This window comes from Lycium barbarum, chromosome 1 (assembly GCF_019175385.1).
Source record: "Lycium barbarum isolate Lr01 chromosome 1, ASM1917538v2, whole genome shotgun sequence".
NCBI classification, from domain to species: domain Eukaryota; kingdom Viridiplantae; phylum Streptophyta; class Magnoliopsida; order Solanales; family Solanaceae; genus Lycium; species Lycium barbarum.
The window spans coordinates 160,064,458-160,135,935 of record NC_083337.1 but is presented as its reverse complement, the minus strand read 5'-3'; the positions used below and the strand labels follow the sequence as shown (position 1 = coordinate 160,135,935).

The window sequence follows — 71,478 nt, the reverse complement described above, 5'->3', positions numbered from 1 at the left end:
TTTTATTATTTATTTATTTATTTATTTATTTATTTATTTATTTATTTTTCTTTTAGAATTTTACACTATTAATCCATATTACCTTGTTATAGTAGTTCGAATTAATATCTAAAACTATGTATTCATTCTATCCCTGGTAACAAAAATGTTAGTTACCAATATATATATATATATATTTAAGAATTTTACACTATTTAATCCATATTGCCTTGTTATAGTAGGTAGAGTTAATATCTAAAACTCTCTCTAAATTATTTACTTATTTTATTACTTAAATTATGTGGTGTTGTTGTTACTCCTCTGAATTACAGTATTTTATTTCTATCAATGCCACTCGGCATTATATGAATGTTTTAGATACAAAATGTTATAGTTCAAACGATGACGACTATTAAACTTACAAAACGTAGATAGTTTTGGAAGTGTATGTGTTAACAGGCCTTAACATTCAAACTAGTTAGACAACTACTTTTATCATTTATTGGTTTGAACATTGGTGCAAGCAAGCAACCATCTTTGGCACAATCATCTTAACCTTTTATTTGTGTTATTAATGACTAATTCATCACTCTAGCTGGTGAGACAGTGCCGTGCTGCTAGCGTAGTCAATCCTTGGTATTTCCATTTGGTGTATACTGGATGGAACTTACTTTCTTACACATGAATGACACAAACACATGCTGATTATTTTTTAATAATGTGGTATATAATGATAGTATTTTCTTACTTGAAAAGCACATAAACGCGTTAGCAAGCTGCCAATTTTTTTCTTTTACAATCTCCATTGACTCAAATGAATAAGCGTAAAATTATTTACACAGTCAGGTTATTTAAAGGCCCATTGTGATTAAATATGCACGCTAAGAATTTATGTTGTCATACTATTAGTATAAAATCTAAATTCCTTCTTAATTCCGAGAGTGGCTTTAGTACTGGTTGGGTAGAAAGCTTATTGTATGAGAGATTCTACTTCATCGTGCCCGATCAACTTGACTTTTTCTGCCTTGGGACTCTCACTTCATTACGTTCTTTTTCATACCGTCGCTTGAAGGTAGAAACTTAGTCACATACGCCGCTTCTATCAAATCAAATACTTTAATCATGACAGTTACAAATTATACTGAGAATATACAGTTAATCATAATTAAGTGGTGAACGTATGTACAAAAGACACATATTTTATATTTATTAATTTAGTGTAAATATCGTGTCCGAGGAAAATTTTAGCTATCCAAGCAATATAATTAAGTTAAATCTTATTGGATGAGGAAGACCACATGGCCATTAAACAAAGTAATGGTTGGTCTTTTTCTTCCTAATAAACTAATCTTTCTCTGGTATTCTTTAGTCGATCCATCTAACTAACCTGAGTCCGCGACTTTTCTAGCACAAAAAAAAAAGTTGAATCAAACTAGTACAAAAAAAAAAAAACATTAATAGGTTTCACGCACGAAATTCATGTGTGAAAGGACCAAACTGCACAAATGCAACTTGGGCCTTTCACGCACTAATTTCGTGCGTGAAAGGACCAACTTGCAAAAATGCAATCTGGGTCTTTCACGCACGAATTCAGGAGGCCTAACATCTTAAAGTGTCAGGAAAATTAACCTTTCACGCACAGAAACTGTGCGCGAAAGGCTTTTATCCTTTCACGCACTAATTTCGTGTGTGAAAAGGCCTCCCTCCCCTAACACCTTGATTTGACAATGCATTATTTGATCGTGTTAACACGACTTGTATTGCGCACCATTTTAATGCGCAATGTAACACCACACATGACAATTTCAGGAATCTATGACACATAAAGCCTTGATTTGACAATACGTGACAGCCTGCAGGGTCGTGATGATGCATTTGTCTTCACAAGAGAAGATGATGATAGTCGCCAAAAAACCTGGATTGAACCAAAGGATCTCAACAAAGATCGATGCTACCTTGCAAAGGGAATGTTGTTCGCATCCAAAAAGGCGTTGCAACGGGCTGTCAAAATTTATTGTTTTAAGGACATGAGGGAGTTTAAGGTTGATCAGTCAAACACAAAGATATGGAGACTAGTTTGTAAAAGACGGTATCAAGGCTGTGAGTGGTTGCTTCGGGGAATTGTTAAGCCTGATGGTATGTGGGCTATCACAAAATTCCATGAAAGACACACTTGTGATATGGAAGAAAATCGAGCAGATCATTTTAATTTAGATACAAACATGATTGCTCAAGTATTACTTAAAGACGTTGCTGAAACGCCAAGGTAACTTATCCTACCTAGTACATTATATGTCTTATATCGATTAAAAGATCATTACTAAATGTTGTTTGTTTAAACTTGTGCAGGATCCCCATCAAAGATTGTATTCGAAACGTTCAAACCGTATATAGTAAAACTATAAGCAACAGAAAGGGATTTCTCGGGCGTAGACGCGCTTTTGAGATGGTCTTTGGAAATTGGCATACTTCTTTTCAATCGCTGCCAAGGTATATGGCAGCTCTACAACATTTTAATAATGGTACTGTTGTAGAGTGGCCGCTTATAGAGGGTAAAATCTTCAACTTCGTATTTTGGACATTCAAACCATGCATTGATGGTTTTGCTCACTGCCGACCAGTGATATCCATAGATGGTACGCATGTATATGGTGCCTACGACATCAAGCTCCTAATTGCAATAGGAATGGATGCCAATGGGTCAATATTTCTTCTTGCTTTCGCAATTGCCACTAACGAGAGAACCGACACATGGGGGATCTTTTTGACCCATTTGAAAACTCATGTTATTAAGGATCGTACCGGCATATGCGTGTTGTCTGATCGTCATAAAGGCATATTGCACAATATGGATAATTTACCGGGGTGGCAGCCTCCCTTGGTTTACCATCGCTATTGTTTAAGGCACTTGAAGGCAAATTTGCAATCAACGTTTCACAATGGCACTCTAAACAAATTGATGTGGGGGGCTGCGATAGAGCATAAACAACGAAAATGGGCTGCAAAAATGGATCTGATCAGGGCAGTGAGTGAACCCGCATATGTTTGGTTGATGAAGCTGGAAGTTGAAAAATGGACGTTTCGTGCTGATGGAGGCAAAAGATGGGGCATGCTCACAACAAACAGCTCAGAGTCTTTCAATAGCTTGCTGAAATCTGCTCGAGGACTACCTGTCACCGCAATGGTGAGAATGACTTTCAAGCAGGTTGTGGAGCAATTTGTTGTTAGGACAAGGCAGGCTAGAGCGATATTAGCCAACGGCGGGACATGGATACCAAAGCCCTTCAAAAATATGGAGCATTATAGAAAAAAAGTGAGCATCACCAAATGACCGAGTATGACCCAATTCAACATGTGTATGAAGTTAGGACGGGTTATCACAACGGTAAGGGTGGAAACGTGCATACCATTTATGAGGCAACAAGAACATGCACTTGCGGTAAGTGGCAAACGTACCACATGTCGTGTTCTCATGCTGTCAAGTGCTTTGAGAGAATGAGAAAAACGGTAACAAGTAATGTGGCGGGGGAATACAAGGTCCACAATTACCTTAGAGCATATTCCGGTCAATTCCACCCACTTGGTAATGAAGCTTATTGGCCAAACGAGCCATTTTCGATGGTTGCTAACAAGGATTACATCAGGAAATTGGGCACTAACTCACGGAGTTGTAGACCCAATCAAATGGATGTTAGTGAAAGAACTTATTCTCGCAAGTGCTCTACATGTAAGCAATATGGCCATGACAAGCGTTTGTGTGGGCAACAAGGCCGTGGTAGTACAAGCACGTCTCGAAGTAATAGAGCCTCTAGAACTTGAAGATTGTATTATTATTGTAATTTATTATTGTATTGTTTTGAATTAGTATTGTAATTAAATGGAATGAATTATTTTTTAATTAGTATAAACCTCTCGTATTGGATGAATTATTATTAAATCAAATATTTATATTTGTACATTCAAATATAATAAAACACTTAAATCAAAACCCTATAAATATGACAAGTTTCAAAACTTACTTCGGAGCACTTTAGAACTCCTAAAACGACGATCTAAACGTTTAGGTGGACTTGATGTAATGAGCCGACATTATTGTACGCAAAAAAAGATATTAAGTTTTATATAAAATATTGATATTTTGGGGTTGTGAAACATGACTAATCTTTGCTCAAAGTATGGAAAAAAATGTGATTTGAAAGGTAACACCAAAAAAAAAAAAAAAAACAGAAGAGCTGCTTCACGCACGAAATTCGGGCGTGAAATCTATTAATGTGTTTTTTTTTTTTTTATATTAGTTTGGTTTAATTTTTTTTTTTTTTATGCTAGAAAAGTCACGGATACAACTAACCTGGAACGTTTGATTCAGTCAATTAAAAAATAGTTCTATTTTCTTTTCAAATCTTCAGCCAATTCTTTGCCATTGGGTCGTCTGCATCCTTTCACATCATCTTTCTTTGACTGAAAAGTATTCTTTGTTTCTTTTTCTCTTGTTCTTTCTGTGAGTTCTTCTTTCTTCCCCACCCTGCCCCACAACCCACTGAATTGATTAGTAACAACGAACCAAAAAAGGTGTTAAAGAAATATAAACAAATAGGTGAGTTGATGTGCCCATTATAATCTTCTTTTTTTCTTGGTGGACTGGAAAAGAAGTAGGAATATTAAAAAAACTCATAAGCTACATTACTTATATCAACCAGAAGTAGTGAAACTCCATTTTCTTGGTTGCCTATATCCAAAATAAGTGACTCTTTGATCAAAATAAGCTATTATTTCAATCAATTCATTAAAATAATATATTTTTTTGAAAATTTACAAAACTAGAATAAACGTATTTCATAGTAACCTATTAGACATTATTTTATTCAAAAAATTCAACGGGCAAAAAAATTAAAGGTTAACGGTGTTAAAGGATAATTTGTTGTTGTGAGTAACGTTTTATGGTTAATACGTTACTGTGAGTAACGACTCTAAAGAATACAAAATCTGACATTGATTGATCTTAAAGTCGTAACTCAGAGTTACAACTTCAGGCTAAAACGTAACTGACAGTAACGTTTCTACAGAATCCAGGCACAAGAAGTTAAATCCTGCAAAGAATTCTTCAAATTACGAACCCTTCTGATCGATGTATTATAAAACTTTCCCAACAATATTGATTACCCTTAAAAAAAAGTATCGATTAGCCTTACAAAAAGATACTGATTAGCCTTAAAAAAATTGATTAGGATTAAAAAATATTGATTAGCCTTATAAAAAAAAAAGTATTGATTAGCTAAATAAAGTAGCACTTTTTCAATTTCAAAACAACACCAGCAGTGGGAAATTATATGAACAAAAGTTGGTTAATTCTCCCTTTCAACATTTTCTTATACATTTTAAAGTGCAAGATGGTTAAGACCCAAAAGAAATTAAAGATACAATGTCTTAAGTTTACAACAATAACTACTAGTAATTAATGCTTATATATCACAGTCTTTTCATATATGAAAATTAAGAAGCAACCATCTTTCATATCTACTACTTAACGAAAAATACTCTATCTTCTAGAAGCAAAACAACAGTTAAATTTGGTCTCTCAATTCACTTCGCTGAAACTAAATTTGTATAAAGCAAAACGGTAGCTAAGAATGGTTTCGATCAAGTTGTAGACTAAGAGACTTTAGTGAATCATATATACTCCATAAAATAAAGTACTCAAATCAGCTAGGATAAAATAAAGAACTCAAATCAGTGGAACAATTAAACCATTAATTAACCATAAAATGTTACTCACAGTAACATATTAACCATAAAACGTTACTCACAGTAACGAATTACTCTTTAATACTGTTAACCTTTAACCTTTTTGAATAAAATAATGCATAATACGTTACTGCAGAATACGTTTATTCTACTTCTGTAAATTTTCAAAGAATATATTATTTTGGTGAATTGGTTGAAATAATGGCTTACTTTGGTAAAAAATTCCAAAATAAGCATATTTTCGCCATGTTTGTGGTTGTGACCATCATTAGCCAGCAACTTTGTGCATTTAGTTCTCTCTCTCTCTCTCTCTAGATGTGTCAAATATATGCTTTATTAGTTTCACAAATATTTGCAATCTTCAATACTAAAGTTGGAGGGAGTAAATACAACTCCCACGAGTGAGAAAATATTGCTTACTTCGTTATACGATGGGTTAGTTGACTAGACTACAACAACAACAACATACCAGTGAAATCTCACAATGTGAGTCTGGGGAGGATAAAGTGTACGCAGACCTTACCCCCACCTTGAGAGGTAGGGAGGCTATTTCCGGAAGATCCTCAGCTCAAGAGAAAACAAGACAAAAGAGTCAAATACGGACAAACATATCAGGATAATGAGAAAAATAAGAAATAACAAGAGCGAAGAGCCAACAAATATAAGCAAAAATCAAAGGGCAATAAACGAAAAAGCAAAACTACGAACACTAGTGCAAGAGAATAAGTGAGACTACCTACTAGCCTTACTAGCCTTCTATCCTAATCTAAGTCTTCCACAACCTCTTATCTAAGGTCATGTCCTCAGTAAGCTAAAACTGCGCCATGTCCTGTCTAATCACCTCTCCCCAATACTTTTTTGGCCTACCTCTACCTCTCCTGAGACCGTCCATAGCCAACCTCTCACCCCTCCGCATTGGGGTATTTGTGTCTCTCCTCTTCACATGCCCAAACCATCTCAGTCTCGCTTCCCGCATCTTGTCCTCCACCGATGCCACTCCCACTTTGTCCCGGCTGTCTTCATTCCTAATCCTATCTTTCCTAGTGTGCCCACACATCCACCGCAACATTCTCATTTCCCCGACTTTCATCTTCTGCACATGAGAGTTCTTGACTGGCCAACATTCTGCCCTATACAACAAAGTCGGTCTAACCACCACTTTGTAGAACTTGCCCTTAAGTTTTGGTGGCACTTTCTTGTCACATAACACTCCAGAAGCGAGCCTTCATTTCATCCACCCTGCACCAACACAATGAGTGACATCATCGTCGATATCCCCATTTCCTTGTATAATAGACCCAAGGTACTTGAAACTTTCTTTCTTTTGAACGGCCTGAGTACCAAGTCTCACTTCCACGTCAGCCTCATTTGGTACACCACTGAACTTGCACTCTATGTACTCCGTCTTAGTCCTACTCAGCTTGAATCCTTTAGACTCCAACGTCTGCCTCCAACCCTCTAGCTTAGTGTTAACTCCGCTACGAGTCTCGTCAATTAAGACTATGTCATCCGCCAAAAACATACACCATGGCACCTCACCTTGAATTTGTCGCGTCAATCCATCGATTACCAAGGCAAATAAAAACAGGCTAAGAGCTGATCCCTGATGCAAACCATCAGAACTGGGAAGTGCTCCGAGTCTCCTCCTACTGTCCTTACCCTGGTCTTGGCTCCATCATACATGTCCTTGATCGCTCTAATGTATGCCACAGGTAAACCTTTAGCCTCCAAGCATCTCCATAAAACCTCTCTTGGCACTCTGTCGTAAGCCTTCTCTAGATCGATGAATACCATGTGCAAGTCCCTCTTCCGCTCCTTAAACTGCTCCACCAATCTCCTAATAATATGAATGGCTTCTGTAGTAGAGCGCCCTAGCATGAATCCAAACTAGTTCTCTGAAATAGACACGCTTCGCCTCACCCTCGTCTCTACTACCCTTTCCCACACTTTCATAGTGTGTCTTAGCATCTTGATACCTCTATAGTTGTTGCAACTCTGAATGTCGCCCTTGTTCTTGTACAAAGGAATCATTGTAATCCACCTCCATTCTTCGGGCATCTTTGCCGTCTTGAAAATGACATTAAACAGCCCAGTCAGCCACTCCAAGCCTGCCCTGCCTGCACACTTCCAAAATTCCCCAGGAATCTCCTCAGGTCCGGTCGCTCTTCCTCTGCGCATCCTACAAACAGTACCCTTAACCTCATCAATCCTTATACTCCTACAATACCCAAAATCGCGATGTTTCTCAGAGTACTCCAACTCTCCCAACACAATGTCGTTGTCCCCTTCTTCGTTCAAGAGTTTATGGAAGTACGATTGCCATCTCCGTCTAAAGAGAGCTACCTCCACCAACACTTTTCCATTCTCATCCTTGATGCACTTCACTTGATCCAGATCGCGTGCCTTCCTTTCTCTCGCCTTAGCCAGCCCGAACAACTTCTTATCCCCGCCTCTGTCCTCTAATTCTACATAAAGGCGTTCAAAAGCTGTTGTTTTTGCTGCCGAAACCGTCAACTTCGCTTCCTTTCTTGCCATTTTATACTTTTCCCTATTCGTCCGCTTCTCTTCATCATCCTTGTTGTCTGCCAGCTTCGCATATGCCTGCTTCTTTGCTTCCACCTTCCCTTGGACTGCTCCATTCCACCACCAATCCCCTCGGTGCCCACCACGGCGACCTCTCGAGACCCCCAGAACATCTCTAGCTGCTTCTCTAATGCAACTGGTCGTCCTATCCCACATACTGGTCGCGTCTCCTCTACTCTCCCACCCCCCCACCCCCCCCAAAGCCATCAATTTCTCCCTTGTCTCTTGGGCTCTAGACTATATAAGAATTTTCCATGCTCAATTCGACATTTTTGGTCTAGAAGAAACATAAATAGATTATTGAACAACCCTAGTAGCGTATATTGATTTAATCGTTTCAGCAAATTATTCCTTTGATTTGTTTGTTAGCCAGAGAATAATATCCTCCATGCAATAGTAATTCTAATATAAACTAGATGATGAAAGCCCGTGCTAGCACGGGCCTAACAAAAAAAATAGTACCACACTTTTTTTTTAGTCTGTCTAAAAAAGAATGATATATTTTTATGTTTAGAAATCATTTAACTTGAAATTTCCCGTTTTACCTTTAATGAAATGGTTTAAATCCACACAAATATCTATGACTTGTTTTAGACTACGAGTTTCAAAGATCTTTCCTTTCTTTTTTAAACTTCGTGCTTAGTCAAACTATGTCACATAAATTAGGACAAGGGAGTACCTTTTAGTAACATAATTATGGAATTTTTATTATAGAAAGTATTATAATTCAATTAATTGACAATATCAATAAATTATTTTATTTAGTCCGCTTCTTCCATATATGACTTTCCTGGTTTGGTTCTCCAATTGAAAGATTTGAAATACACCTTCTTCTACCGAGTTTCATGTCATGATCTCTTTATACTCAACAACACTGAAAAGCGCTTTCATGCGTTAGCATCTGTTGTAGTCTTTAATTTTTAAGTATAAACCATCTTCATCATTTTAAGAAAATATGTGTATACGTTTCTTGACCGTTTATATTTCGCCCTTTTGATGTTATTCTTCATTATTTGTGTGAGATGTATGTGTCTAAAATTAGTGCAATTTTATCCTTACCTAAAGGTATAAGTTTTAAATATTTTGATTTTATGACTTCTTTAGCGGTTTTTGTGTTCAATTTAAATCGTTATTTCTGTTTTCTTGAATTTCTCTTCTTTAAATTATCTCTAAGCATACCATTACCATTTTCTGAACTTATTATCATTATTTAAATGTCATTTTTTTTCAATTGTCTCCTATTTCTTCACGTGGACCCCACCCTAATTTTTATTTTTTTTTGCAACTGTTTGCTACTTCTTCACGTGGACCCCACCTTAATTTTTTTTGTTTCTTTTTGCAATTGTCTCCAACTTCTTCACGTGGACCCCACCTTAATTTTTTTTTAATAACTATTATAGAAGAGTGGGTGGACGACGATCCCATGCCCAAAACCACTCTTCTATAATAGTAGAAAGTTATCATGGTAGTTCGCTATTTACCCTAGACACTAGTTAGATATAGGGGTGATACAAATTTAGTTATCTTATCTTCCTTTTTTTTAATTTAATAAGTTTTATTATACTAGATATATGGGTGAAAATCATTTTCATCCCCCAAGTTTGACTTAAAAATCAAACACATCCCCCTAGTTTGAACAATTGATATCATCCCCATCTCAACTACCGACCATTGATCGATAATTGACCCGTCATAAAAAGGGTAAAATATAATTTACTAATATTTCAATTTAATAAATCCCCTTAATTAATCATATACATTTTTTTTCCTCATAATTATCATTTCTTCAAATTGGATTTGGCAAAAATGGATTATTTTATAACCAAACACTGATTTGAAATTTTTTTGGAACAAATATTCTGAAAAAAATATTATTCATGACCAAAGGCTACAAATAACATTAGTCAACGTGAGCTCTTTTTTTAAACATGAGTAGTCAACGTGAACTCATGAACTAGAAATGATAATTATGAAAAGAATGTATATGGTTAATTAAGGGCATTTATTAAATTCAAATATTAGTAAATTATATTTGAGCCCTTTAATGACCGCACAACTATCGGTTAACTTACCATTCAATGGCTGAAAGTTGAGATGGGGATGAAAATGTCAATTGTTCAAACCTGAAGGATGTGTTTGATTTTTAAGCTAAACTTAGGGGATGAAAATGATTTTCACCCCTAGATATATACATACTCACCTATTATTTATACTAAATCATGATAATTCATATGGTTTAGCGATAAACATCAAATTTACATACGTTTTTTCGATTCAATATCTCTTTATTTATTCTCGCCTCAATTTATTAACCATCATGCTAGACTAACAACTTCCATTCAATATCTCCTTTGGTTTATAGTAAAAATATGAAAATGTCCACTGACGTGATCTCTTGTTTAACGACTTTATTCCGTGGTTAAGATACATTTGTATTAACTAATTATGACTAACAAAGGTCATAATTAAGATACCAGTACTCTAACTTTCAAAAATACTTATCACTATGTAAACAAATTATATACTAACAATTATTTATTTATAGATAACGTTCAGGATCAGTAACTTAAAGAATAAAGTGATGTAATTTTTTACTTTTAGATTCCTTCTAGTCTGACCAGAGGACCTGATCAAACATGTTACTTATATAATTGACCTGAGGAAAATGAAAAACCAATTTGGCAATAACATTGAAGTATTTTGAGAGTTAGTAGATTTTCATAGTGAAACCACTATCTGAACAAGTTAGTGATTTCCAACAGGGGTTAGAAATGCAGACCTGATCATAGCAGCTCTGTATTTTCCATGCATGCAATATTCAAATTGGCGAAATTCTCCCAAGATATCCAAAGCTGCACTAAATTCGATTATAAGCTCAAAATCTGGTGCTGTTCAATAATACATCTGGTTCAAATGGATTATTCCTCTCGTTTCATTTTATGTGGCGTTATTTCTATTTTGATACACTCCAAAAAGATTGGCACGCTTTTAATAGCTCAAATCTTCGTAATTATAACATTCCTATTTAATTTGCCCTTAATAACATATCGTAGGAGTAGATATGACATATTGAAAACCAGTAAATGCTAAGGGTACTTTTGGTGTCTTATTTCTTTTTAAATTAAAACATAACCTATAAAATGAATGGATCACAGGTTTTGAATCCATCATGATTCAAATATTTTTGACACAAGGATAGTCCTTTGGTTACCTGAAGTAGTCACTAGTCAGGACTTATAAGAATTAAAGTTTACATGGGAAAATAAAATTGTAGACATAAGGAGGAAGTGTTTAAGGTTCAGGTTCCGCCGAAACCAATAACTTTGGTCCAACTCCGTATTTGTCTTAAGAAATTCATTTAATATGTCTAAATTATTATTTAGAACGTAATAACTTAAAGGGTAAACATCCCGAACTCGTAAGCTTCAGGCTCTGCCTCCATCTAGAAATTTACTTACAGTCCAATTTGAGCTCTAATCCAGGAAAGTGCAGCTTGGCAATCAGGATAAGAGGAGATATCCTGGGCATTGATATTCCAAAAGCTTCTGTCGTGTCCATATGTTTAGCTTCGATACCTGGGGGAAGTTCCCAATCAAAGCTGTGAAGAAGTTGAGCTAAAGCTAGCTCAATATTCACGCTAGCAAATGAAATACCAGGGAAAATTCTTCTACCAACGCCAATTGGTATAAGCTCAAAATCTTGCCCTTTAAAATCAATGTCTTTACGAATAAATCTATCAGGATTAAATACATCAGGATTTTTCCAAATATCTGGATCCCTTCCTATAGCCCACGCGTTGATTAAAAACCTTGTTTTGGGAGGAATAGTATATCCCTCTATGGTAATTTCTGCAGTGGACTCTCTTGGAATTAGTAATGGACCAAGAGGACGCAACCGAAAGACTTCTTTTATGATAGCTTTGATGTAGTTCAATTGAGGCAAATGGCTTCCTGACACAAAGCTTCTATCGCCCTCAACATTTCTCACTTCTGTTTGTGCTATTTCCATTGCTTTTGGATTCATCAACAGCTCTGCCATTGCCCAATCCAATGTAATGAATGTTGAATCAGTTCCTGCAGCAAACATGTCCTGCAATTGCAGTAACAAAAGTTATGTTGCTTGTGTCTTGAATTCAGTAAATTTTAATTATGTCAGATTTTCTAGTAGGTTCGAAAAACTCATTGTCCCTGTAATTAATTTGTTCGGGAATCCTATTGTCCTTGTAGGTTTAGGAACTACTAGGAATTTATATAAAGGGGTTATAAGTGCAGATTCTTTGTTATTATTCTTCTACTTTATAGTGGAAAACTCTCTCTGTCTCTGCCACGAGGACCTACCTTTGACCGAACCTCGTTAAATCCTTGTGTTATTTTCCTTCTCTATTTGTTTTGTGTGTGATTGTGTGCTAGTTAACCTAAGATCTTATGCAATAAGTTACAACTTGAGTTTTTTCTCTCTTACAGATAGCTGAACCTAAAGCTACTAAAGCATGAATCTATGAAAACAATACTAAACATGAATCTATGAAAACGATACTAAGGACTTTCCTATGTGTTTTTAAAGAAATCCATTTTCACTTACCGAGATGACTGCTTTAACATTTTCCATTGTAATAGGTGCTTCAAGATCTGCTTTCTGCTGTACTTCAAGTAAAACATCGACAATATCCTTATGATCTTTCTCATTTCCAGATCTAATGTGATTCTCCACTATCTCATCAAGAAGCTGATCAAAGCGACTGGAGGTGTCTTCTAGTCTCGATTTCAATCCTGTTAGTCTCTGTATAATACATTCAATCAAAGGAAAGAAATCTCCAATGCTTAATCCGCCGAGAAGTTCCTGGAATTCATCAAGCAACTTATGAAACCCGTGACGTTCATAATCTCCACCTTCTGTGAAAATCTTCCCAAAAGCAACACGACAAATGACATTGTTTGCATACAGAGCTAGTATTTTACTTAAGTTTGTGGTGCCAGGGTATGATTCTGTAATCCGATGTACAAGACGAGCAACTTCCTCTTCTCTAATGAGAGAAAAGGATTGCACTCGCTTTGTGCTAAGTAGCTCGAGTATGCAAATTTTACGCATCTGTCTCCAGTAAGAACCACATGGTGCAAAGCCAATGTCAGTGCCAATTGTATAATAGTTGTTTGGCTGAATATATCTGAGGCCGAGTTGCGAAAGCAAGATCATGAGTCCTGATTACTTCTTTTGTTATGCTTGCAGATGACACTACTATTGTTGGTATTTCGCCGAGTTTTAGGTACATGATTGGGCCTAAATTCTTTGCAAGGCAGTGCAGGGACTTGTGAGGTGCATTTCCTAGTTGATGAAGGTTGCCAATAATGGGTAACTTTGGAGGGCTTGGGGGGAGTTTGGTATATCTTTTCTTGTTTTTATTAAAGAGGAACCTCAGAACAAGTAGCAGGAAGATTGATGCTAAGACTAATGGTTGAAAGTTTGCCTCAGGCTGTTGGAGAAAAGACATTGAAGCTTCAGAAAAGTTTACAGTTGATTTTCATTTGTTCTGTCATACTCTTATATAACCTGAGTGGCCAAACTTTAAAAATCTGTTTATTTTAAAAAGTATTTTATTGTTAATGAAGGAAAACACACAATTCACAAGAACATGCAGTTCTTTCAAGATTCTCCAATATTTATTTCACTAGTCGACAGTCTAATCACATGTATAAAACACTAACTATACTGTATAAATTCACAGCCTAAGTCGTACGTAAGTTACAGAGAACAAGATTGCTCCATGAACAACGCAGGAATCTTCCACGGAAGTTTTTTGCCACAAAGAAGAGAGTTTTTTTCTTGTAGGCGTTAGAGGGGGAAAAAGTGTGTGTTTCTTCTACAGAAACGTTCTTATATCATTTCAATCCTGAAAGTAGGGTTGTTCACGGTTTTGGTTAAAACCAAAATCAAACCGAAAATTTAACCAAACCGAATAAAAAACCCGACATTTGATTTGGTTTGGTTTTAAATTTTAAAAACCGATAATATTTGGTTTGGTTATGGTTCTATTAAAAAATAACCGAATAAATAACCGAACCAAACCGATAAATTATATACATAAATTTTATAATTATTTATATGTATAATATTAGTTTTTCATAAATAATTATAAATATTTTATACCTTTTAATCATTAATTTGATTTTTGGTCTACTTATTTCACATGATTGTTTAAGGAGAAAAGAACAACTCTGTAGTCGAGACCCTAGCCTTGGGGATAGGGTCTGAAGTTTTGGATCATTACACAAAGTTTTTTTTAATAAAATGGGAGAATTGAGGGCAAAATGCAAGTACTGCCCCAAAGTTTAGGATCATTACACAAAGTTTTTTTATTTCATATATTTTAATTTTAATTTTAGGTAGTCCTTATGTTTAATTTATAATATGTATGTTTGTAATAACAACTAAAAGCTCTTACGCTCTACTTTATTTCTAGGTATGTGTATTAAGATGACAAAAATGGTGCAGTCACTACTAAGTTAGTTTTTAGCTTTTATATGTAATAGTTTAGCAACTTTGGATAACTTGAGTGCTACACTACCACTAATAGTGAAAATGTTTCTATGATGTATGTTTCACCTTAAACTATAAATAAAAGTTATCGTTTGAACCAAAAAAAGACATGTCTTTTTCAACTTTTTAATGTTTTACTGATAAGTCTCATGGCTGCTAGTCATAAACCGAAAAATTAAACCAAACCGACAATAACCAAACCGGTGGTTATTATTTTATTTGGTTTGATTATGGTTTTAGACATTTAAAAACCGACTAAATTGGTTTGGTTATGATTTTAATCAATAACCGAACCAAACCGAACCATGAACACCCCTACCTGAAAGGATACAACTGATCAATAAAATTCCTAACAGTTGTGTCTTTTCTCTTTATTTATTTAATAATAGTGTATAACTCATTATATATTTACTTATATGGACATGAATCCGGGTTGACCCACATGGGTGGCCCGAATCCAATTGCCAACAATTAAGAATACTTTCTGAAAAAGTATGTTTGGAGAATAACAGTTTGTGATTGACTAATCATGTTTGGAGAATAACAGTTTGTGATTGATCAATCAATTCAGAAAGTATTTTGACCAATGTTAGAGCAGCAATTTGTGCTTGATCAACATCCCAAAAATACATCAGGGAAAGGTTAATTTTTTCAGCTGCTTGAAGACAACTTCTCCCTAAAAACTTGGCCGAACGCCTCTAACTCTCTAAGAATAAGTAATTTTTCGAATAAAACTAAGAAAACGGTTTTGGCTTCTCCAAAGTTAGGTCAAACAAACTGATAATTAGCTTGCACAGTTAATTGGACCTTGAGTCTGACTTCTTCACTGGTGATATCGATGCCAAACACATGCATGTATTGATAAATGTGATGCTCAGTCCACTAATAATCTCCTTCTTGGCATCTTCAAAATCGGTGTTTTAAAAGGTGTTTTCGGCGCGAGCCCCCAGGCTAGCCCTGGGGCGAGGAGAATAAAAAACGCATCAAGGTGTACAGGCGAGGTGTAAGTATCTTGAAGCGTAAGCTTCAACCTTCAGGGTGTTCGCCTAGGCGTAAGCCCCAACATTTGGGGTGTTCATTTGGGGCGTAAGCCTCAGGAACTTTTACAAATATGAGCCAAAATTGCTTAATATTTTTGAAAAAAAAATAATTAAATATCCAGTAATTAACTCATAGTAAATTCTCAAACTAAATATCTCAAAAAGTCAAAAGTTTTTTATAATCGTTTATCCTAATTTCATAAGCTTTTCTCATTGTTGTTTACGAAGTAACATATACACTTTATACCTTTATGTGCAAAGTAAACTACAAAGCAAATAGTTTTGTCCTCCAATTCTTACTATCTTTCATGTTTTCATTTTCCTTCTTTATGCTTTATTTTCTTCAAGATTTTCTTAGCATTCTTCAATTTATGTTTTTCAAGATAGTTTTTAATTTTAGAATTTCTTTTGATATCACTGAGTTTAGATAATGTTTTGAAGACTCTACTCCGACTATTTGTATTATAATGAGTATTAATTTGTATCTAGTTTTAGGTTTTAAAATAATAACTTTATATTATTGTCAATTTTATCTTTAAGTTATTAGGATAGAGTATCGTTTTGTCAACTCTAATTATGTTTCATCATAGTCATGTTATTGTGTAATGCATCTTTACATTCACTTTTTCAAGATTTTTTTAATAGTTCATGCTTATGTTAGCATGTTAATAATAAATATATACATTTTTATACTGACTCTTTTTTATTTATATAATTTTAATATATTTTTTACTTATATTTTTATTTTATTAATTTAAAAAATATTAAAAATTAAGTACCCATGGGGCTTACGCCCCGTGCCTCGGGGCTTACGCCTGGGCGAGGCATATGTAAAACGTCTCGTCTTACGCCCGCGCCTTTTAAAACACTGTTCAAAATATGGTATTTTACATAAATTTCTATAAAGGTGTTGGTATTTCTATTATTTAAATGTGTTGTGAGTACTTCACTGAATTTATTTAGTCCTTAGTTGGCTATTTGCCCAAATATGATATTTTACTGGTACAGTTTTCCAGTTGTTGTTTCAGAACATTGTAGCCCCTAAATAAAATGGAACCCCAAAGATACTGCTGAGAAATTAAGCTTAATTTTTAAATGTAAAAGGGACTTAGATTTTGAAGTAAGCTCCCTTACTTTACAGTCTAGATTTGGCATATTAAGCCCATGGTGTGTATTTAATCTTTACTTGTTTATTTACATCCTTCAGTTGAGATTCCTACCTCAAAAGAGAGAAATGGAACCTTTGCCTTCCAAACCAAACTACTATAATTTTGAAGGGTAAACTAGAAAAATGAAAGAAAGCTCGTCTGAATGGGGGCTCAAATCTGATTAGCATTTCTTCGCTCTAATATGGATTATTATGGTTTTTTGTCTCTTATCCCGTTTTAACAGTTAATAAATTTGAAAATGATACTTAATAGTAAAAAGCATTAAGTTATGAAATATTATCTCCGTCACTTTTACTTGTTCAGTATTCTAAAATATATTTTTACTTTTACTTATCATTTTTAGCATATCAAAAAAAGTCAATTTCTTTTTTGGTTGTTTTACCCATGATATTAATTACTCATTTCAAACTATTTTGCAAGTTCATTAAAAACATGCATCAATTAATATGTATATCATGGTAAATTATGCACTTCATTTATTGTTTCTCAAGGAATGTGGAAGTCCATAATGGACAAGTAAAATGACGTAGAAAACATTTTTTGACTTGGCCAGTATCATACAGTGATTTTTGGGAATTTGGATCCAACCTAACAAATGCACACGCACAGACACACTAAAAGGAGTTTCTCGGGCAAAAACAACATATCCAATATAATTTCACAAGGTGAAATTTAGAAAAGATATAGTGTAGGCAGACCTTACCTCCTACCTTGGGAGGTAGGGAGGCTATTTCCGAAGTTTTCTAAGGCATGTTTTAGAATAGACTGTAAGTTCCATGTACTCATAGTGTAGACATAATTTATATCATCAGATTATTTAAAGAAATACAGGTATTTACACACTCTTACAAGCATAGTTTGTAACCTTGAAAAAGTGGAAAGTAGAAACCAATCATCTCTATGGGTCAAAATCACTGATAAAACTTTTACGCTACTCCGTACAACTCAAAACTCTCTAAAATATTCTCACCATCTTCTTTACTCAATTGAATAAGACAGAAGGGGGAAAAGAAATGAAAGAAAAGGAAAGAAAGAAAATTCTCAACTAGTTAGCCAAGTGTTGTAGTTACATCTACGATTGCTACGTAGATAAGAGGCCCACTGATAAAAAAAATAAAGAGACGATATAGTTGAGCGAAAAAAGAAACAAAGAGAAAATTCTAAACAAACTTGGCGTCCCCGTGTGCCAAACCCGTTGACTTTGATTTTGTCCAGAGTTGACTATTCAATCCCATTAAATTAAATTAACCTCGGCAATATATTTTCACTGAGATAATAAATGCAATACATTACACACATATGTGTTGCGCATGAGCGCATCAAATGTTTTTATCACTTCACCGTATGATAAAATTATATGTACAGTAAAACCTCTCTATAACAGCATTATTGGTCCGAAATTTTTCAGCTGTTATAGAGAATAGATGTTATACACCTATAACAAAATTGACATTTAAATAATATTTCACTGTTATAGGCATAAAAGATGCATAAAATCTAATTTTCATTTTTAATTGCTAAATTCTAAGTTTAATCACACTTTGTATAATGAAGGAAAATCATTTAATGATGCAAATATATATATTAGTATAATTTTTTTTTGTTGTTGTTGTAATAGTGTATTAAATTATCGAATATTTTGTCAAAGTCTCTACACTTATTATTGGTAATCATAGGTATTCTATTTTTTTTTTAAATATGGTTAATTATTATATTACCAAAAAAAGAAGACAGGTTGTTATATGGAGGTAAATTTTACAAATAGTGTATTGTTATAAAGTTGATTGTTATTATTATAGGTGAAATGTTATTATAAAGAAGTAAAATATAACATAAAAAATCAATTTCGAAAAAAATTGGTTGTTAAAGAGAAGTGTTGTTATATGTGAGTGTCGTTATAGGGAGGTCTAACTGTATATTCACTTTAATTTGTAATTCTTATAATTGAATTATTTGCTTTAATATAATACTGAATAGGAACAAATATTCTTCTCTTCGTTTCTTGTCTCTTTCTCAAATCAATATAAAATCTAAAATATTACTCTATCTACTCTTCCATTGTCACAATAATAGAAAATTTGTTTAAATTTATCCTTTACCCTACATGATTTAAGATACAAGGATCAAAATCATTTACTTCACTAATTTTTTACCACAACTCATAAAAAAAAATATAAAAAAATTACGCATCTCGAAACGTCTAAAAAGTACTACTAGTAGAATACAACTTCTTACGATCCAAAAGATACAAAAAGCATTTGACCAATACTCTCATTTAAGAAAACAATAATTTGATGTTAAATAACGATACTCCCTTAGTCCATTTTTACTTATACTTGGCACGCCTGCTAATTAAGGGGCCAAGAACTAGAATGAACATTTTACTATATTATCCCTAATTATTACTAAGTAATTTAATTATTGAAATTAATAAAAAATACTTTCACTACTAAAAAACAGTCGAAAACCGATGGACAAAATCGACCTCCCGCGTCAGTTTTTCCGATGAAACCGATGGAAAATCGACGCAACACAGTCCATCGGTTTTCATAGCATCGCTTTTTGAAAACCGACGGACTGTGTCGATTTTTTATTTTTTATTTTTTTAATTTAAAAATAAATAATATAATTTTTATTAAAAACAGACGGACTGCGTTGGTTATTTATTTAATTTATAATTTTTTTTTTTAAATCGACGCAGTCCGTCAGTTTTCTGGATAAAAACCAGCAGCTAATTGTTGCAGCCACACCTGCATAAAAATAGCACCAAACCAGCACAATAAAACCTGCTCAAAACCAACACTAAAATGCTCCAAATCAATTGTAAAAGAGCTACAACACATAAAATCACCCTAAGTAACAATCAAACACATCAAATACTGTCTAAATAGACAATCAAAGTTCAAAATATTCAAATGTCCCGCCAAAAGTACCATTAACTAGTTCTACATAGTTTTAACATAAGTCCATACAACATAAAACATAAGTCCATTATGAAATCCCAACTAATGCAACTCTTCATCCGGTGTCTGGGCTACGTATTCACCGTCCTCATCATCTTTATCATCTTCTAGGTCGGAGGGGAAAGTTGGGGGGGGGGGGGGGGGGGGGGGGGACGGGAGGAGAAGGGGGCACACCAAATCGTCCACATGCAATGTGGCTTTTAACTTGTGCCTTGAGCGATTCAAGGTTCGCTTTCATCGCCTTACTTTCCGCAACTCTTTATGCCTCAGTCTGCGCTAATTTCTAATTAAGTACTTCGATTTGATGCGCCATAACTGCGACCTAAACACCATCAACTCCTTCGGCTTGTTGAGAAGACCGTTCACCTCGCAATCCTGACCAAAGGCGACTTAAGTTGTTCCTTGGGCCTAGACCGTAGGCTCTACCCTTTTGCAATCCCCCAACTGCTCTACAATAAAAGTCTACCTCTAATTCCGGTGGAGGATGGCTCGACTGGTCAGGCTGAGTTTGGTTGTATTGCTTTACTTCTTGCATAAATGGATTCTGTATATTTAAAAATGAAAGTTAGTATATAATGAATATATCATAATTATACTTATATAATTACTTAAATAATAAAATTATCACTTACGTAAGAATTCCGGGCCCTGTTCTCAACCCATTCAATCGGATCTGACTCTGACTTCTTATTTTTTGCGTAGGTCTTTAGGAATAGCTCATCCTGAGTCGGCATCTGTCCCGTATCCTTTTTCTACACAAAAAGTTAATGATAGAATTAATAACTCAATAATGACATATTGATCGTAGGTAACTTTAAAAGTATAAAACTACTAATTACCATTATCTTAGCCACATGACCCTGACTTTTTGCACCTACAGTGTGCAAAGAGCCACCTTTCTGGGACGCACGGGCAGTCTTTGCCTGCTCAAACTCGGCGATAAACTCAGGAGTTCGCCAATATGCCTTAAGTTGCTCCCACTGTCCGTCGGTTAGCCATTGGGGCTTCTTCATATGCTTTCTAGTCGTCGAAAACCAGCCAGACAACCTTGCACTTCCTTTCTTCTCAAAGTTCACAACAACCCTTTCATTGTGTGTTGGATCCCACCTACATAACATCTGCAAATCAAATGGCTAATGTTAGATGTTATATATAAAAGTAAATTCAAGTTATGAAATGTATAATAAGATGCATACGTTAAACTCTTTAAATATAGTCTGTCGAGTATCATATGGAATTTCACCCCATATAGTATAAAATCGATCATCATAAAGCCTCCGAACAACATCCAGTATAGCTTTTGTAGTTTCATGATCTGGATAGTACCTGCAGTTAAAAATTCTAACACATATAAGATTAAGATGAAAAAAACTTTAGAAAAATTTAATAAAAGACAATCTTACCCAGCTCCCTTAGGCACGATGAAAACTCGACCCATCGAATTTGTTTCTCCCGACTGTAGACCATGATCTTCCGGTGCCAATGCAGGTGCAGGAGGACAGGTCTGAGCCTGGCCCAGAGCTGGTGTGGATGGCTATGACTCAGTCTCAGATTTGTTATCTCCAAGGCGCAACGTCCCATGTCGGTTTTGGTGTAAAAAATTTGGCGAAATTATAAGCGCAAATTTCAGCAAAAAAACCGACGTGGTCCGTCGGATTTTTAATAAAAAACTAAAAAATAACTATAACGAAACAAAAACTATGAATTGCATCGATTTTCCGTCAATTTGTTGAAGTGACACAGTCCGTCTGTTTTATTTCTATCGATTTTTGACAGTTTTTTAGTAGTGTTTAAAAGTTGTGCAGTCACTAAGAATTCTTAAATTTTCCAACTCAATAATTAATAATACAGGTAAACTAGGTATGAAATAGTAAATTATCTCCTGATTTTTAAACTAGATAAGTAAAAATGGACAAGAGGGTATACGTGAAATTATTATTGTATAAGTATTATTATTTAGGCAGTCAATATTTTTTTATTCGTCGACACGTCTTGTTATTCAAACTTGTATAATGTATTCTGCTGATTCATTTGGTATTGTGACATATCCAGTCAAACTTCTCTATAACAGCATCGTTGGATTCGAAAATTTTCAGCTGTTATACACCTATAACAGCATTGATATTTAAATAATATTTCGCTGTTATAGGCAAAAAAGATGTATAAAATCTAGTTTTTATTTTTAATTGCCAAATTCTAAGCTTAATCACACTTTGTATAACGAAAGAAAATTGTTTGATGATGAAAATATATATATTCATATAATATTTTTTGTTGTAATAGTGTATTAAATGATCAAATATTTGGTCAAAATCTCTATACTTAATTATTAGTAATCATAGATATTCTATTTTTATAAAAATAATTAATTATTATATTATCATAAAAAAAAATAGCTCTTATATGTGGAATAATTTTACAAAAATGAAGGCTTGCTAGACTGCTAGTAGAAAATATTTTAAAAAATTCTTTAAATTATCCGAAAGCTGAAGTGATGTGACTCTTGTGTCCCCTTGATCGAGATGCGTTCGAAATTTTTGTGTCGGGCTTGAGTTCGCATGACAGCATAGTAAATGACCCTAACACACCCCAACTTGACTCCACACAAATTTGATTCAAATTTATATAAAAATTATCATAATTTTATTATATAATTTTAAATTAAAATAAATTTTAAAAAAATAAAATAAAAATAACATTAAATAAATATAAATTATTAAATTTGGCCTAAAAAATTTACTCTATTTGTGCCATTATGGCCAAAATAGTATGGCCAAAAGACGTTTCTTTTGTACGTTTCTCCTCCTTTATCTTGCTTACATAAATAATATGTTTGTTAACTACTGGTTTGGTGGAACAGATAGTCTTCTAGCAATAGTGCCTGTATCCCAATTTTGAGACGATCATTGTTTTGGGAATAGTTAGTTACGCAATTTGAGATTGATCCAAATTGAATTGTGCTAGGTTTTGGATTCCTTTTTCAATTAATAGGAAGTGAGAGAATGCAGCAGGATTCAGCGTCGGAACAGGAACCGGACGATTCTGAATCTGAACCTGAGTTTGTCGAGCTCGATCCCACTGCCAGATACGGCCGGGTTTCTTTCTTTCTTTCTTTCTTTACCCTTTTTTGGCTGCCTTGTATCTTATGCAGTGTCTGGAATACATTTTCAAATTGCTTAGTGGCCTTATTCTGCTTTGTTAATATGATGTGACTGAAATTTATAGTGTGAAAAATATTAAAGTAACTAGTTAATTTGCTAGCGCTTCGTGCGATCATAAAATGCATTTTTAAATTCATGAATTATATAATTGATACAGAAGAGAGAGAGAGTTTTAAGCACAATGATAAAAAAGAACTTGATATTGAGAAAAAAAATTCATCGTATCGAAGTTAAATTTAATGAATCAGAAAGCTTGAAAGTATTGAAAATTATACAGAGATGGAATAGTGTGAAATGATTTTGGAAGTCTCAAATGGAAAAAGAATCATATAAATTGGGACAAAGGGAGTATTTCTTTTTGTATTTTTCTTGTTCCCTGGTTCTGTTTTTCCGATGTTGTATTCTTTCTGACTGCTTTGCTATTACTGTTGTCACATATCTGGCTAATTTTGGTTAGGTTGGTGTGTATTTGATTAGTTATTACATATATTTGATTCTGCATTGTAACTATGGAGTTGATTGTCTTGTTATGTGCAGTACAAAGAGGTTTTGGGAAAAGGAGCTTTCAAGAAAGTGTATCCTTTATTGAATGCCTTCATGTGCATAATGCTACGCTGCCATTTCATTTCGTTGACGTATTTGACGGGATAAGGAATATAAGATGTTAATTTGAATGGTACTCCTTCTGTTTCAATTTATGCGCCTGTTGGGCATGGATTTTGAGGGGAAAAAAGGATTTTTGGAACTAATGAGTCTTAAACATGTCATGAGATTTATATGGCTATAAAAATAAAGAAAATGAGAAGTTTACGTTAGATTGTTTCCAAGTATGGAAATGTGCCATTTTTTCTGAAACATAGTGATAAGGAATTAGTTGCCACAAAAAATGAAACAGAGGGAGTATACTAGTAGTAAGGGAAGAAAATATTATACTAATAGTTGAAAAGTTAGATTAATTGAGAGAACATTAATGAATGTTGTCAAGTGCTACTCTTGTCCATTCTTGACTTACTATCGGTAATATAGTTACCGAGCATTTGATGAATTGGAGGGGATTGAAGTAGCTTGGAACCAGGTTAAAGTGGCTGATCTCTTGAGGAATTCTGTGGACTTGGAGCGTCTGTATTCTGAAGTTCATTTGCTTAAAACCCTCAAGCACAAGAATATCATAAAATTCTACCACTCGTGGGTTGACTCAAAGAATGAGAATATCAACATCATTACTGAAATTTTCACTTCCGGGACTTTAAGACAGTATGGCAATGTGTTTTTTTTTTTTTCTTCTCCTACTATTCATATCTTTGAAATATTGAATTATGGACTACTCTTTCTGTATGCTCGTGAAGGTACCGTAAAAAACATAAGAAGGTTGATGTGAGAGCACTTAAGAATTGGTCTAGGCAGATATTGGAGGGTCTCTCATATCTACATGGTCATGACCCTCCAATTATTCATCGCGATCTTAAGTGTGATAACATTTTTATCAATGGTAACCAAGGGGAGGTTAAGATTGGTGACTTGGGACTCGCTGCAATTCTTTGCAAGGCCCGTGCTGCTCATAGTGTCATTGGTGAGGTCCTACTCTGCTTTTCTAGTTTTTGTGACTATCCTCAAGGTTTCAGTTGGCTGTTCATTGGCGGTATAGATGGTTCTGAAAAATGCAATTCTATATTTGATCTCAGGTACACCAGAATTCATGGCGCCAGAACTTTATGAAGAGGAATACAATGAGCTAGTAGATATCTATGCCTTTGGTATGTGTCTGCTGGAGCTTGTGACTTTTGAGTATCCTTATGTTGAGTGTGCCAACGCTGCTCAAATATATAAGAAAGTGACAGCAGTAAGAATTTATGTCTTTCTTCTTTCTTTTTGTTGTTGTCCTTCAAGCTATGTAACATGTTATTGTATGTTCACTATTGTTGATAGAGATATTTCTTGGGATCAATGCTGTGAAGCAGCAAAAGTGATGGAAAATGTTCTAATTGAGAGTTGTAATTAGGTTAAAAATTGTATATATCCTTGCATTGCATAACTTAGGCTTCAATCCTTGAGGAACGATGACACATCTATGGTCTTACATGATTGTTCCTTTACTAAGCTCTAGGTAATTATCCATTGGTATCTCCATGTGCAAAGGGTGTCATACAAATTGGGAAAACAAGAAAATATAAAATTTATAATATAAATGCCAATCCCTAAACTTGGTTTATTTGTCTAGAGTGCTTTGTCAACAATAAGAATCACTGGCCCCTCCTTTTCCCGGGGACAATCTTCAAAGGACTTTCAGTACTTTCCGATTATCAGTTTACCTCCAAATACTGTCCTCACCTTAGGATTTGTATCTGAATGTCAATTTCTTTCTTTAGAATTGCTCCTGTTGCAACATCAACCACCTTACTCCAACTAAATCTTGTCAAGCACACTCTTTTTTCCTGTCTAATAAGTAAATCCTTCTTATTCTCTTAGTACTAATTCAGCATTATCTATTATCTAATCAGGTCTTCTATCTTGAATAATGTGGTATGTACCTTGATGTATCACAAATGCATTGTATTGTCAGGTTATTTTAGTGAAGATGAACAATATTCGAGTCCAATCAATCTGTGGACTTGTGTGAAATTTCATTGCGATTATTACGTGCATGGTTCCTATTGTTTGTTTCATTTATCGGAATCATGTGTCGTTGACAAGAAATAGATATGACATGACTCATGGCTAAAGAGAAAGGAGCAAGGCTGATCAAATGGGGGCTTAATTGTTTGATGTGCACTAAACTTAAACATGCTAATTATGAGGTCAGGCGAACCACTGTAATGCAGCCTAGCATCACTATAGCTTCAAGCAGAATATATAGACGATCAATTTTTCCAATGATGAATGGAGATCTTGATCTAGATCCCCTGGCTCGCATGGCGTTGAAGGTGTTAAGATGAGTTTCAGCAACACACACAATATTTTAAGTGGTAATGAGAGCAGTGGTTGTTTGACTGAAGAAATAGCAACAGAGATACTCCAGTAAGATCATGAGGGGGTAGTGAGGGTGCCAGGGTGGTACTGTGACAGGAAATGAGCTTTACTGTTGAAGGTGTTAAAATAACTTCCAACACCTAAGGCAGTAAGTAGTACTAATTATCAGTAGTTGTCTGGTTGACGGATTAGTGAGAGATTTATAAAGGTGGTAGTGAAACGAGGGAAGGTTGTGGTTGGATTTAGAGTGTACTGGTGTTGGAGATAATTTACCAGAAAAGGGAAGAAGCATATTGAAATGGCTAGGTTTTGGTGATGTATAGCTCTCCTCTCTCTCAGGGGAGCATGAGGTACTCAACGTAGCAGCACTTCGCACATCACTTACCTCCATTCCATATGTGTTTGTTTTGCGTCATGACATGTTTTCCAGTTGTTTTCAAGGGGAAATATCTTCCCGTCACTACCTGCTGCATTTTGAGCACTAAATTATATCAAAGTAATATGAGACCCACTTCACTCCTTGTCAAATCTCAAAATTCTCACTATCAAACATTAGCCTCTACTTGTGGGGCTTACTTTTTAGTTGGCATGCTGTTTAATTTCAACTCTTTTTTAATGTTGTGCCAGGTCAAGATGAGACTATTTAACGGGATTGAGGGAGTGCCTTATTTTATTATATTAGATCATTACTCAAACAAATCCATGAGCCTTAATACAAAATCGGCATAAACCTTATTTTTTGTGGTGGGGTTGGGGTAGCTCTATTGAGTGGAAAGAGGTAGGGGGAGCTTGGTATATCCTATATATTGTGTGATATTCTTTAACTTTCTGCAACTCTATTTTTCTATCTTTCTTAATTTCATCTTACATACTACATGGCTAAGATTCTGATTTTACCAATTGCACCTATGAAGGGAATTAAGCCTGCCTCATTGGCAAAAGTGAAGGATCCAAGTGTTAAAACCTTCATAGAAAAATGTATCGCGGAAGCTTCTGAGCGATTGCCTGCTAAGGAACTATTGATGCACCCCTTTCTCCTTTCAGATGAGGATTCTGGAAACGTAGGTCGGTCTTTGAGCTTCAATTCCAGACATGCAGGTAACACGTGAACACACCTTTTTAAAACTGTCACTTAATTATTGACTTTTGTGGGATCTTTACAGATATAAGTGATGATCACTCTGATAGTGGAAAAAGTACAAAGGACCCTTTGCCCGAGGGAGGGAGAGATTTCACAGTGCAGGGTCAAAGGAAGGACCTAAATACAGTATTTCTGAAACTTCGAATAACTGATTCAACAGGTTATTGTTTCCTCCTTGTTTCTTTTGTCAAGTTAAGATGCATCTCTGAATTAGTTGTATAACAGTTAAACTGTGGTATCAGGTCATATTAGGAACATTCACTTCCCCTTTGATATTGAAGTTGATACGGCTAATGCTGTTGCTAGTGAAATGGTCGAAGAGCTGGACCTGACAGATCAGGATGTTTCAGCAATAGCAGAAATGATTGATTCTGAGATTCGGTCATACATCCCAGATTGGGCACCAAGAGAAAACTCTAATCACATTACTGATGAAGTTGCTTCCGATAGCTGTACTTCTGGAGTCCGAGATGGTGTTTCCCCCTTAACAATTGATCCTGCTCATTCGGGCAGTCTTGTGTTGGAAAGACTTCCTTCAGGTAGAACGTACTGGTCTGATTCACCGAAAACGGCCAGTAATGCCAGCTCTCCACTCAGACCAGGGCCTTCAAACACGTCACAGACCAATTCACCAACTCGTGAAAGTAGCTGGACAGAAGAAAATGAAGAATCACCTGTCATCCTGAGAGAGGGACACGAAGATTATGAAACTGAGGCTTACATGGATGATGATGCCGGTGTTCACCATGATTCTGACTTTTGTGACAATGATCATTCTGCGGATTCTAGTTATGCAAGCAAGCCTCATTCATCAGAGGAAAGAAATAACATCATCAGCAACAACTACTCAGCTGATATCAGACAAATCGCTGAGGAACTCGAGAAGCTGCATGATCAGCAGCAAAAGGAGCTAAATGATCTCAAGAAGAAACATCACTCAGTTATCTCAGATCTTCTAAGCAAGCTTCCTCCTGAGGTCCGTGGCATTTATGGTCACAAAATATCTTCCCTTAATGGTTGCTGCTCTACTTATCCTGAAGACTCAAGTTCCTCTTTAAAGATGTAAGTTGCTGAACTGTGAGTAATTCTCTGATTGTACCAATGACCTGACTTACCCTGAAAGGTTTCAGAAATATTCCTGAATGCTGAAATTTATTATTGTTGCTGACAATGGTCACGTGCAAAATTGAGAAACTAGAGGGGATAAGTATGGACCTATCTTTAGATGCAGATTCAGCTCTGTCAATGTTAATCAGTTCAGGGTCAGGAATTGAGGTAATATTGAAAGAGGAGACAGGGAAGTCATTCATCGGAGATTGGTGGCTCCATTTGCTTTCTAAGTTAGTGTTTAAAGAGATACAAGTTTCTCATTTGCACGAGTATGTGCGATGCAGGTGCAGCTAAAAATAGGCCCTTGAATTGCCTGGAATGTATACTTGTACATATTTACCTGAGTATTTAGCTTTTGGCAATTGGTTGATATTATGCTAATATATACCAATGCAAGTTTCTTTGAATTTATCGTTGGTGTTCGTTAAATCTGTAAAGAAATAACATTATTTGAATAATTGTACTGTTTGCCGTTGTCTGAGTTTAAATATCTATAAATTATTCCAATTTAGATGCCAGAATTTTGTCTAATCTCATTTTTATATTATTCTTCCCTGAGAGCTAAACGTGTATTTTCTGTCTTACGTTTACCTATTCTAAAGCTTTTCTATCTATTAGTGTTTCTATGTGGTACTAACTTTTGATTGATTCTCTCAGTCATTTTTATCAATTAACCCACTATCATCAGGTAAATGACAAACACCATAGAACCTTATCCTATGGGCTCGATTTAGATCATTGGTGTATAGTCACAGTTATCATAAAGTTTTATTTACTCTTATTGTTCTCACACTTTTAGCCTACTTACGATTTCTGTATATTTACTATGAACTCTTTCTCCTCCTCCTTTTCTAAGCACACGTTACCATGTTTTTCTTGGCAACCTATTGTGATTTTCTTTGGGTCAATAAATATCATGGAAAATTTTCTTTTCCTCTCTGTATGAATTTCTGGCAATCTTTACCGCAAAAATATAAAGGTTGTTACAGATTTAGCATGTATGATAATCATTAAAAAATGAGCTCTTACTTGAAGGAGAAAAAAAATTACTTTGAAACATAAAAAATTTCACAGGTGTTTGGATATAAACTGGTTAATATTTAAAAGAACATAGTATTTAAAGTTAAATTGAAAAGAGTAGGTGAATTGGGCCTGAACATGAAAACACAGTTAAAGTTTATGAGTAAAAACTTCTAAAATTTGTTTTTCAAACTTACAAATTCTATATTCAAGTTCAATGTTGAAATAATGGGCTAGTTTAATAAATAAAACATAAAATTGCACGTTTTCTCCTTAAATGGGCTGGTCTTTAATTTTTGCCCTTTAGCACGCCTTAGAAACCGAAGTCATGGCAGGACATAACTTGTGAAAGATTATAATACGAAAATATAAATTATGCCCGCGATGTTTATTTTTGGTTATGAGGGGCATAAATTAATACCAGCCGAAAATAAGGGAAAAAATGCAAATGACCCTAAATAAAGTTTATACGAAGTAATTACCAAATATTATTTTGAAATTTTAGAAACAAATTGCTTCACAGAAATGCCATACCCCTAATCCCCAATGTTGCAAGTTGCAGCCCACTATTGTGTCAGTATATCATCCAAGAAAGGTCCCCCAAATGGCTAATATATGAGAGGCCCTCTTTCTTCCTCCCCATAAAGATAACATCTTTATCCTTCTCCTCCTATAATTCTTTCCACCACAATCCTCACTTCCCCTCTTTCACTCTCTTCTCCAAAACAATCCCATTTTCAGGCAAAAAAAAAAAAAAAGCTTCCATGGCTTCAATTTCAGCAGCTTCTGCCACAGCTGCAACAAAACTTGTCTACCCTTCTTCAGGTAGCAGTACTACCAGTGGTGCTATTCTTCCCTCAAACTCAACAAAATCCCCTAAACTTATCCTTTCATCTTCTTTTACCCCTACACTTTTCCTCAACTCACCAACCACCACCCCTTCTTCTTCATCCATTCGTCAACACAGGTTCACTGTCCGTGCAGCACGTGGCAAATTCGAAAGAAAGAAACCCCATGTTAACATTGGTACAATTGGCCATGTTGACCATGGTAAAACCACTCTAACAGCTGCATTGACCATGGCGCTTGCCTCTTTAGGTGGCTCTGCCCCGAAAAAATACGATGAAATTGATGCTGCCCCTGAAGAAAGAGCTCGGGGTATTACTATTAACACTGCCACTGTGGAATATGAAACAGAAAATCGACATTATGCACACGTGGACTGCCCCGGGCACGCTGATTATGTTAAGAACATGATTACTGGTGCTGCTCAAATGGATGGAGCTATACTTGTTGTTTCTGGTGCAGATGGACCAATGCCACAAACAAAAGAACATATTTTGCTAGCTAAACAAGTTGGTGTACCGAATATGGTTGTTTTCTTGAATAAACAAGATCAGGTTGATGATGAGGAGTTGCTTCAACTTGTTGAATTGGAGGTAAGAGAGTTGTTGTCAAGTTATGAATTTCCTGGTGATGATATTCCGATACATTCGGGGTCTGCTCTTTTAGCTTTAGAGGCTTTAATGGCTAATCCTACTATTAAAAGAGGTGAAAATGAATGGGTTGATAAGATTTATGGTTTAATGGACTCTGTTGATGAGTATATTCCTATTCCACAAAGACAAACTGAATTGCCTTTCTTGATGGCTATTGAAGATGTTTTTTCTATTACTGGTAGAGGTACTGTTGCTACAGGGAGAGTGGAAAGAGGGACCGTTAAGACTGGAGAAGTCGTCGATATAGTTGGGTTGAAGGACACTAGGCAAACTACAGTTACAGGGGTTGAGATGTTCCAGAAGATTCTTGATGAAGCAATGGCGGGAGATAATGTTGGGTTGTTGTTGAGAGGTATTCAGAAGATCGATATTCAAAGAGGAATGGTGTTGGCTAAGCCTGGAACGATTACTCCACACACAAAGTTTGAAGCTTTGGTGTATGTGTTGAAGAAGGAAGAGGGTGGAAGGCATTCACCTTTCTTCGCAGGTTATAGGCCTCAGTTTTACATGAGGACGACTGACGTGACCGGAAAGGTTACTGCGATTATGACTGATAAGGGGGAGGAATCTAAGATGGTTATGCCTGGTGATCGTGTAAACATAGTGGTTGAAATGATTATGCCGGTTGCTTGTGAGCAGGGTATGAGGTTTGCTATTAGGGAAGGAGGAAAGACTGTTGGAGCTGGTGTTATTCAGAAAATCTTAGAATGATGAACTTGCAGCAGCTGAGCATCTCTTTTCCATTGAAGTTTTTTTTTAATCCATTGTCATATATTGCGACTTTTTGGTTACTTTTATTATGTCTTAGAATCATACTTTAGTTGAAGTATCCTGTTTTTTATCCCTCAATCCTACTGAACTTTTGGAATTTTTCCCCAGTCTTGTGTTTCGCTTTTTGTTTGCTTGAAAGGAATGGTATCATTTTCTCTCATGCACTTTATTTTCCTCAGCTTAGTAATTTGAGATTCACTGCTTGGACTATTCAATTCTACAAAATTGATTGCTGATAGAAGAACACAAAAGAAAAAGTAATATGCTTCCTTAACCGCTGCGTTCTGTTGGATAACTATAAGTAAGACATCAGCTGGCGAATAACTGAACTTCTGTATGGCTGGTATGAATTTATTTGCATTGCTTGTGATTGGTATTCAGTATTGTTTGGTTTACAATCTTTGAGCAGAACATTGATAGTTGGTTCATCTTGGATTAGAGGAGGACTCACTGTCCTTTAGATTACAAAAGCAGTGAATAATATGGCATATGTGATGTTGACTTGATGAGGAATTTTGGTCTTCATTGACTAACACGAATATCTTAGATATTACATTATGATAGTCACATACACTTTTTGCTTTGGTATCTTCAGAATAGAATGGTCCATTTTCTCATCTTTCAGGCCTGTTCCTCCTATCATGCACTCTTTGATTTCAGTAGTTTCCTTTTTTCCTTTCGCGGGCGAATGTGGCATAGGTAGCCAACTGGTCAATTTGGATTTCTGCGGTTAGGAAGTATGTTGTCCTAAGCTAAGATTATTAAGAGTGTGTTTGATCTTTCTGGTTTTGATGCTGTGGTTTCACCTTTCTTCACAATTATTGGAGCTTAGATTCAACCTGCAATGTGGTCTTAAATTACCAGTATGTTCTCATGAAAACTGAAGAAAGTTACTATTTTAATCACTGTAAGTCGAGTTCTGTGAAGTAAGTTCACCTTTGACGGATACTTTGTAATTCCCTTGTGCTGAATCAGGCAAAGCACTGATTGCTACCACTAAATGAGCAATTTTACTTAAATATCCTTGGATTGACTATCATCAATGATAATGTCTTGTTAAGCCTGATTTTACTTTTTAATAGGTCTTCTTAAGTCCAACGACCTTTATTTTCCGAACTGCTCCTTTTGTATATCACTAGTGAATTGTGCATTTTTTTCAAGAGTATGTTTATCTATTCCTTGAGCTTGGCTGAGTGGAGTTGGGATCCCTATCGGAAATGTTACTTTTAATGTAAGCTCATCACCTACCTTTCTCAAATCTCAGAGCGGTTCTTTGCAATGACCATTCTCGAATGTTATTGCAATACCCAGATTAAAAGGAAAAAATGGAATAGGAATACCTGCAAGACCTTTGTCTTTCCACATGCTCTAATGAACTTGAATGGATCTGCAGCTTGCTTGTTATCCTTTTATTTGCCTTCCTGGGATGGTAAAGTTTACAATTAATGTGATGCTTGAGTCAATAAAAGTGGGAAAAAAGGATCATGCTGTTTGTAATAGAAGTATTTGAGTAAAAAATATATGTAAATGAAACACTTATTGTTACTAAATTGCCAAGGACTACTGTTAACTGTGCTTCTTTTTTGTTCAGTATTCCTGGTGAAAGTGTCGGTTTTATTTTGTTTCTTATAGTTATTCATGCTTGTTACTCTTGTAATAAAAGATTGTGATTAAATAGAGCTTCATTTAGCTTATTGATATATGGAACTTGTCATGCTACTGGTACTTCAATTAGGTGAACTGCTGATGCCCATTGAAATTTTTGCAGTCGAGTGAATGTCTTAAACTCTCGTGTTTCCCGTGATTAGATTTTTCTCCACCAGTAATCAAATTCTTTTAACTTAAATCAACAACAACAACAACAACCCAGTGAAATCCCACATCGTGGGGTCTGGAGAGGGTAGAGTGTACGCAGACCTTACTCCTACCAAGATAGGACGGCTGTTTCCGAAAGACCAACAGCTTTAGGGTATTATTCTACTGGATTTTGTTAGGCTTCTCCCTCAACTATGACACTGCAGCATCGTTTGCCAGTTATATCTCAAGCCTGAGTTTGACTGACAAATCTGATAAACAGAGAAAATCAACCCTGTGCCTTATGGTGTGCCTAGTGTAATGTTGAGTATAAGATTTGGGGTCTACATCCTCTCTTAAGAGAAAATGATACTGTTATGTATCTAACATCTCCCTCATTTATCTTTCCTTCTCTGAAAAGATTTTCAGTACAATCTTGATCCAAAAGAAAAGATTGTTAAGTACTAACTTCTATTGAACAACATTTTGCTACCCGATATTTGGACTCCATCATTTTCTGGGTTGATGGACAGAACAAGTTAATTACTCCGCAATAACTATCTAAATCAACGCAATCTACTGATGAGCCTGACACTCCCATGTAATTTTTTTGAACCAGAACAGTACTCCCAAAAAAAAGCTAGCAAACAGTATTACATGTTGGTCCTCAAGGACAAATGAGATTGCATTAACATACTTCGTATTGTAACATTGATTTGCTACTACTAAAGATGCCTACGTAGCCATATAAGTAGTTTTACATGACTTTAATTTGCTAGTAATTTGGAACGATCATCGCCTGTATGATTCTATGTAGCATTATCCACACATGGAACTTTTGGTGTCCAAAAATTGGTTGATTTCCTAGAAGAAGATAGTTGAAGCAATCAGCTCTTGAATGAATGCAACTCTCTGCCTTGTCTCTTCAAAATCTTCTTCCAGTGCTGGATCAGATACAGATATAGGCAACTTGCTGCTGCACAACGTAACAGATTTCTATCATCCTACTGTCAAACCCACGGTTAACTAGCACCGTTTCTATTATAACACTGTACTATTTAAGTTGTATATACTGACAGTATTTAAAAAAAAAATTACATCATTAGCGTAACTTAACTATAGTAGGCAACCAATGGCAGACACAGGATTTTTAAATCATGGCTGGTCAACTGTTTCTAATCTGAAAATCGTTACTGGGCACCTTGGGACGGTGCTCAGTTAATATATTTGTATGAATTATTCATTACTCCCTACGTCCCAATTTAGTCTTGAGTTTAAGAAAATAAAGGAAGACTTTTGAATCTTGTGGTCCTAAATTAAAGTTGTGTAATATAAAATATTCTTGAATATTGTGGTTTTAAACTTGTCATGTAATATGTTTGAATTGTCAACTTACTAAATATAGAAAGATGCACTCTTTTTGGGACATACCAAATAGAAAGTAAGACACTTAAAGTGGGACCGAGGGAGTAGTTTTCTTATATAAGTAATACTGTTTGACTCTAAAGTAATGGGTGCTCAAGAACCTACCCAATTTTACCAATTACTGCTTTATAAATGAAATAACCTACAATTAGCTAATGAAATAACCTACAATTACCTTTTAAGGGACCTGTTGTGTAAAACTTTCTTACACCATATAGTGTATACTGTATAGAGCATAAACTCCTTTTTTAAGAGTGTTTCCTACCGCTTAAAATAAGCAATTTAAGAACAACTATAGTTTGTTCACAAGAAGATGGCAGCATATGCTAATTGTCTGATTGAGCATTCAGTGATACTGCATACACAAATTTTCGCCCTGAATATAGAATCGTTATTCTTTTCTTTTTGGTGATTATAACGGGTACCTGCTATCTCCACCAACACAACATATGCCGACTAATAGAATCATTATACATCCTGAAATGCAGAGAGGGTTCTACTTATGTAAAACAAAAGATCATTCACCACTATGTATCCATCTGCAAGGATAAGCTAAACATTTCAAAAATCAACATACTAGAGATTATCAGATCTATTAGAAGCCCAATATTGTAACACATTAAAATTTTTGAAGCAGAATTATCTTCTTCTATTATAAACGGCCTTTGTGTTTCATGGCCAACCCCTAGTTCATGTATTGCTGCAACAACAGGCTCATCCCTGCTGCCCTGATGAATAATATCGAACTTTTGGACATTTATCCGTATGATCCGTGATAAATTTTCACCCGCAAGGGTGGCTCAGTTGGTTGAGCATGGGGCTTCCATAAGGTTCGAAACCTCCTGCCTAACAAAAGCAGGGGATTTGCCTTCTGGGTCGAGCTCGTCGCACGGGGCTTGCCTAGTGCGGGTTATCTCTTCCGTGTGGTTTGCGAGCTATTGCACAGAAGCGGGGTTTAACCTGTGCGCACCCGAAGGGTAGCGGCCGCAGGTTCCCTTGTCATAAAAAAAATCCATGATAAATTTCATTTCTCCAGCATAATAATGCAATCCTACAAGCATATTAACCAGAGGTGGATCCAGAATTTAGCTATATGGAATCAACCTTTAAGGTTCTTAGCATTGACCCTGTTCTATTTTAAAGTTATGGTTCATATCTACTATTTATTGCAACTTTAATGAATTTTTACACAAAAATTTATACTCTGCATGGGAAGTATTGCATTCAGATGAATCCGCTACTTGAAAGCTGCATCCGCCCCCGATAGTAACACATTCTTAAGGTTTAGTCAATTTATCGTATCTTCAGCTTTGCTGCCTGTTCAGTATGGTAAACAGCTTGTGTTACACCTGTTTCCTCAAGAACTTCATCGATCAACTTTAAATAGGATACATAGCTTGGCTTTGGATTGAGAAAGAGCAAAACTACAGTCTAGGTAGACTTTTTGTTGGTTATAGTGACAACGAATCCAAAAAGGTACAAACTAAAATATTCACGACTAACTTCAGGTTTAGCATTTAGTTCCGTTTGTTTTTTGAGAAAATATCACCAAAACAAAGACAACAAATGAATAAATAAACTTTCTGCATGTATAACAAGAGAAATTTCATAAGACTAGTACCTTTCTATTTCAGTTGTAGCCGTGTTGCAAACGGAAGACTTATCTTGCTGCCTGCATTTATGATCAGAAGGAGGGACATTGCAGAGAAATGGCAATAGAAGTGGATCACTAGCAAGTTCTTGCCCCTTGTACCAACCAAATGCTGAATTTGTGCCAACAAAAGAAGTTATTTCTCGAGGATCCTTTCCGATCATAGCTGTAGCATTATTCCAGAAGCCAGGTTTTAGGTACTTTTTCTTCCTCTGTGAAACGGGGTACAGGTGTGAGGTTCAGCTGATCGCTTATAGACCCTATAAATAATATTTCGTAGATGAAATATGTCTACCTTTACTGATTGTGCATGTTGCACATAAAAATGTCCAGTAGGATCCTTCCCCAAAGTTGCAGCACATATGGGACAGACCTGGAACAGAAATGTTTAAGTAGATTGATCAACTCATACAAATATTCAGTACAAATGCATATGACATGAGGATGAAAACATTGAAAAGTTTCCGGTATTATTAATATAGTCATATACACCTCATTTTTCATATAACATATGCTACAAGAATGTGATACAAGGAAGCATCATGGGTAAGACATTACCGCATTTTTTAAGTCAAAACAATGCTCATCTTGCAAATGGCTGCAAAGCGTTGACACTTCAATTTCGATGTAACAGAAAGGACAAGGCAACCAAGCCCTAACATCTTCTTCTGCTTCATTATCCCCATTCAAGTGAGAATCTGTTTGATTTCCAAAAGAACAAATATAAGGTTTCATTTAGGCGGTGTTCTCTTTCTTTCTTTTTTTCTTTTCATTCATTTCCTAAATTTGTCCAAAAGCAGAAGTCTGATGACAAGAAATGTGATCACAACTGTATATATGCACAGAGGCGGACCTAGAATTTTGAGTTTATGGGTTCTAGATTCTAGAAAAGGCAGCTTTCTGGAAAAAATATTTATACATATTAAGTGAATTTTTAGCGCAAATACAGAATCTGGGCCAAAGCTAGTGGCTTCTGCCGAACCCGTCAACAGAACTGTAGCCACTTGGATAAAGCTGATGCAGTCATGAAATAACAGTTCCTTTCATTTTCTACTTTCTTTTTTGGTTGTTTTGTTTCATCTATCATCCTCAAAGTATAAATTGTGTACAAATCTAAGGGTGGCAAACTGGGAAAAATTCATAAACAGCCACTTTTTAACCCTGGATAATGTCCTACAGTTATATTTGTGGATTTCAAAACTCCAAAAGATTAGCTATTTTCCCAAGACAGGACTAAAAAATGACCAATGGGCGCTATTTTATGGCAAAATTTGTCCATGAAAATATGACTCGTCCATTTACTGATTCAGCTCATTCTGACACACCAAAAATTCAGCCGAACACGACCATTTGACACCTCTACACAAATCTACCAAGCTTAGATTGAATTTCTTCTCCATATGATCAACCAACTGAAATAGTTAAAGATGTAATAGCATGACAAATAAGAAGAATAAATGCATACTATAACCACATCAATAATGGAAGTGAGAACATCATCAAAGAAACTAAAGTAACAAGTAGAAGACTAGAAACAACAACAACAACAACAAAAAAAAAAAAAAAAAAAAAAAAAAGAACAAATTAACAAATTAAAAGAGGATAGAGATATAATAGAAAATCACAATGACACATATTCCTAAACCTGAGAAGTAGGTAAATGACCAATTAATCTAAAATCCACGCCAAAATGGAAGGAATGAACATTGAACACATATCTATGTCAAATCCAAAAGCTTTACTCAGCATTTAAAACTCCCTGAGACAGAGACCTAAAATGCCTACTAGAAAATTTATTTGATGTGAAAACAAAATAAAAATAGCAGAAACAATGCACCAAGACAGATGCATGTGATGCAATTGATATTTACCAGAATTGCTTAAATTGGTAGATTGGACAGCAGAAAAGTTCTTGGCTGAGTTTACTCTTACACTCCAAAAGTCCACATCCATCTTCCTGTTTTTGGCTTTTTTTTTTAAAATCTAAAAAATATTGTACAATCAAAACAAGGAAAGAACAATTTGATTTTAAAGATTTTTCAGAGTAATCCTAACAAAATCTTGAGAGTGATGTTTTTTTTATAATAAAAGGATCAAGAAAGTAGTGAGTGGTTGCTGATGATGTTTCTTTCTAGCTTCTATAACTTTAACTTTAATTTGATGGGATGTTGTGTTGTACTGATTTGTATTTTAGTGGTATAAAATTTAGCATAAGAAGGAATATGTGGAAATCTTTTCTTACACACAAAAGCTAGATAATAGAGCTATTAACATGTGACCCTATAGCAGTGGTAAAATACAGTTCCTTACAAATTCTATGGCAGTGACAGTTTCCTCTCCAGTTAAGCATTCTATTATTCTCTTCATTCCAAAAAAAGATACTATTTAAAATTTGGAAATAGTTTTTCTTTTGATTTTTTGTTTTTTAGTTTACCCTTAGTAAGCTTTTGCAGTCACATGAATATTATGAGATATTTAAGATAATACTCTCTCGGTTCAGTTTTACTTATCTAGTATTTTAAAAATACATTTTCACTTTTACTTGTCACTTTTAGCATATCAAGAGAAGACAATTTATTTTTTCATGTTTTACCTATAGTATTAATTACTCATTTCAAATCATTTTTTAAGTCCATAAAAACTATACACTAATTAATATGGGTATCATGATAAATTAAGCACTTCATTTATTATTTTTTAGGGGGTGTGCAAAGACCATAGTGGACAAGTAAAAGTGAACGTAGGGAGTAAGTTTATAAAGTCACCCAAATCTTAAACATATTTAAAATATTTAGTTTCAAAAGCTTTCTTTATTAGGTACTCAATCATATAGGTTCATATAATTTAAAGTGAAGATTATATAGTTTTTTTTCATTTATAAAATAGGTATTCTAGCTATAGTTATATTAGATATAGTTTTGAGAAAATATTTTAATTTTTTGAAAAAAATATATAGTACGTTCTTTATTTAATTTTGCTATAATTGGTTTTTTTTTAAAAAAAAAATATCTTATCATTAAATCTTAAACAATTTTACAGGCTTTCGTATGAGTAAAAATTAAATAACTTAAATTCGAATGGACATATTTATTTTTTAGTGAGCACAATCTTAAAAAGGTTTGTTTAAAGCTAAAAAAAAAAACTACTACTACTAATATAATATCTTATCATTAAACTCTTAAACAATTTTAAAAGCTTTCGTATGAATAAAAATTAAACAACTTAAATTCGAATGGACATCTTTATTTGTTAGTGAGCATAATCTTAAAATGGTTTGTTAAAAGCTAAAAATATCTACTACCAGTAACATAATTTCGTTTGAATGAAAAATAGGTGGGACTAATCTGCAAAAAAAAAAAAAAAGCTGGTTAGACTATCCAGCAATTATTCAACAGTTGGTCGCCTAACATTATTTCATGTAAGTTGTTTTGTGGGTTCATTTTCTAGGGCAACTTAATATGGTGCGGAAAGAAGTTATATATTGTCCATCATCACTTTTGTTATATAATGGATTAAAGAAAATGTGTTACTCCTACTAATAAAGGCATGAGTCTAATATAATAATATAGACTAATAAAACGTCGGAGAAATATTGCTTTACGGGCCAATATAATCAACTCATTTTTAAGCAACTCGCCCTATCGATTCAAGTTTGAATGAGTTAAATTATGCCCCGTTTATTGACTTGACTTCTAAAATGGTGCAAAAGGCACATAGCACTCGCCCGGAGCCAATATAATCAACTCATTTTTAAGCAACTCGCCCTATCGGTTCAAGTTTGAACGAGTTGAATTATGCCCCGTTTATTGACTTGACTTAACAGGTTGCATTCAAAATTACCCAAATTGATGTATCAGAAGGGGTCACGTTGCAATGTAAATCTAAACATACAAAATCAAATTTCGACGAAGGAAACTGCGTAAATTTGGAAGAACTTAGATTGATAATATCAGAAAATAAACTTTTCACTATATTTTAAAAAAAAAATGAGGGGAGATTGGATCATGCTGAACTTATTGAATTATGACTGAACGAAATTTTGAATGGATCGAATCATGATCCATTTATTGATTTAATGTATTTTGACCCGTTCAACTTTAATCTATGCACTGGTTTGACACCTATACACACTAACCAAATAACACCACTCATTTTCTTCTTTTTGGTGACCTAAAGGTTGGGGAAAGAGCGTGCTCCTGTAATTTGTTGTATTGTGGCCAATCAAGATGAAATCACTTACATTCTCGTTCCGAAAACGGAGAAAAACGAAGGGTCAGGTCCCTGTGAACAATTTTGTACTATCTGAATCCTAAGTCTAAAACTGTTTAAACTTTAAAGTGCATATGTTCACTTCTGATTTGTTACAGAGCGTTATTATACTTTAGTGTGGTTCTTATGATCTAATGTAATCACTAGTCTATGGATGAAATATTGGAGATGCAATTACAGCTACTCGTGGAAAACAGTCATTCCTGATTGAAGAAAACATGGAATATGAAAACATAAATTGAGGATTCAGAAGCTAGAATTAACCAACTTAAGACGAGAATGGGAAATTGACATGATGGGAAAAGCCAAATTAGAAGGACAGATACTAGGAATATGTACAAACAATGTCCAAAGTTTTACACATCAGCTAAAGCTTATTATTTAGTAAAACTAAAAACATGGTCCATAAACTACTGACTAGATAGCACAACACTAGGACAGATAATGAAGCAAAAGCGGGAACTTCAAGATGAACCAGACCTTGAAATTCACAAGGCTGTGACACAACCATGGCATATATGGTCACTTCAGCAGCCGTAGGAGCACTGCAGAATTCGACACACACTGCCGTAATTTGAAGAGCAAGCCATCAAGATTCAAGCCATGAGCAAGGTGTCTGCCAAGAAAATTTATGGTGCTGGCAGCAGCTGGAACTTTAGGCAGTCCCTTTGGGATTCTCATGAGCTTGTTAACGTTTTCCGGAAGTTAGAGATGGAACTAATGCTTGATCGTCCACTTTCTACAGTGGACGAGCCAATCGAGAATAATGGTAAGACGAGTACACAAATCTCAAGGATACACATGACCCTGTTCCAAATCAGGTTTTACCTTCTCAGAAACAGCAGTGTTCAGTACGCGGTCAATTTCTATCACATGAATTTCAAATTGGAAGCACATAAAAATTCATCAAAACTGGCATCACAGATTTATAACGCACGGCGAGCAATTGTTATTAAAAAAACAGTGCAAGTTCAGTATGCTTTAAGAAGTTTCAGTGCGTATATCAATGTGCAAAACCCCTGAAGGAGACAAAGTCACCAGAACCACCCTGTTTAGTCTAGCAAGTTAACTTAAAGCATAGTCTACTGAAAGCGTTTTTAAAGGATAATCTACCTAAAGCATCATATATTGCAACATGTACCACTTAACTAGCTCCTAATTCTCTCCGGCAATAAGATCCATCACAACACGCTTGATGCTGCCATTATTCTTCTTGAGCAGCTTCTTGTTCATCTCTTTGTTGAGGAAACCCTGCATTGACAAAATACGGTCAAAAGCTAGAAGTTGTTGAGTGCTCAAGAAAGACATGCGGAAAAGGAAGGTAGATTTTAAACATTAACTGCATTATTTTTATGACATAGACATTAACCTACCATCTCCTCCAGCTCCTCAAGGATAGGATCCCACTCGGATACACCACAAAGATCGTCTACTGATTGTTCCAAGTCATACTCATTCATCCTCAAGATGTTTTTGTTTAAGTCTACCTGTTTGAAACCCATCTGCTCCAGTTCCTTGAGAAGGCTCATCTCGACATCACTGATTTCTCCGCCATCCAGTGAAGATGCCTGCACCTCTGCGACAGAGGGTGGTACAGCAGAAGTAACAGCTGGTGCTGCCTCGGATAAATCAATGGGATTTGAAATTGATGAACCAGCTGCAGAAGGAGAAATGTACGACTCCTGCTCCTTGTTTCTGTTTCCATTAACAACCGGCTCAACCAATTCCATGGTAGGGTCTGAGATTTTAGGCTCAGGAATGATATCCTCCATTGTTGAGTCTGCATTCGCATTGATAGTTTCAGAACCAGCTATACCAATGCTGGCCGGAGGAAAATTCAAGTTCAGGTCCTGAGAAGTGGTGTCAGCATTCACATTAATAGTTTCAGAACCAGCTATTCCATTGCTGGCCGGAGGAAAATTCAAGTCCAGTTCCTGAGGAGCTTCATAAAGAAACTCCTTTTTTGGCACCATTGCAGCATCAACCTGCATATAAGTTACAAATATTCAAATCAGCATCCGCGCTATCTCTTACTATCAAGGAATAGTGTTGCACGCAAACAAGTCTGACCTTGATAAGCACCCACACACGCTGCCCAAACTTCTGACCTGAAGGCAAGGCCATCCTCCAGTAGGAGATGTACCTACCAGGAAGCTCAGGAGCAGTAAAATCAACTGCCACATCAAGCTCGTGGTCAACAGCCAAGCCAACCGAAGTAATCTGCAGTTCAAGGGACACCGTATGATCACATTTTTCCAGAAAAATAAATTAAAAAACTGTTAACAGGGCCGTGGATGTTCACCAACAGGAAATCTCAAAAAAAAAAAAGTATTAAAAAAAAAAAAAAAACAAAGCAAAATACTAGCATATAAACTGACCTGTAATTCAACAGAGAATGCATCACTTAATCTATCTCCCCCAATCCAAACAAGTCGTGTTCCTTGTGGCCAGACAATATTACCATCGTTCCTCATTCTCCAGACCTTGGTAAATGGAGTCAATGGAGCCATGATAGTACCATCAAGTACAGTGACATCCAGCGTGAAGCGGCTTTCCAGCTTAGGCGATTTCACCCCACAGCCTCGAAAGATATCACGCTACATACAGAAAATTGACAGAGTTGATTAAACACAGAGAGAATACTTGCATAAAACTGAAAGAAAAGGGTAACTTCTTATACAGGATCATGTAAACCCTTGAAAGCTATGGGATGATGGTAAGTAACAGGACGATCCATTCTGATGTAATCAGCATCATTTCCCATCTGTGCAAAGCATAAGATGCAGAGATCATAGTCCTCCTTTCTGCATGAGAATAGGAGATGAGTCCTTAACGTCGACTAGTCAAATACTACAAATACAAAAGCTTCACATTTCTTACACTTTAGATTTGAACCTAGGGCCAGTTATTGGATGAACCCCACAACCATCACAGCGAACACCTCTGTGGAAAATAGCTGCTGCCCCATCACTGTGATTATGGCTCCTTTTCAATTGGATCCCAACAGGAGTGTATTGAGGTTGGATAGTGTTTTTTACCAAAGGCAACCCAGTCATGGGATACAAACTAGGAGATCTAAAACCATTAAAAATCATCCCGGATGGACTTCCATTGGAACCCACATTACGAGTGTCCCAGGACATTTTTGCAACATTAGAGCTTGCAGAGCCAACCGCAGCAACTGGCTGAGCACCAGGGTGATTCTCACTAGGCTGTTTATCAGCTCTCTTTTCTGGGCCAGTGGTTGAGGGACTAGAATATGAAATACCAAGAGCCTTCCCAACAAGATGGGAATCACCAAATTTCTTACCCACTTTCTTCTTACCATCTGCTAGAGATAAGTTAGGCTTAGGACTTTTGGATAATGATCCACGTTGAGTTCCATTTTGATCTGGTTGGAAAGACTTCAATTTTGAGGCATCTATAGATCCAGTATGATTGTTGGGTTGTCCTGCAGTTTTGAGGGTCCGCTCCTCAGCATTCGCTGCTGGGGATGGCTCTCCACTTTTAACGCTAGGAAATGCTTGTGAGGTTGTTTCATGTGAGAAACAACCAGCTGAGTCTATTGGACGAATCACACCTGTAGTGACTCCTGATACTGGACAAGCCTGCTTTAAGTAGGATATGCCAGTTTTCGAGAGTGCTTTGGTAATCTCAGCCATTTCTCGGGCAGCCGAGGAGGCTTTAGAAGCCATGTCCGCAGAGTGCTTTAAGATTTTTCCGCTTTTTGTTTCTGGCAAGGACTTGAGAAAATCAGAAACACTCGAATTTATGTTCGGAAATGTAGGCTGGACCAGTGGGGATATGAAGGGAGTAGAATTTCCACTAGATGTACCTGAAGTACTAATTTTTTCAGTGTTCAATCTCACAGATATTCGCAGGGGATTAAGGTCCTGCCTTGTGATATCCTGCAGATCTTCATCATCAACAAGTGTTACAACATCACCGTCCTCATCAATGTATGTCAGCGTAAGCTCGCTGTCGAGAGGAAAGTTGAAAAGTTGAAAGATCTTTTCCCTTAATCCATCCATGTTAATACCAAGTTTATCATCAGCAACACAGACATTGAATCTTCTGAGCGTCTCTCCATACTTGACCTACACAGTAAACAGGGCCAGCAGAAAACCCATTAGTACTGACTAAAAATCATCCATCGGATGCTATATAAGTTAGTCCCGACATATCTACATGGTCATAAGAAAATTAACCATAAAGACAAACAGAACCTCTGGTAGTTCTCCTCAACAGATATTCGTTTCAAGAGTCAAGGAGTTTATGGTATCATGGAAACAGAAAACTACACATTCATTCGAGTAACATGGCAGATAGCACGCAGAACGCCCTGAATTTATACAAGAATCATTGGAAAGCCAAGACTATCCGGCGAGAAAACATATCAGAGCAATTATAACAATCAAGTAATCAACTACTATCCCAATCAGCTCACAAATCTCTTACTCCTAATCTAAAATAACCTAATAATCGGAACATGAAAACATACATGAATTTCAAATCAACAAGAACGAAAAAAGAAAAAAAAAATCCCACAAACCAGAACACTAGGAAGCATCTAAAAAATCAGTGCAAAACAATTGCTTGATTTTTGTATTACCACATCTCAACACAGAAAGTAGTAAAAAAGAACCTTGATCACATACGAAACAGAAAACGGGTTGATTTCTCATATGGTCACTCAACTAACAGTTATTATCTCAAAAAGTCCCCGTTCTTGATTACAATTTTTTTTATTATTTTTTTTAACAAAGAGAGTGACTTTCTTCGATAATAGTAACCATTAATTGAGTCATCATCTAAAAAATCAACTCAACAGAAAATCAATTCCCCACCACAACCAAAAAATAAAAAAATAAAAATTCACCCAATTCATACATGCATAAATAGTAACAAAGCTTAGATACGTGATCGGTGCTACCCTTAACAAATTATTTCACAATTCATTCGTATCTCAGACCATTAAATCAATGCTACATTCCAAAGTAGAATAACAACATGCAATCCAAACAAATAAAAGAGTGAAAGATCAAACCTTGATCACAATACAAGACTCCATGGGGTAGAGCTAGCGTAAGCAGAACAAACTTTGATATACAAAATTTGCTAACAATTAAAAACCCTAACCCTAGAATTTCACGAGAAAAAATGGAATAGAATTGAGCTATATAAACGGTGAAATAGAAGCAGAGCAAGAGATTTCTTAAGCCCAAAGGTGTCTAATCGTTTGTCATGTTTATCGCATTTATATTTATAGTTCGGTGTATGACTGTATATATAAGTTGATATTATATTGGGCTCTGTTTTAAGTTTTTTTTTTTTTTTCTTTTCTTGGTCCCACAGAAAACTTGGGGCCTGAGGAAACCAAAAAGTCATTTAAGAGCCACGCTTTTCAGAAGTTGTATTTCGAACTTTAATAATTACTGTATGATTTATGAGGTCACCTCGTTTGGATCAAAGTAGTAGTAGCTAATAAGTATCAAGGTTCGAAAAACATAAAATTGATTTTATAAATAGACAGTTATTAGAAGTGTTAAAGATTGATAATAAACAGTTAGTATATGTATATTTTGTAAAAACGTGCTGATGAGCACTTCCTTTTTTGTTAATAACTGAAATATCCTTATAGATATTTACAAAAACTATTAAAAATTTATTTTTACTTAAAAAGGATAAATGACGAAAATAGCTTGGAGAGATAATAAAAAATTATATTTTATGAATTGTATTTTTGGAGATTACAAAAGATTTTAAGGATAAAATGGTAAGAAGCATGGTCAAATTAAAAATACTTAATTATAAGTTCTAAAGTGATAAGTTAGGAATAACTAACTTATGTCTATGGCTTATTTTGGCTTATAAGCATCTTTGATGTTTTTCAAATGCGTAAATAAGTCAGAAAGTGTTAATAAGTTCATTTTCATTATTTGAAAAAGATTATTTTTCACTTAGATAAAAAAAAGACATTTTTCGTTTTGTAAAAATTTCAATTGTTGTTTTAGATAATTTCAATAAACACTTAAGAATCTATATATAATATAAAGCTAGGAATAGAAGAGGTGATGTGGCACCTCTCTATGGCCTCCAATGATATTTATCTTTTTTCTCCTTTTTTTGATATTTTTCTTCCATTTTATGTATTTACTTGCCCATCAAATTCTGATCACGAGACTCTATGTCTCTACATCAGTTACAAATTGACCATAATGAGTATTAAGGAATGAGTAACGCTTTTGAGGCATTTTGGTGACAAATTCCTTAATTACAATATATCATCTTTTAACTTAAATTCCTAATGCTTGTAACGTAAAAAATGAATAAATTTTTACTCCTGGAAAGTCAGCAAATTTTCTTTCTATATTATATTTAGGATCATCACCTATATATATGTTTGACCATCTCATCTTCTTAATTTGATAGTGAATTTTACATTGATTGATCATCCGATTACACTGCTAGCCGTCGGTGAGTAATTTTTCCATCTGATTTGTATCATTCAATAAATTTTACTTTGTTCATTTCTCTTTCATTTTGCTCTAAACAAGCATGAACTAAAATTATGTCCGTTGAATTTTATAGAGGGACAAGTGGCAATATTATTTTGTTATGGGTTTATAGAAAGTACAGCTCTGCCTTATAATGAAAAGGTCAGATATGATATGTATATTTCTTGATAATAAAAATTGATGAACGATATTGTCTTAACATTCCTGTAAAACGTATATAATTTGATGATTTGTTGTTATCAACGATCTCTTATTATTTGTTACAACAACCAATAGGAAGACATCTAAATTGTAATTGAAAGATTTCCATCTTAGAATATTTGGGAAGTCATTAATTAATCCTTTTGGGTTTGCAGACTTATTGTAGTTGACGTCGTTTCTCCTACCAATTAAGATCTAACAAGCACATATGCAATGCAATAAAAAATTCTCGTGAAATAGACTCAAGAAATGAAGAGTTAAAGCTCATTTCTCTCTGACGCACGCTCTCTTATCAAGTGATATTTGGTCAACTCGAGTTAGGAGCTTTTGGTACAGGTTGATGATAAGTAAGAAATTAAATTTGATTCCGCGACATGATGCATAATTGATTTTTTCTTTTTGTCTTTTCATTTTGTTTCGTGCTTCCTTTAATTTTTAGTAACTTTTGAAATTGCTATATGAGAGATATGAAAAAATATTATCCTTGTAAAACATTAGTTTCAAATTCACATATGTACAAATTGAAAAGAGTTTTTTCATATTAATGCTTCTTATTGATTCTTTGATCAATGGCCGTACAACTTCATCATCACCCATCTTTGATCAATTAATTTGCTAACTCTATTGTTTGGATAAGAATTTACAAGGAACCTATACAACACATACATTTAGGCTCTTCAGTTTTTATAGAGTAGTAGTTTGTTTAGGTTCCCATGCATGTGATATTTTCTTAATCTTAATATGTATTAGTGTCATGGGTGCTGCAAGATGTTCTCTACCGGAGTTGTTTTTGATGTTGTTATCTAATTTAGAGATTACAGTTTCTTTTTAATTTTTCCTCCACTAATTTTTTCTTTGAGAGGTTATATCTTATATTCAACGTTAATAAAAAAAAGAGAGGTATGTCATTTTTTATGCTCACTGTTAATTTGTTTTAAAGGGCAGGAATTCATTGAGGATTATTAGCAATGGGGTATTTTGAAAAGAAAAAAAAAACAGATTTTTGGAGGTGTGGAGTTGTTTCATTTCATATGAATATCATATCAGTGATTTTTTCATGTAACAAAAGTCATTATTGATTTTCATGTACTACATATTAAATTTCTCGCATTCTTTTTCCAGTGTTTGAAGCATGTTTGACAAGGAAAGAATTCCTAAGTTTAGAGAAGGGAGACCTAGCTCTTTATTTTGGCTTTAACTTCATCGGATTGAAAATTTCAACTTTTAATTCTTTCTGATAAGGATTTACAGTTTATCGAAATATCAATTTATGTAAAAGGAAAAACAAAATGTAAATTTTAACATATATATACTAAGAAGTCAAGATAGCTGTTATGAATTAGAGAAATAAACTTGAAAGTATCCTTCCACCTCCCTCCACAAAAAGATAAGGGAAAAGAAACAAAGCCAAGTTTATTTCAAAAACAAAGTTGCGATTTTAATTGACATTTATTTTGTAGTTACTTAATTTTTTAAATTGAATCATAAAATTCCTGATAATTGCTTATGCCATCCATACCCTTTCATATCCACCAATGAAGTTTCACGACAAGTGTTAAGGTCAAGTATTGAAAAACAGCTCTTGAGATGAAATTTCACTACTGATATAAATAAATAATATTGTAATTGTACATCTTTAAACTTGAGTTTTGTGCTTATATATATGTGTGGCATTTCAATATTATTTTAGAAAACAGAACTAATCTTGAAAAGACAATTCTAATGAAGAGATTTATATCTGTGTTTTTTAATTTATAATATTGACTTTATATTCATGTACATAAATTTATAAAATTCTACGGCGTAAAAGGGTTTTGTTCTTATATTTACATGACATTTGAATGTTTTAGAAAGAACAATCAATCTTGTGAAGACAATTCTAACGAAAAGATTTATACTTGTGATTTTTCAATTTATAATATTAATTGTATATTCATGTACATAATTTTTTTTAATCTCTTCTATCTCGACTAAACTTAAAATAAATTATTTTTGCATATTCATTAATGTCTTTTATCACCGCGCGAAGCGCGGATACATTCACTAGTTAGGAATAAAATAACTCATCCGAATATTAACCCTATATTTCAACTGTGCAAAGCAAGGAGCTTGTCAAGTGAGTTGCCCCCAACTCCCACCTCATTCCAACGCTTCTGAATGAATTACTACTAAAAAAGACTAAATCAGTTACGAATTTTATCGTTAAATAGCTGATAACTAATAATTTATCATTAAATAGAATTCACAATGCATTTTGTTGTTTAACTACATAATTTATCCTTTGCTACTTCCCTTTTTTTTTTTTAAGTAGTAACATAAGTCACATATATTTCCTAACCAATTATTGCTTAAATGATTGAAAAAAAAAATGATCTTCTAAAGTAAATCACTTTCATTGTTTTTTTTTTTTACCACAAGAATATTTTTCCTCCATACCTATTGTGATTGTTTGCGTTCTTTCTTCTTCTTTTTTATTTTTGCAACGTAACAAAAAAAATAAATTGCAAACTTGTGTTTATTGATTCAAGAATTAGCTAAAAAGTGACTTCTTTTTTTTTTTTTTTTTTTTTTTTTTTTGCAAAAAATAAAATAAAAACATATCCTCACCTTCAACAAATAAGGTGATTCTTTCTCCCCGGTTTTCCAGACAAATGCAAAGCTATATCTCTCTTTTCCTTTTTCTTACTTAATCGGAGTGTCTGTTTCCTTAGTTAATTAATTAAAAGAAAAATAACTAGTGTTGAAGAACAGAATGAAAAAATCGTCGTTTTTTATTGGTTCTAAATTGAAGTTAGTCGTCAATCGGTCCCGATCGATCTTTTTTTTTTTTCCATCAATATGAGAGGCATTACGGGTTAAGGATACCTCTGTAAGGCTTACTCAACACGAATTTAAATTAACTGAATCAATAAATTTAAAATGAGTGAAAATCATTTACACCCCCAATTATGCTTTAAAAATCAAACTTTCCCTTCAACGTTGAACAATAGATATTCTCCCCCTTTATCCTAATTGACTTTTTTAAATGCCTATTTTACCCTTATGTTATCAACGTTTGTCTTCTTTTTTTACTTCTTTAAAATCATGATATTCCCATTTTTTAAATTTATGTAACAAATTTCTTATAAAAAATAAATATTATCTTCTAAGCAAAGAAAAGAGTGAGAAATACTAGTTGAGTATATAAGTTAATGACGTTCTATAATAAAATAAATTAGAAAAATAAACAAAAAAATAATTTTATTAAAAATATCAAAACTTTAATATTTATTTATACAAGTGAAAATAACAAGTCATAATAACTTTATAAATATTTCTATGCATGTAATGCAAAATAATTAAAAAATAGGGGCAAATTTTTAAAATAATTTATTTATACTATAAATGAATTTTATTACAATTTAAAATATATTTCATTACTGACAACCAAAACTTATTTATTTTTATAGATAATATAGACTAAGAGAGAAGTGAAACTTAAACATACACACATGCATGTACATACATATATAAGCATATAATATTGAAATAACAATCATGAAAAATAGCATTAATTTTGTTACAAATTCATAAAAGTATTATTCTACTTATAAGTTAATGAACTTATATAAGAATCTACAAATATCTAGATTTTTTAAAAATAGATATTATATATAATATAAAAATGTATTGCATAAATGGAGGATTGAAAAAAATAAGGTAAAATAGTCATTGCATAAGATAAAGGGGGGAGAATGTCTATTGTTCAAAATTGAGGGGGGGGGGGGGGGGGGTTGATTTTTAAAGCAAAGTTGGGGTGAAAATCAATTTAAAATATCAAAAACGTTTAAGATTTAATGTACATCATTAGTTATTAGTTGCATTCACTTAAAGGAAAATCAACCTTTTTGAATTCAATTATTATAGCTCTCGTTTGTTTCCTCTTATTTTTCCCTATAACTATGACGTTAACAATTCTTTCAAATGTGAACAAATTAATGAATGGCCTTTTCCTTAACTGAAATGTGTCTTTTGGCATCGACTAGTAATTCGAGGTAAATTTTTCTTAATCAAAGTTTAACGCTTCTCCAGGAGAAATACTTAATTTAATATATATTTGCACTAAATTAATAAATACAGCATAGACTTTAGTTTAATCCTTTTGCACTCGGCCATGGTTATTTTAATATGTATTTTTACCGTAATTTATTATATACAGGTTCGATTAAATAATTTATTACTATAATAAAAAGCGAAAGAGGACCTCACAGGTAGAGCTGTCAATATGGGCTTGGCCCGCGAGGCCGGCCCAACCCAACCCTTCATTTAAGTAGGGTTGGCTAGGATTTCTTTGACCCATATAGAAGTGAGGCTCAAAAGTCCAGCCTCTCTTGGCCCGCCGGCCTCAAGGGTTGGGCTGAGGCCAGCCCTTGAGGCCAGAAAAAAATAATAAATTAATTATTTTTTTTTTAAAAATATAAGTAAATTAAACAAAAAGATAAAAGTAATGATTAAAAAAGAATGTACTTACTACTAAGTAGTAAATTAGAAAATAAAGTAATACTTTTTAGTCTTAGAATTTATATTATGTTTAATTTCTTTTGAACGTGATCTGAATTAGTGATCAAAAATAATAATTTATATTTGTTCTCTTAAATTTTTTTCTTCTATGATATGATTTTGCTTAAGAATGGTGTGGTAGAAGATTCTATTTCATATTGCATAAGTTTCATGTTCAAATTGTACCAAAAATCACTTAGAAAATGTTATTTCGGAAGACGAAAAAACTTAAAGGGTTGGCCCGTCCTAACCCGCGGCCCGCTTAGGGCTGGGTTGGGCTGCCATTTTGTAGGCCCTTCAATTAAAAGGGTCAGCCCGTCCTAGCCCATTTAATTCTTTGGCCCTTTAGGGCTGGGTTGGGTTGGGCTGGGCCAGCCCATATTGACACCTCTGCTCACAGGGGTAAAGAAATGAATACCTATGAGCGGATTCAAAACTTTCAATAAGGGGATCAAAATATAAAAAACTATATCCACGAAGAAGTCAAAAGGTGTCAATATGTAATACATGTACATCAAAAAAAATTAATTAGCTACACAGTATAATTTTGTGACGAAGGTGTGTCGGTTGACACCGGCTCCGCAATTGGGCCTATGTTGACAAAGCGTTGCATAAAACTTTAGCCATGATCGCCAATTACATTCCCAATAGAAATACAAACAGAAAAAGAAAAAGGAAAAGAGAGCAAATTTACAACTCTGCAGTACTTGTTCATACAACGCACAAAATGAAGGATTATACTCCATCCCATGCCCCTGCCAGCCAGCCAGGACCAAAAAGAGATAGCAACGGTAGAGTGTAAAAATTTTCATTTTGAACCTATCTCAAACATAATTGGCTATTTTTGTCATTTTATCCATATAACATTTTTTTTTCTGTACAAGTTGAGACAAAAAGAGTACATGTGATTAACAATATAATGCGATAGAAGTGAATCCGAGAATGATAGCAGTACCAGTGAAAGCAAAGAGCCCTCTCTCTTTAAACACAACATTAGCCGCATATATTGCCACCTCCGACGTAATCTTCTTGCCATCCTTTACTACACCTCGACGGCGTTTTCCGGCAAATGCTAGCAGTACGAGCACCGTAATCCATGTTATTACGGTGGTTCGTACTGCCAGAACAATTAGTACTATTCCCACAAGAAGGGTGGCGCCAACGACAAGAAGCGGGACAACTGAGGAGAGGAAAACGAAGATAATAGTTGCTGAAAAAGACATCATCAAGAGGATCAAAACTAAGAAATGTTTGGTGGTTATTGTGACATTCATCTTTTGTTTTCCTTGAGACTGACAAAATGATTATATGATGAAGAGATTATAATTAGGATGTTTTGACTTTTTGGGAGGAGAAGGAGATTGATTTTGAAGAAGAAACAGTGAAGATGTGTACCTGTTAAATTTAATCATTAAGGAGGAGCTTTCCTTGGGAAAATCAAAACTAATTCTTGATAGGATTATGGTGTAGAAATAGGGAATTGTAAGGCATGTGGTCGCACATGGGGTTGGCAAATTATTAGTACCAACTACCAAGTTCGTAGTATCTTTTTCTTTTCTGGCCGACGTTCGATATTCGCATTGGGTTCCGATTAGTCATATTGCGTAAGATTCAATTAAAGGAAAAGTGTTTTCTATGCGGACTTCTTTCATGCCCAAACTCAAATTCAAAATCTCTAAATAAAAATAGAGTAATTTTATCCATGCCACCGTAACCTCTGTTAGTGATGTTTTCTGTCTTCATTTTTACTTTTTTAATGAAAGAGGCATAAGTTTGGATAACATAATCTGCGTTTTAATATGTACTTCGAAAGGAATTATGAAAAATATAAGATAGAAACTAGTTTTCTTTATAAAAGTTGTCCGTGTTAGATACTCTATGAAGTTAAGTCTAAAGTTGATTATAAAGTTGGGTAACATAGAGTACTATATTAGAGAAAAAGGGATACATTTTAAACATAAGAAAATTAGTAGTACTAATAATTTAAACAACATACAAAACCCAAAAATCCATATGGCTCGTAAGGGGAACCCTTACCCACTTGAATTGCGGTGAACCAAAATTCTTTTTGTCTTTTTGTTGGATTCATCCTCTATAGGTAATTTAAGTTCCCAAGGTTCATGTGTATCATACCAAACCGCCAGTCGACCAATTCAGTGATAATACATTCTCTGCGGAATACTTTAAAAAAATAGACATCGCTGCGTATTTGAAGTAATTTAAACGTTAACTGTTTTCATTTTACATTCAAAGGCATGCTTTTAGTTATAAAAATTTCATAGCATATATAGGATTGATCCCAACTTATAAAAGGATTGCTTATGATACTTAATTTTCAATCGAACTATGCCATATAAATCAAAACAAATTAACACTCGATAAATTTGTCCCAACAAAGCCAACAACTCATGAACTGTTTCTGTTTCTTGACGTTTTGGTTTCTTTCCCATCCTGCATTTTGTTTCACAGTGTCTAATTAAGGCATTTTAAGTGAAAGTAACTGCGAATTCTAACATAAGAAATTGAATCTGACTTTTGTTAATCCGTATAAATTTGATTTGATAAATATATTCCATTTCGAGCCTTTTGTTGTGGAGGAGATTCGTTTCGCCTATGTACACAACTCTCCTGAAATACTTACAACTACTCTCTCTCTCACTTCTCTATTTTTGTTTTTCTATTGATAATAATGGTGAGGAACAACGTAATACAAAGGCCTAACACTTCCATTTCCACAGTAAGGATAGTAAATCTCCTCGCCGACCGAATAACCCAAAGCAGGCGAGTACGATCTACGCGCCACCGCATCCGACGGAGGCGACTTCAAGTTCGACGCTGGAAAATCGAAGCAAGACATTGGTGAAGACGGAGGAGAGATCTTTTTGGGCAAATTGATTGGAGATAATATGGCTCTGATCTTCGTCTCTTTATTCGTCAATGTTGAAACTCTATCGTACTCTTCGATCATGTTTGCCAAGTCCTCGTCACAGGTAATCGATACCAAAACATCTAATTCTTCAGTTGGTAGCTTACACCTTAAATGCATAGACGATCCGCATAATTCTCCAAACTTCACTATCAATTCTGCATCAGTCAGCTTTTAATCAGATTCTAGAAAAGGTAACAAATACTTTCTTCCTCTCAATTCTCACGTGAGGGTGCTTGCTTGACAGTTTAAAAATAAAATAATTTTTTTAAAATTTGTGATTCAAAATGAAAAATTTAAAGATAAATTATTATTCTTTCATGTTTCCATTGATGCGATACGGCTAGATCTCGAGATTCGGAAAAAAAAATCAGCTCTTTAAATATTTTAAATTATTAATTATTATAATTTATAATATTTATTATATAATTTTTAAATATATAAATTATTTTTTCAAAATACTTAAAAGACCGTATGTCAGAGTTCAGTGTCAAAATAAAGAAATATAATTATCGAAATTTGAACTGGGAGTGAATTCACAGTCAAAAGCAAAAATAATTTAACTCTCAAAATTTAAATTGTATCACATAAATTAAGACCAGATGTGTCATTTTAGTATCATCTAAATTGAGACAGAGAGAGTAGTATTTAAAACGAAGCAAAATTGAAGTGATAACAAGAAGATGAATGTCTAAACAGACCTGAGAAAGAAATAGATCGATCGATTGAGAGGACTCTAGTAAAGCCGCCGATATAACGGAGTTTGCCGTCAGAGCGACGAGGAAGAATTTTACCACCGTAACTGTAGAGAAATTTAACAATTTCTGTAGAGTGAACCAAATTCCGATTCCGACTCATTCTCCGAATTTATTATTAGTACGAAGAAAGGAATTGAAAACGAAACTGACAAGAAAGAACGGAAAAGAAACTTCTAGAGAGAAATGGAGAATATTTTGAGCGCTTTTAAGAGGGGAAGAGCTTAGATATATATACAATGTGAGGGTGTTTTGGGAAGTTAATTGGTGGGTCCACTTAAGCTGTGATGAGTGCCTGGAGTTGATGAGGTTAGGCTCAGCATATAACACTTGGTGGAACAAGAAAGGCCCTGCTCGTAATTGTTGAAGTTACCAACATACTGTCACCGAGTTTCTTGGGATTTGGCCCTACTTGTTTGGACCACGAGTCTACAACGAATTTCCAATACAAAATCTCACGACGTATTTTATTTGAATACTGTTATTTAATTTGCACTCAATTTTTCAATTTTTTTTTGCATGTTTACTTATTTCGAAATGTCTTTTGACATTTTACGTATTTTTTCTGTCCCAATTCATATATACAGTCTCCTTATTAGAATGTATAAAATAGAATGATGATTTAACTTAAAACTACATGTAGACATCCAATTTTCGTGGGACTTTATAAGATGAGCCTAATAATTAACAGGGTTTCTTGGAGGCTACTCTATCATAAGCCTTAGCTTACATCTATATATAGGGGCATATATTTTCTTAAAAAGACATCTCAACTATTTCATAAACTCATGAGTATTCAAAAAGAGTTTACTATGTGGCTGCATATTTCTTAACAACCAAATATTTTAAGAAGAGATACATAATATCCTTTCATGGAGATCAAATACATCCCAAGAAAGTCCACACATATCCAAATCCAAATCATCCGTTCGAGAAATACGCTATGGAGAATATTTAGGAGAAAAGAATCAAGGGAATATACAGATTGTACTCACAATCTTGATAAATGAAATTATTCTTTTTATTTATTTTGTGATTGTAGTTTATTTTCCTTGTATCTTGAGAAAATTTATTGCAAATTTGAGATCACAAGTTTCAAAAAAAAAAAAAAAAAAAAAAAGTGATGCAAACCTGCTTGATGGTGCTCGGCACAGGATGAATATATTTTAAGCTAATCGCACAGCGAGGGATTAATTTAGACGTAGTAGTTTTAAAAGTCTCTTTTTTTCCTCTATAAGTCTAATCTATATATAAAAGTGTCTGTTTTTTACCTTCATTTATCTACATAATTTATTAACTAATAAGATTAGCAAAAGCCTCATAAATTAAAATATCTCTTTACAATAGTTTAACCCAATAAAGCACAATTAGTCTTCTGCTTCAGCCCACGTTATAGTAATATTAATTGATACATTAAATTTGTTTGCACTAAAGTCCTGAAGCCGCTTTTCATCACAATCCATTTTTTTTATTACTTAACTTTTCCTCTCCTGCATAATTACTTATTTATGTAAAGTTTTGAATAGGATAAACTTGGAAACGGTGAAATATGGAAGGCCCATATTTATAATACCTTTAATTCTCATTAAAAAAAAAAATTACTCTACCTTGTGATGACCCGCCACGTCATCATGCCACCTAGGCGCCACATGGAACTATTTTTGCCATGTAGGAAGCTTATGTGGTTGCTTACATGGAAATGAGGCTAGCTTATATGAGAAGATTCTAGAGAAATCAACGCTGCTAAAACCCAAGCCAACGTCATCCAGGATGCTGCTGACAAGAAAGGCCATAACAAAAAGAGGATTGCTGCCAACCAGAGCCAAGATGTGCTACCAGAGGTTGTGTCAAATGAAGGGCTTACATCCCAAGAACCATCTACCACTAAGGCGAGCGAGGATGACGTGGCGGTCCTGCCCAAGGACGCCTAGCTCGGTAAAGAGTAGGTTATGAAGGTTAATGTGGGGATGGACGTCATCGACATATTTGGCCAACGCTTGGGCAAGGTGGAGGGCACTCTTAGCGTTCTTGAGGGGCATACATTTGAAGAGATTGAAAGCATCCGAAACGACTTGGAGGGGCATAAGCAGGCTGAGATTGAAGTAAAGCAAACTATCACTGCCTTAGAATGCAAATTCATGGAAGCGCTGAGTACTATCAATGCCATGAAGGCAAAGATAGTGGCACTCGAAGAGCAGGTCAATGTTGGCGTGACCGAGGCAGCCAACAATGTTGTCGTGATAGGGAGGCTAAGATCGAGGCTCCCAAGCCACCAGTTCTCAAAGGGGTTCATGATGCACAAGAGGTGGAAAACTTTCTTTGGCACTTGGAGAACTATTTTAGGCATGGCAAAGTTAGGGACGATGAGGCCAAGATCAACACCGCTATGTTGTACCTATCAGAGACTACCATGCTTTGGTGTAGAAGAAAGGTCGCCGTTGTTGAGAGAGGTCTATGCACAATTAGCACGTGAGATCAGTTCAAGAATGAGTTTAAGCGAGTTCAAGCGACAATTCTTCCCAAATAATGTCTTGTATGAGGCAAGGCGCAAACTTAGAGAGTTGAAGCAGACAGGGAGCATTCGCGACTATTTCAAGGAGTTCACCACCCTTATGCTTCAAATTCCAAACCTCACAAGCGATGACTTGTTATTTCACTTCATGGATGGGTTGCAGAGCTGGGCTAAGCAAGAGTTGCAACGCCGGCAAGTCAGGGATATAGACCAAGCCATAGTGGAGGCCGAGTCTTTGATGGATTTTAAGCAGGACAAACGTGACAAAGGCAGAGGTAATAAGTCAAGGAGTGGCAATGCCAAAGGTGGGGGAGACCGTGGTAAGAACAAGGAGTCTCAACAACACTACTCCAGGACTCAAAATGCCAATAAGTTCGACGGCAAAAAGTCAAGTGGTCGTCAGGGCTATGCTGAGAAGAAGGCGCAGATCGAGAAGAAGGGATGCTATATATGTAGAGGACCACACGGCTTCAGAAATTGCCCTGAAGAGCCTCAATGCAATGGTCTGTGAACGAAAGGAGCAGACGCAAGGAGAGAGTTCAGGCACCGCACAGTTAGGTATGATAAGCATATGTGGCGCTGTCAAGAAGCAACCTATCTAACCCGAAGAGAATAAAAATCAATACGTGGATCTCACCATAAATAACAAGCTCGCTCGTGCATTGGTAGACACTGGAGCGGCTCACAATTTTGTGACCGAGGCTGCTGCGAAGAGACTAGAGTTGAAGCTCATTCCAATTAACGCCCTCGTCAAGACCGTGAATGCTAAGCCAGAAAATGCTCGTGGTGTAGCTAATGGCGTTGGTGTCAAATTGGGCGATTGGAAAGGTACGACAAATTTTACCGCCACTACTATGGATATCTTTGACATTGTTCTGGGGCAAGAGTTCTTTAGACATTGTCACGCGATGATCGATCCCTACCTCCAACGTCTCTTGGTTATGGAGCGAGAAGGCGCCTGCATGGTGCCTACAGTGACTATGTCGCATGGACAGGGCCATGCACAACCTTCAGCTATGCAGCTTGTTAAGGGGCTCAAGAAAGAGGAGCCAACATTCATGGCAACCATTACAAGTTTGAAGGAAGATAATGGTACCCAAGAGACACCACCGCCTTGAATAGATAATTTTCTCGAAGAAAACAAAGATGGTATTTCCGAAGAGCTACCTAAGCACTTGCCTCTTAGGCGTGAGCTGGATCACAAGATTGAGTTGGAGCATGAACTGGGAAAGGGTCAAGTGATACACCGATTACCATCACCGCCTCACATGATAGGGAGATTGAAGCTATCATTGACTACCAGGCCCGGCGGAAACAAGGGCAAGAATCCACCGCCATTTTCCTCATCCATTGGAAGGGGCAATCACCGGAAGAGGCCACATGTGAGCGATACGAAGACTTGTGGCAGTTTAAAAACAAGAGTCGAGAGTTTAAGCAGCAGCAGTGCGCCGCGGCCATCGCAACATCAGGTGGGGGAGAGTGTGATGACCCGCCACGCCATCATGCCACCTAGGCGCCACGTGGAACTATTTTTGCCATGTAGGAAGTTTATGTAGTTGCTTACATGGAAAGGAGGCTAACTTATATGAGAAGGTTCTAGAGAAATATGGAGATTTCTCATGGAAGACCTTAGAACCTTATGGAATCGCATGGAAAGTCCTTAGAATAATCTAGTTGTGTAGAGATTTCTAGAATAGGGCTTATTAGTAAATATGTAGGGACTTGTATAATAATTATTATTTACATATTAGTCCCTAGGTGAGTAGTATAAATAGGAGGGTCATTCATTTGTAAAATTATCAAGCAAAATCAATCAAGTCTTCTATAATAAAAAAGCTTCTGTCTAGTAAATTTCTCTTGTCTTTCTCAATTACTATTCCCTTAGCGATCTTAAGTGTAGTAAAATAGACTGACTTAGCATAGCAAGATCCTGAGCAAGTTGTGCAAGAAGATGAGCGAGTTGTCAAGTTCCACACGTGCGCTTAGTTGAAGACTAAGGACGTGACAACCTTCTCTTTAAATTTACACACACAACCAAATTCTTTAAGCTTGCCTATTGTTTTGTATCTCTCTTCATTTTCGATTTTCTAAAGTTGCTAGCAGAGTGGAAAGCATCGTGCCCTCTCTAAAGATATAATTACTAAGGTATAATTTTCAGTCTTTTCCTTCAATATATCCATAGACTTATCAGTTTGATTACTCATTATTGTAGTTATTTTATAGAACTGTCTTACTGTATATTTTCAATTGGATTTTCTATGATGTTGCTTATTGAGATTCTTTAGTCATTTAATATTGTAAATTTTCTCCATCATAATAAAATACGTCTGTTTCTCACATATTCTGTAAACATTTTCTAAAAGGGTTTTATAATATAGCATGGCCATTCCATTTATTGCTTTAAAGTTTTAGATTGAATAGTCAATTGAACTTCAAGGAGAGTGTTGATTTTTAAATTTACATACACGCACCACCAAATTCTTTAAGCTATAGTATTGATCGCTTCGTCTTTTTTTCGTTTTCGATTTTCTTTTGCACATTTTAGTAATTTCGTTTGGAACCTGCATATTTCATTCTATTCACATTGTTTTTCTTCTTTTTATTGCTTTTCTTCTTTTTTTACTATAAGATTCCAACATCTACTCAAATTCTTCCTCCACTTTCCTTTATTTTAATATTCATATTATTAGTGACAAAAGCAAGAGATTGCATTGAAAGTCTGATTCGACTTGATTTTGGCTATTTGGATGAGGAGAGACAAAAGCATGAGTGTAGATTGACAGTTTGGTACTTTGGTTTGGCTATTTGAATGAGGAGAAAGTTGATTGCTTAACTCATGAATTAAGTTAATCATTTGAGGACAAATTCTAATGAGCTTTTTTCTCATTAATTGGGTGCTGAATTTTTGTATTTTACATAGAAACTGAATTTAATTAAGCAAGATTTTCTGTATATAAAGATTTTCTAAGACCATGCGTCAACTAACAGGTGATAAAGTAAATAATAATAGCTTGAATGTTCAAAGTATTAATAAAATATTTTAGAGCATTGTATTATGAATTTAGAAAGAAAAAAATTGTCTTTTGTAATTGTTCCATGTGATATAAGATAACTTCCTTCATTTCACGTGTGTTTGAAGCTTATATTTCTTTAGTTCAAAATAAAGCCTTATTTGAACTTTGTTTTTCTCCGGCGTTGACCTGTTTTCTTAGACAAAATACAGTTGTTACTGCATATATAAGAGGTTCGAAATTTAGATATTTAGATGCACTTACAAGTTAAAATTTCACCAATTGTAGAGATTGATCTAATTGCAGGTAATATGTTGATTTAACTCAATGTTTAAAAATTTAAGATTTGCAAAATACAGGTGAAGTTAAAATTATAAACTTTATCTGTTGCAAGAAAAATAAAAAATAGTTTTTAGTGTTTGCAGAACACACCTTTTGTTATTTTTTATATTTGAGTATCATTAAGAGATTGAATCATAAAATCAATCAGGTTTTTATAATCGCCCGAAGCGCGAATAAATTCACTAGTTATGTATAACACTAACCAACAAGGCAACAACCGTTTATCAACGCCAAAGAATATAGAAATACAGTAATTAACAATGCTTTCCACCAATTATGCTTTAACAAAGTAAGAATTATTTTTATTTTTTTGTGGAAAGGTGTCACAAGTTCAGCTCGTCGGTGTATGTCTTTAAATGCTTTCAGTTTTGATATACGATCTGTTTTAGTTAGAACTTAAAAGGCACGAATCAACAATTAAAATGCACGTATTGGCTTTATTTTGCAAAAGATAAATCAAATACATAACCTCTTTCTTATTTTGTTTTCCTCTTTTATTTTTGTTGTTGGTGTTTCAAGAATCCCTAGTCAACATAGCCAAGCGAAAGGAAGCTTCAAAAATAGTACTAGTGATTAGTAGGTCCATAATTTATAGATTCTTTCTTTGACTTGATCATCAGTCACTTCCCCACTCTTGAAAGAAACCATAATTTAGGATACTGAATGTGACAAAGGCTCTAATTATTCTTAGTATACGAAGTTGTTTTATTTTTAATTTTAGTGTCAGTTCATTAATCATATTATTTGCATTGCAATGGCGTAACCAAGTCCTTTTGACTAAATTGGAAACCGTTTGATGGGACCAAATTGCCAATATCTTTCAATTAGACTGTTCAATTTTGCTTGTTGAAGAGGCACTTCATAAATTAGACCTTTTCCATGAAGGTGGGAATAGATTGAATATTTGACCAGACCAATAAAGTCATCATTTGAAATGGTTCTATGATTCAAAATTAATGTGGCACAATTGTTCAATACAACCTGTTGTAAAATTAAACAAACTTGTCTTATTCTTTTGGATTACTAATCCAAGTTGCTATGATTAGTTACTAACAATCATCTTCGAAGTGATACGATAGTGTTAAATTTTTATACGATCACATATAAAAACGCTTGTAAATTAGGTGTTGCATCTATGGGAATACTAATAGAGTAATTTAAAGACAGATGCAGTCGCACTAAAAAATGTGAACTCATTTAACTTATACAGTAATATGACTAATTGTATTTACCATCAGAGATATAAGGCCATAGTATCAACTCTAAATTCTGGGAATGGCCCATGGTGGTCACGACAACGAGCAAATGAACTTAAGGATATTGTCAACAGGGCATGGCCAACTGCAAAAATTCTAGCTTCAAATTCAGAGACTCAGAACTTACACAACCATACTATGCACCAAACACCTACAACATTGAGTTCATGCACATTTAAAATCAGATAAGAAAGATGGATGAAATTCATGCACATATCTGAGTAGCCTGAAGTAAAGCATACCTTATAAGTATGGGACAGAGATGGGATCGATGATATTTGGCTTTTCTAGTGGCTTTCTTATTATTCTAAATTGAAATGTTTATCTCTTTGTCCCATTGCTTCATATATATATCACATTCACATACATTTATAGGCATGCACAAGACAATCTATAGTAAACGAGAGACAGGTCTCACTAGACAGAGTAAGGTAATATATGGAGTATATATATATATATATATATATATATATATAAAGCAGGGCTAATATGGCATGCCTCTAAAGCCGAAATTGGAATTTATCTTTTACCTAGTTTTTTTTGGACTTTTTTCCCATTTAAATTCTTTTCTTTCAGTTCTACCCACTTATTTTCCTTAATTAATATAACCACTAAAACCCGTTACTTTTAGCCAGCCACATAGCAGCACTAAATCGCACCGTTTCGAAACTGACGGTCGGTCTTCCCCTTCTTCATCAATTACCATTAACCATACTTCTCAAAAAGAATCTACAATCAAATTATACCTTCACAAGCACATCAACTGCTTAACAGAGGTGAAAAATTCAACCCACCGGCTGCTTTATTTCAAATCATATACTTAAGTTTCCAATTATAATGGCAACAGAGGCTAAGAAGAAATCTGTTGAGGCGAAGAAGTTTACTTTTTGTATTCAATAATGTTTAATTTGGTATTATTAACGTGCCAAACTCACTTTATATCCAATATTTTGCTCCTCGATATTTACGGCAGTCTCACAATCTCCCTATTCACTAAAATTTTGGATTTTTTTATCCAAAAGTTGTGCTTCAAATATGATATTCACCTTTTATTTGTATAGGGAAAACATTTTGGACTGTGTTTTCAATATACCTGCCGCCAAAATCTCAACCTTTTGTTCATTTGCCTTCACTTTCTTGCACGTCCGATCACAAAATGGACTAGAAGCATTTTCAGTCATTAGAGCAAAAGATAAATCATTATCATCGTTAATTGGTAATGTTGTTTACCCCGATTTTGGATAATCAATTAAATTTGTGGATGAGGTATAGAATATGTGGCTATATCTTATGCTTATTTGATAAAGAGAAGAAATGTATAAATATGCTACAAAGGAGCAATGGGTGATCGGTGGTTAGCTGTGTACTCGTGCATAAATTAATACATAAACGGTATTCGATCTAAGGAAATGTAAGAATTAAACACAAGAAATGTTGGCCGAATCTGATATATATTGAAAGAGAGATTTGCGTATTTTTGCTATTACAAGAGTTTTTTGTCATGTAGAAGCCAACCCTCTAAAAGGAGGTCAATGCCCCTTATTTATAGTGCTGCCCCATGGGATTCATACAACATAAGAAATAATAAAATAAAGAAAAAGCTCTGAGTGGATTAGGTTGGATTAGGCAGATCGTATGATGTGACACCCGTACGATTGGCAGTTGAACACAGCAGGACATCAACGATGCGTGGCACCCGCGCAACGGATCTTTCGGACCACCGGCCACGGTCAAGCGGACATACGGCCTTGAACAACCGGTCATGGAAGATCCGGACCAAATGACGCCCTTCCTTTACTCCGGTCCAAGCGTTTCCCCGGTTCATAAGGGGAGCCTTCATGCACGTTCCTGTCCTTTTCTTCTTCGGTCTCATCGGTTTAACGTATGCCCGGTTTTTACCGTATACAGATAGTCCCCACACTTCCCGGATCGTAGATTTCTCGGAGTGACGGGGAGTAGATGAATCACTAAGCCGGTGACTCCCTTTGTCCGTTGTTATCGCTTCGTTTTTGGCGGGAACAGCTGCCCACGTTCTTCTGCCATCGGCCACGTGTCATATCCTGGATGGTCCGCTCTGACAACCGCCACCCGCACGTCGTTTCAAGTCATTCCTCATTAATTATGGGACATGTGGCGCCTCCCGATTGGCCAGAAATCGTAACCGCCCAAACCCCATAACTATAAAACGTCCACTAGCCCTTCATTTTTCCATTTGAACACCCTTTAAATCTTCAACTCATTTCCTCTTTGCCTTGGATTTTTGCACTTCGTTTCTTCGTCTTCATCATATCTGCTCTCCTTCTATATCAAGTTTGTTGTTAATTTATTGCCTACTCTACGCAAAAGGAAACAACTCTACTCCTTCCTTCACATTGATCTGCTGCTGTTCATCGTTGATTCTCGTCTTCTGTCCTCTCCTACATTGTCTGTTTCTTTATTGCCCTTTGCTTTCTTTAGCCCCTCTTTTGAATCTATCCAACTTCTTCTTTTCATATTTCCCAATGTCTGAAACCACTTCCTATGACATTCCCTCGGTTTCATCCCCGGGAACCGAGGCTGCGTCTCCGGCCAAAGCGAAGAGCTCCTTCGAGCCTACAGCCTCGGACATTATACCGGCCAAACTTAACTTCAACAAAGACCTCGAGGTTGAAAAACCTTCGTCGGTGTACGATAGAGGGTACGACGTGAGGCGATACCCCTCTTCCATTACCGAGGATAGGCTCGACCTTGTCCGGTCCGACTGCGGATGGGACAACCGCCCGGTCGGAGTTTTTGCCCCTGGGCCTGATGAGTCAGTCACCGGCCATCGGGAGGGTTTTTTGTATGTCTATACTTATCCCTTCACCCTCAAGCTCGATCCTCCGATAGATCCGGTCATTTTGGACATGTGCCGGACCTATGACGTGACCTTAGTACAAATTGGTACGATCGTTTGGAGGGTCGTGGCATGCCTCCGGTTGTTGGCCAACAACGCCGGGAAGGATCTCATGCTGGCCCACCTGATACGCCTATACTCCCCGAGGCTGTTCCGGGGCGGCGTAATAAAATTAGCAAAACGTAGCCAGAACCCCTTCTTCTCGAAGATGGATGAAGACAGAGATCGAGGCTTGTTGGAGCGATACGTCCGAGTGCGGACCTCAGATATCATTCCGGAAGATCACATGCCCTTTCCGGAAAAGTGGAACAACAATCGTAAGATTGAACTTCGAGTTATTGCCTTTGTATGTTTTGTCACTCTTCGGTCCTACTTTCTCACCGCTTTTCTTACTTTTATTAGCCAACAGATACATTCCCCCGGTTGTCTGTAATCTGAATGAATGGGTCACCGCACTTCTCAGCCAGCATGCCCACGACAACCGGACATGGGCCCACCTATCACGGGGTCGTTGGGTAGCCCAGAACTACGGTAGTACTTTGCTTCTACCCGCGTTCACTGTATCTTTTACTATCCGTGCTTATTGTCTCTTCGATTTTCAGGTTTGCCTAAGGGCTCGGTGGATCTCAGGCCGGAGTCGGGTGCCGAACCCACAACGTCGGCACCTGAGTTTGATTCAGCGGGTGCGTCTCGTGCCCTTGCTGCTGCTGCTGCTGCCAAAAGGAAGAGGCCCTCGGAGAGAGGGCAAAAGTCGAAGAAGAAGGCGAGGAACGTCGCTCGGACCTCACGGGATGAAACAGAGCCCGATATCATTATTCGGAGAGTCGATGTCGATTCTCCCGTGGCTCCGATCCCGGAGGAGGCTGTTGCCGTTCCTTCTGCTGCTGAAGGACTTCTGGTTCCGGTCTCACACACAGATGCGGAAGAAATTCTTTCCCCGGCTCCTCTAAGGTCGATTGACTTCGTCGACATTTCAGGTAAGACTTCTTCCGAAGAAGCTCCCCTGCAAAGATCAAGGAGGTCCGGGGAGGCGGCCGCTGCTGAAGCTGGTCAAAGGGCTGAGCCGGTCCCGGAGATCGAAGTCCTCACTATTGTTCACCTGACGCCCGATCATGAGCCCACTGCAATTACGGAGCCCCGGACCTTTGCCGAAGATATTGAGGCCACTCCCAGTTCCTCTACTCCGGCCCCGAGGCCTAACGAGTTCGAGGACATGTTCTCGGGCACTCCTCCCGCTACCGGCGAAGCTGCGGGATTGGGGCACCTCCCTATTCCTCAGGCCACGAGGTCGGCCAGCCGGACCTCCGAATCCGGAACTAGGGACAGCTTGGTGCGTATTTTTCCAGCCCCAAGCGTGGAGCCTAGGAGAACAAGATCGGTTACGGCCATCGTCCCTGAAGACTGTAGCTTTCTTTCTTGCCCGGTGGGTGTGGCGAGCTATCTAAGGCCTCTTGCCTCGGCTTCGGACAAGCGTAAGATGACCGTGGTCTCCTGGCAGTACCTTATGAACGAGAGTATGCATGCGGGCAACCGGGTAAGATCTTTAGCCGTCTTTGCATAACTTCATTGAGAGTTTCCACTTTGTTTTGTCCAAGTCTTTAATTTGCTTCATTTGCAGAGTATGGTGCTCGTCAACGAAGCCTTCGTCCGCACTCAGCAAGAGATGGACGATCTTAAGGGCCAACTGGATGCCCCGGGTCGGGAAACGGAGAAGTATCTGCACCTCCTTCAGGAGAAGGAGGAGGAGTTGAACCGGGCGGTCGCTCTTTCCAACCTCCGACCCGAGCTTGATGCGGCAAAGGCCGAAAACTATCAGTTGAAAAGTGAACTGGCCGCAACGACTGAATATAATCGGAGTCTCGAAGCTGACAAGATCGGCCTCACCCGGGACAACGTTCAAATTTCCTCGAGGCTTAGTGAGCTCGAAACCACTTTCTCCCAACTCTAGGGGGAGCTGGATCTGGTGAAGTCCAATGTTGCGGGCTTGGCCGAGAGAAATTGGCTGCTCGAATCGGAGAGTGCTCTATACAAGGAGCGTGCGAGGGTTTTTGAAGAGAAGGTGGAGACGAGGGCCCGGATGTGCGATGACCTGAAAAACGAGCTTAAGGAGACTGCCGATGCCAATGACTCTCTCCAGGCCGAGCTTGAATTGACCATGCAAACGCAGAATGTTCTTGGAGAGGCTCGGGATGCTCTAGCGGTGAAGTTAGCCCAGGCCGAGACTGATTTGGACGAGGCTTTGAAGAGCGTCGAGGCCGCCGAGGCTCAGGCTACTATTGTTGCCGAGTACGAGAAATGGAAGTCCCAGAGGATTACTCTCGAGCAAGCCGAGCATGGCTTTACCGATCTTCCGGACCTTATTGCCGAGGCTAAAAGGGTCGAGGGAGAGGCTAAGGATGCTCTTGGTTCTGACTCCGATGACTCTGAGCGGACAGAGTCCGAGCGCTTTGGCTCCAGCCATTCCGGGTAGATTAGGGCTTGTACTTGGCTTTTATCTTTATTTTATTTTTTGCCTTTGTAGGACTTTGGTTTTCTGATGTAAAAACACCCCTTTGTATAAATGAAAACGCATCTTTCTTGTCTCTTTGTTTGAATGTTTACTATTATTTTTGTCCGAATTGTTAGTCCGTTTTAAGGACAAGTTGACTCGTAATCATTTAGCTCATTGTGCTCGTAGGACTTACCTAATGCTTTGTGGACTCAGACGCCTCCGAATCACGATAGGCCTTTCCTTAGGGCCGGTATTTTTCGGCAATATTTTAGGGCCGGTGTTCATTCGGGCACCCTAATCTCAGCCTTGGCTGAATTTTGACGTAACAGTCCCCATTTGGGGAAGTTAGAAAATTTCGCCTCGGATCGTTGTGAACTCGTTGCCTTAGTTCAGAATTTTTTAACGATTTTGGCTTGATTCGCTATGACCTTGTCGCCTTTGTCGAATTTCGGCCATATTGCCCGGTATAGGGTGTGTGTGAATGAAGTAGTGCCGAAATACGGCGGTTATCACTGAGGTAAAGTCTTTTAACAGGAAGATAACCGAGACATTTCTTATCCAAACTTTCAATAATTTTGCATTGCAAAGTGTTTGTATACATGAGGATTTCGTTTCCTTCTGCTTTTGCCGTAACAAGTACTAAGTGGACAGGATTCATTTTGATCGTTTGGTCCTTACACCGAAACCTATAGCAGAAGGTCCGGCCTTGCTTTTGCCATAGTAAACACTTGGTGGACACGATTCATTTTCATCGTTTGGTCCTTATATCTGAACCTAACATTTTTTGCCCGGTTTTGTTTGCCGAGGGTGGCCTTCGGAGTAGGTGTGATAGTCCCCTAGCTCTTGGCCGAGCTGCAAGATCGGGTGAGTGCTATTAAGTCCCCATTTGTTGGGTGTGACCCCTATGGTTCGGGCGTTCGTCCTTTATCTTTGTCAGGTAACACGTTGTACTTGTTGTCTCATTGAAAACCTTGTCAGAAAACCCATTTTGGGACAAAACAGTACTAAGGAAAATAGTGCAACACGTGTTTTCAGATTCGGGTTCTTTTCTCTGCCTGATACTCGGCTTTCTGCAAAAAAGAAAGGTCACAAATAGAGAAAACATGGGGCATTCTTACCTCATTAGTAGTATCTCTTTAGATGAGCCACATTCCAGTTATTGCGCAGCCGTTGCTCGTCCATGGACTCCAGCTGGTATGATCCTTTGCCCGTTACCTCGGTTATCTTGTAGGGTCCTTCCCAGTTCGGGCCCAGTTTTCCTTCGTTGGGATTCTTGGTGTTCAAGGTAACTTTTCGGAGCACCAAGTCCCCAACTTGGAAATGACGAAAATTGGATCTCCGATTGTAGTACCTTTCTACCCTTTGTTTTTAGGTGGCAATACGTACCAACGCGTTTTCGCGAAGCTCGTCCGTAAGGTCGAGTCTTACGGCCATGGCCTCCTCGTTTGATTCCTCGGTTGCATATCGAAACCGGAGGGTCGGTTCAGCAACTTCTACGGGGATAAAAGCTTCAGCCTCGTAAACCAACGAGAAGGGAGTCTCCCCCGTGCTCGATTTCGATGTAGTTCTGTAAGCCTACAATACCTCCGGTAATACTTCTCTCCAATGATGCTTTGATGCTTCAAGTCTTTTCCTCAGGTTTTGGATTATTGTCTTATTCGTGAATTCTGCTTGTCCGTTTGCACACGGGTGATACGGAGTTGATACAATTTTCTTGATCTTCAACCCTTCGAGAAATTTGTTGACTTTGCCGCCTACAAACTGGGGCCCGTTATCACAAGTTATCTCGGCGGAGATGCCAAAGCGACAGATGATGTGATCCCATATGAAGTCGATGACCTCCTTTTCTCTGATTTTTCTCAGAGGCCTGCGCTTCAACCCATTTGGAGAAATAATCAGTCATAAACAAAATAAAACGGGCTTTACCTGATGCCCATGGTAACGGGCCGACGATGTCCATTCCCCACTTCATGAAAGGCCAGGGTGACACCACCGAATGCAACAACTCTCCGGGCTGATGAATCATCGGAGCATGCCTCTGACACCCTTCGCATTTACGGATAAATTTTTTTGAGTCTTCGTCCATCCGGTTTCAATAGTAACCGGCCTTGATAATCTTTCGAACCAGAGCATCAACACCGGAGTAATTTCCGCATGTCCCTTCGTGCACCTCTCTCATCACATACTCCGTCTCTTCGGGGCCCAAACACTTGGCCAGTGGTCCAGAGAAAGACCGCTGATATAATTAGCTGTCTACCAAGCAAAAACGGGCAGCCTTGGTCCTTAGCGACCGTGATTCCTTTGGTTCATTTGGGAGCTTACCATCACGCAAGTAGTCGATGTACTTGTTGCGCTAATCCCAAGTTAAACCCATTGTGTTTATTTCGGCGTGTCCGTTTTCTATGGTCGTGTTTGACAAGTGCACCGTTTCCCCGGGGTTGATTTCCTCCCCTTCGACCGAGGATCCCAAATTTGCTAATGCATCGGCCTCGCTGTTCTGCTCCCTCGGTATGTGCTGCATAGTCCATTCTTTAAATCGATGAAGTACCACTTGGGTTTTTTCAAGATACCTCTGCATCCGTTCGTCCTTGACCTCGAAGACGTCGTTCACCTGGTTTATGACCAAAAGCGAATCGCACTTTGCCTCGATTATTTCGGCCTCCATACTTCGAGCCAATTCCAAACCTGCAATCATAGCCTCATACTCGGCTTCATTGTTAGTCAATTTAGCAGTTCTAATGGACTGTTGAATGGCATCCCCGGCCGGGGTCTTAAGGACGATCCCTAGCCCGGAACCTTTGAGGTTCGAGGCTCCGTCCGTATGTAGAGACCAAATGCCCGAGGCCTTTCCCAAGGTCAGCAGAAGCTCTTTCTCGACCTCGGGGACCATAGCCGGGGTAAAATCTGCCACGAAGTCGGCCAAGATCTGGGATTTAATGGTCGTTCGAGGTTTGTACTCGATATCATAACCGCTAATTTCTACAGCCCATTTGGTCAATCTGCCTAATAATTCCGGTTTATGCATGATGTTTTTCAGAGGGTAAGTGGTTACTACACATATTGGATGACATTGAAAATAGGGCTTGAGCTTTCTAGAAGCACTTACCAATGCCAATGCCAATGCCAATTTTTCCAAATGGGGATAACGGGTCTCCGCATCCCCCAAAGTTCTACTCACGTAGTAGATAGGGAATTGTGTACCTGATTCTTCTCGGACCAAAACACCACTTACCT

General features: G+C 36.3%; 6 protein-coding genes across 12 annotated transcripts; 2 read left to right on the top strand and 4 right to left on the bottom strand.

The window, feature by feature from the left end:
• Nucleotides 1-11,049: 11,049 nt before the first annotated feature.
• On the bottom strand, nt 11,050-21,448 carry LOC132617095 (cytochrome P450 71AP13-like). Its single transcript, XM_060331994.1, is given in 10 exon segments — nt 11,050-11,192; nt 11,763-12,393; nt 12,886-13,434; nt 13,436-13,797; nt 19,773-19,797; nt 20,477-20,554; nt 20,643-20,762; nt 20,850-21,128; nt 21,207-21,336; nt 21,414-21,448. Coding segments are annotated over 10 exon segments (2,352 nt in total).
• A 1,337-nt stretch (nt 21,449-22,785) lies between these two features.
• On the top strand, nt 22,786-28,759 carry LOC132601724 (probable serine/threonine-protein kinase WNK3). 2 transcript variants are annotated; one of them, XM_060314795.1, is made up of 8 exons: nt 22,786-23,105; nt 23,709-23,746; nt 24,198-24,425; nt 24,518-24,741; nt 24,854-25,011; nt 27,053-27,203; nt 27,302-27,439; nt 27,522-28,759. In XM_060314795.1, exons 1-8 carry the CDS (start codon nt 23,013-23,015, stop codon nt 28,343-28,345), a joined length of 1,854 nt encoding a protein of 617 aa, XP_060170778.1. In that variant the 5' UTR covers nt 22,786-23,012; the 3' UTR covers nt 28,346-28,759. The 2 variants fall into 2 exon arrangements, with proteins under 2 accessions (XP_060170778.1, XP_060170774.1); XM_060314791.1 differs by having other exon boundaries at nt 22,787-23,105; nt 27,053-27,236.
• A 1,297-nt stretch (nt 28,760-30,056) lies between these two features.
• Nucleotides 30,057-31,839, top strand: LOC132601717 (elongation factor TuB, chloroplastic). Its single transcript, XM_060314786.1, has one exon. It carries the CDS (start codon nt 30,174-30,176, stop codon nt 31,617-31,619), a length of 1,446 nt encoding a protein of 481 aa, XP_060170769.1. The 5' UTR covers nt 30,057-30,173; the 3' UTR covers nt 31,620-31,839.
• A 2,133-nt stretch (nt 31,840-33,972) lies between these two features.
• Nucleotides 33,973-38,792, bottom strand: LOC132601690 (protein DEHYDRATION-INDUCED 19 homolog 6-like). Of its 5 annotated transcripts, none has more exons than XM_060314768.1 (5): nt 38,421-38,792; nt 37,108-37,247; nt 36,845-36,922; nt 36,520-36,761; nt 33,973-34,446 (listed from the first exon to the last, which is right to left on the bottom strand). In XM_060314768.1, exons 1-5 carry the CDS (start codon nt 38,500-38,502, stop codon nt 34,338-34,340), a joined length of 651 nt encoding a protein of 216 aa, XP_060170751.1. In that variant the 5' UTR covers nt 38,503-38,792; the 3' UTR covers nt 33,973-34,337. The 5 variants fall into 5 exon arrangements, with proteins under 5 accessions (XP_060170751.1, XP_060170747.1, XP_060170756.1 ...); XM_060314764.1 differs by having other exon boundaries at nt 33,973-34,449; nt 38,421-38,787; XM_060314773.1 differs by lacking the exon at nt 38,421-38,792 and adding an exon at nt 38,175-38,379 and having other exon boundaries at nt 33,973-34,449.
• Nucleotides 38,793-41,720: 2,928 nt separating this feature from the next.
• Nucleotides 41,721-46,086, bottom strand: LOC132601682 (protein JOKA2-like). Of its 2 annotated transcripts, XM_060314760.1 has the most exons (8): nt 45,866-46,086; nt 44,654-44,915; nt 43,699-44,551; nt 43,499-43,622; nt 43,197-43,415; nt 42,889-43,038; nt 42,192-42,803; nt 41,721-42,069 (listed from the first exon to the last, which is right to left on the bottom strand). In XM_060314760.1, the coding sequence occupies exons 1-8, from the start codon at nt 45,887-45,889 to the stop codon at nt 41,974-41,976; spliced, it is 2,340 nt and encodes a 779-aa protein (XP_060170743.1). In that variant the 5' UTR covers nt 45,890-46,086; the 3' UTR covers nt 41,721-41,973. The 2 variants fall into 2 exon arrangements, with proteins under 2 accessions (XP_060170743.1, XP_060170739.1); XM_060314756.1 differs by having other exon boundaries at nt 43,699-44,915.
• Nucleotides 46,087-54,591: 8,505 nt separating this feature from the next.
• LOC132601676 (protein PAL OF QUIRKY-like) lies at nt 54,592-55,960 on the bottom strand. Its single transcript, XM_060314752.1, has 2 exons — nt 55,704-55,960; nt 54,592-55,160 (listed from the first exon to the last, which is right to left on the bottom strand). The coding sequence occupies exons 1-2, from the start codon at nt 55,858-55,860 to the stop codon at nt 54,754-54,756; spliced, it is 564 nt and encodes a 187-aa protein (XP_060170735.1). The 5' UTR covers nt 55,861-55,960; the 3' UTR covers nt 54,592-54,753.
• Between the last annotated feature and the right edge of the window lie 15,518 nt (nt 55,961-71,478).

What these genes read in the sequence shown, in the direction of transcription:
- LOC132601724 (XM_060314791.1), top strand. Translation starts at nt 23,013, where the DNA reads ATGCAGCAGGATTCAGCGTCGGAACAGGAACCGGACGATTCTGAATCT. An exon ending in CCACTGCCAGATACGGCCGG is followed by an intron (nt 23,106 to 23,708) that starts GTTTCTTTCTTT and finishes TGTTATGTGCAG; the next exon opens with TACAAAGAGGTTTTGGGAAA. An exon ending in TCGAATAACTGATTCAACAG is followed by an intron (nt 27,440 to 27,521) that starts GTTATTGTTTCC and finishes CTGTGGTATCAG; the next exon opens with GTCATATTAGGAACATTCAC.
- LOC132601717 (XM_060314786.1), top strand. Translation starts at nt 30,174, where the DNA reads ATGGCTTCAATTTCAGCAGCTTCTGCCACAGCTGCAACAAAACTTGTC.
- LOC132601690 (XM_060314764.1), bottom strand. Translation starts at nt 38,502, where the DNA reads ATGGATGTGGACTTTTGGAGTGTAAGAGTAAACTCAGCCAAGAACTTT. An exon ending in TACCAATTTAAGCAATTCTG is followed by an intron (nt 37,248 to 38,420) that starts GTAAATATCAAT and finishes GAAATCAAACAG; the next exon opens with ATTCTCACTTGAATGGGGAT. An exon ending in GTTTTGACTTAAAAAATGCG is followed by an intron (nt 36,923 to 37,107) that starts GTAATGTCTTAC and finishes TTTCTGTTCCAG; the next exon opens with GTCTGTCCCATATGTGCTGC.
- LOC132601682 (XM_060314756.1), bottom strand. Translation starts at nt 45,889, where the DNA reads ATGGAGTCTTGTATTGTGATCAAG. An exon ending in GTGTGTGGGTGCTTATCAAG is followed by an intron (nt 42,804 to 42,888) that starts GTCAGACTTGTT and finishes ACTTATATGCAG; the next exon opens with GTTGATGCTGCAATGGTGCC. An exon ending in TTGAGGAGCTGGAGGAGATG is followed by an intron (nt 42,070 to 42,191) that starts GTAGGTTAATGT and finishes TTGTCAATGCAG; the next exon opens with GGTTTCCTCAACAAAGAGAT.
- LOC132601676 (XM_060314752.1), bottom strand. Translation starts at nt 55,860, where the DNA reads ATGAGTCGGAATCGGAATTTGGTTCACTCTACAGAAATTGTTAAATTT. An exon ending in TCGATCTATTTCTTTCTCAG is followed by an intron (nt 55,161 to 55,703) that starts GTCTGTTTAGAC and finishes TGACTGATGCAG; the next exon opens with AATTGATAGTGAAGTTTGGA.